Source organism: Puma concolor, chromosome A2, assembly GCF_028749965.1.
Source record: "Puma concolor isolate L17-30 chromosome A2, mPumCon1.1.hap2, whole genome shotgun sequence".
In the NCBI taxonomy this organism is placed as follows: Eukaryota; Metazoa; Chordata; class Mammalia; order Carnivora; family Felidae; genus Puma; species Puma concolor.
The window spans coordinates 102,102,880-102,174,968 of NC_141668.1; the positions used below are offsets into that span (position 1 = coordinate 102,102,880).

At 37.8% G+C, this 72,089-nt stretch overlaps 1 long non-coding RNA gene across 5 annotated transcripts; it reads left to right on the forward strand.

Annotated features, from left to right (window-relative positions):
- Positions 1–33,615: 33,615 nt before the first annotated feature.
- Positions 33,616–46,385, forward strand: LOC147583374 (uncharacterized). Of its 5 annotated transcripts, XR_015248149.1 has the most exons (7): positions 33,616–33,695; positions 33,934–34,074; positions 38,220–38,418; positions 40,133–40,290; positions 40,817–40,894; positions 43,446–43,832; positions 46,193–46,385. It is a non-coding gene; the product is annotated as an uncharacterized LOC147583374 (long non-coding RNA). The 5 variants fall into 5 exon arrangements; XR_015248147.1 differs by having other exon boundaries at positions 43,446–46,385; XR_015248148.1 differs by lacking the exon at positions 40,817–40,894 and having other exon boundaries at positions 43,446–46,385.
- The last annotated feature ends 25,704 nt before the right edge of the window (positions 46,386–72,089 follow it).

Genomic DNA, 72,089 nt, shown 5'->3' on the forward strand with positions numbered 1-72,089 from the left:
CAAGAGTCAGATGCTCAACCTACTGAGCCACCTATGTGTCCCAAGACCCAGATTTTACATTAAAGGAAACAGGTATACATAGCATATCTTGCTATGATTTCAATTTGCATTTCCCTGATGGTTAGTGATGCTGAATATCTTTTCATGTGTCTGTCGGCCATCTGTATGTCTTCTTTGGAAAAATGTTTACTGAGGTCCTCTGCCAAGTTTTTAATAAAACTGATTCTTTGTTTTTTGTTGTTGTTTTTTTTTTTTGTTTGTTTTTTTTGTTTTTTTTTTTTTTTTTTTTTTGCTCTGTTTTGCTTTTGGTGTTGAGTTGTATAAGTTCTTTATATATTTTGAATATTAATCCCTTAATTGATACATCATTTGCAAATATCTTCTCCCATTTTGTAGGTTGCCTTTTCATTTAAAATTTTTTTTTTTCAAAGTTTATTTATTTTTGGGACAGAGAGAGACAGAGCATGAACAGGGGAGGGGCAGAGAGAGAGGGAGACACAGAATCGGAAACAGGCTCCAGGCTCTGAGCCATCAGCCCAGAGCCCGACGCGGGGCTCGAACTCACGGACCGCGAGATCGTGACCTGGCTGAAGTCGGACGCTTAACCGACTGCGCCACCCAGGCGCCCCTGCCTTTTCATTTTAATGACGGTTTCCTTTTCTGCACATACAGATGGGCAACAGACACATGAAAAGATGTTCAGCCTCACTAATCATAATGGCAATGCGAATCAAAAGTATAAAGAGATATCACCTGATATCAGAATGGCTACAATCCAAAAGACAAGAAATAAATGATGGCTAGGATGTGGAGAAAAGCAACCCCTGTGCACTGTTGGTGGGCAGTAAATTGATGTAATTGGGTACAACACTATGGAGTTTCCTCAAAAACTAAAAAATGGAAATAACATATGATCCAGTAATTCCATGACTGAGTATTCACTCAAAGGAAACAAACCAACAAAAAAAAAACTAGTTTGAAAAGATACATGCATCTCTATGTTTACTGCAGCATCATTTACAATAGCCAAGATATGGAAGCAACCCCAATATGCATTGATAGATGAATGGGCAAAGATGTGGTATATATACAAAATGGAATATTACTCATCCATCCAGAATGAGATGTTGCCATTTTTGACAACATGGATGGACCTAGAGGGTACTAACTCTAAGTGAAATAAGGCAGAAAAAAGACAAGTATTATATGATTTTATTTATATGTGGAATCTAACAACAGACAAGCAAACAAAAAAGCAGAAACAAATCCACAAATACAGAGAACATACTGACGATTGCCAGAGGGGAGGGCTATGGGAAGATGAGCAAAATGGATGAAGGGGAGTAGGAGATACAGACTTCAGGTTCTGGAACGAATTAATCACAGAGATGAAAGGTACAACATAGGGAGTATAGTCTATAGTATTATGATAGCATTGTATGGTGACAGATGGTAGCTACATTTGTGGTGGACATATCATAAAATATAGGCTTGTTGAATCATCTTGTGTTGTACACTTGAAACTAATGTAACATTTTATGTGTCAACCATACTTCAATACAATAATCTTAAGTAACAAAATAGAATAAAATAAAATTTTAAAAAAGTAAAAAAAAAATTAAAGGAAAAAATAGTATGACTTAAAGGAAATAAAACATTTCATATACTACATTGACTTGTTTTCCAGGAATCTACTATTGTAAGTTCACCATTGCAAAAAATATTCTTTGAGCTTTATTTTTCACTTCCAAATCTCAAGTTTGAGGTAAGTTTTATTTGTTCCCTGCAAATACAATGCTTCTATTATTTTTATATATACTCCCAAGCCTTGCCTATAAATCATTATAATCTAATCCTCATAATCTGAAACACACAGGAATTTTTTTTTGTTTTAATTCATTTACATTTCCCTGTATTTCTCATTGTGTGTGGAAGATCAGAAGAATGGGGATATAAATGATCAATCCTCAAATTATTGTATCCTACTCAGTTTTTGTCTTAGCTTAATTCCCATAGAAAAGAGAACTCAAGGGAAAGAGTAAAAACTATTGCTTTGTCTAGAAGGTGCAGTCCACAGAGTATGGGGTTGAGGGAAAAGAATTGCAAGGTGATAAATTAGCAGTTTGGCCATCACTTTGCAATGAGAAACAATCTGCTGCTCATCTAGCACCTTCCCTCAACCAGGCAGACATCTCTAAATGGACTGTGCAGAGAAACGACACCGAACAAAAGTCTTGTTGGAGGGATGACGGAGAAGAGATAAATCTGCCTGGCAGCCTCCCTCCTATATTTTTTCACTGACCGGTATTCGTCCTGTTGGGGTTATTTTTTTCTGCTTTCCAGAGTGGCACATTTGACCTCCTTGACAGTTTCTCCAAGAGCCAGAGTCTCTCCCTCAACTCCCCCACATGGTCATGGAAATACTGAAATGGAAGTCAGCCCCTGAAAGCATGCAGCTGGTCCCCTGCTGAGGCATGGCTACAGAGAAGCCAGAAGCTGAATTTTGAGAATTGGAAAATCCAGGAGAATCTAAGGAGTCACAATTGATGTTTAAACTTAAGCAGGTATAACTGAAGTGTTTACTGAATGCAAATTTAGTATTTCATGGACTTTATATATTTCTAACATCACTGCATAATATTTCCATTCATTGTGAAGTTAGTGGAGTTGAAAGCGGTGGTAAACTGGACCATTTCTATTAGTTTTCTGACCTGGTAACTACTCTGCTGATTGAAAGGCATATTGTACTTTTGCAAATACAAGTTAATAAAATCCTCATCAATAAATTGGTTTTTATGCAAATGGCTCCCTTCTGCAGTAGATTGTCCAAGCCAGACAAATTTCTCAAGACCGAAATGATATTGTCAATCTCTTCCTTCGTAAATTAATTTATTAGATCAGATTAGAGGCTGTCAAAATGGCTACCTCACATGACTTTTCCACTCAATATTTCTTTAACTTTGTCTTAAATTAACTTTCTCTTGATATTAGCTGTCAAGTATAACCAACTAGGAAATTATCTTGTCAGAAATCTTCATGCCTAACATATTCTCTGGGAATTACAGGTTTCTGCATTTTTTGTTACTGTGGTTGTTATTTTGTTCCAATTAAAGAATATTTAGTTTATAAGCTAAACATAATAATGGCCTTTCAAAAGTAATTCTATGTGAGAAAGATATCCTTTCTCTTCAGAAAAGAAAACGAAGACAGCAGTGTTTACAAATAATACATCAAAATACATTTACCAAAGTCAAAGTACAAAATGTACCCACCAAAAAGTCAAAATGCAGCAACAACAACAAAATATTTCTTAGGAAATTTCCTTCCTACCATGTTGATATGACTGGAAAGTATGTGAGGGGCTCCTACTGAGTCCATGAGATATTTTAAAACATAGACCAAACATAAAATGTCATTAAATTCTAGGACAGAAATTACTACTCATCACATACAATAAAAAATGGATACTGAAAATGATCTGGGTAAGCATCCTATCATATAGGATGTTTATTGAGCATTTTAAACAATCTTTGAGTAAAAAGGAACCACAGAAATATCTTTCTTTTTCTTATGCAGCGATACTAAATAATATAGTACATAAGGCACAGGTATTCAGTTCTCATATGAAGAGCTTAAATTAATAAGCAAGAAAGAGCAAGAGAATAAATCAATTTAATGGACCAATTCAAAGAGATAGAACAACAAAGTATACCCAAGAGAAGCAAACATAAGCAATAAAGAAAAGGAACCAAAACAAATAAGAAAACAGATGAAAACCATATAACTAATAGCTTAATTCAAGAGCAATGTCTTTGAGGGAAATAACTAAAGAGTTATTCTGTCAGATAATTTAATCAAGAAAAAGAGGAAGGGGAATGGTAAACCAAAATACCAAATTAAATGTGGATTCAGCCAGAAGTCTAAGGGGAGGCAATAGGAATATTATAGACTACTTTGTTTAATTCTAAGCTAATAAATTTGAAAGAGATAAAATGAATCCATTCTTAGCTTATAAATTATCAAGTCTGGCCTCAGACTAAAAGTATAAATGATTCAATTGTCATATTATACATAAAATAATTTATTAAAAATCAACCATAAATAGCAATATGCTCAGATAGTTTAAAAAAAAAAGCCTTGAAAGAACAGATAATTCTAATATTTTAAAAATTCAGAATGTTGGAAAAGAAGTTTCCAAAATGTGTCTCTACTACTATAAACTTGATACCAAGTTCAAAGATATTACCAAAAAAAATCCACAGAAACTACGAAACAATATTTTTTTTTTTTTTTTTTTTTTTTTTTTTTTTTTCAACGTTCATTTATTTCTGGGACAGAGAGAGACAGAGCATGAACGGGGGAGGAGCAGAGAGAGAGGGAGACACAGAATCGGAAACAGGCTCCAGGCTCTGAGCCATCAGCCCAGAGCCTGATGCGGGGCTCGAACTCACGGACCGCGAGATCGTGACCTGGCTGAAGTCGGACGCTTAACCGACTGCGCCACCCAGGCGCCCCCTACGAAACAATATTTTATGTACAAATCCTCAATAAAATATTAGTAAGTAAAATGACATAGCATATTAAAATCATAGTACTTCATGACATGTATTCTCATTTTCTTGTTTTATTTTTAATCAACTTTTTTGGATGTTTTATGTTTCTCTTTAAGTTTATTTATTATGAGAGAAAGAGAGAGAATCCCAGGTAAGCTCTGTACTGTCAGCCCTCATGAGGGGCTTGATCTCACGAACCAAGAGATCATGACCTGAGCTGAGATCGTGACCTGAGATCATGACCGAGATCAAGAGTCAGAAGCTTAACTGACTGAGCCACCCAGTCACCCCTGGATGTTTTTTTTTTTTTTTCATCTATGGATGTAATTACACAATGTTCTTTAGATATATTGATATCATCAATATATTTATGTGGAAAATTTCACTGATGGAAAAAAAAACACACTTTGCATAGTGATGAAAACATCAATACAGGTGCCAGAAACCAGGTTTAAATCCCATTCCTGATTCTTCGTAGTTGGCTAATTCCAGATGGGCTGATGTTTTCTCCCTGAGTAGGAGGGGCATAAATGATACAGTCCTTTTTAGCCGACGGCACCTCTAACATGGCAACTACAGTTATGGCCATCGTGTCATGAAGGAATCTCATAATAGAAAGTCACTTCATTATGATTTCACATTGCACGTTTTTACATTACTTTGTTATTTGCAAACATTGAAGAACTTATAAAATTCAAAAGACAACTGCTTTCTTTTTTTTTTTTTTTTAAATTTTTTTTTCAACGTTTATTTATTTTTGGGACAGAGAGAGACAGAGCATGAACGGGGGAGGGGCAGAGAGAGAGGGAGACACAGAATCGGAAACAGGCTCCAGGCTCTGAGCCATCAGCCCAGAGCCCGACGCGGGGCTCGAACTCACGGACCGCGAGATCGTGACCTGGCTGAAGTCGGACGCTTAACCGACTGCGCCACCCAGGCGCCCCAAGACAACTGCTTTCTAGGGAATAGTGTAGCAAGTAGAAGGATGGGCCACCTTGATAATCTGTGTATATTCTACATGTTTGGATATGCTCAACCAGATACTCAAACACTTGTTTGTAGAACTGACCTACTTGATGAGGGCTTTAACAGTATGACCTCAGAGTTCCCTTTTAGTACTAACACCCCCAAATTGTAAGGGAAATGTGCAGAATAACAAAAATGGAAGTTTATGGGACACCTGCATCACTCAGTCGGTTAAGCCTCCGACTTTGGCTCAGGTCATGATGTCACGGTTTCTGAGTTCAAGCCCCTCATCAGGCTCTCTGCTGTCGGCGCAGATCCTGCTTCGATCCTCTGTCTCCCTCTCTCTTTGCTCCTCCTGTACTCCCTCTCAAAAATAAATAAACATTAAAAAAATTAATTTTTTTTAAAAAATGGAAGTTTACTCTAATATTGACTTAGCAGGTAAGCCTGAGAAAAGGTAAGAAAACCTATAGTGTTTACATTCCATTTGCATATTGATTTAAAAATAATAACCATACATTCATCAAGTGATTTGCCCCAATTTGTAGCATGAAGAAATTCAATTGAATAAATTCGTAATGATTTTTTAATCTTGTATGAAGCACTGTTGAAAGTTTTCTCTTAAAGAAACTAATATGCAGTTTGCTTTGCAGGTTAAAAATTCTACTGCAGAATTATATATGCAAAGTTATTGTCATATTTTATATAATGACTTATTTTTATTGAACTATTCCCCAACTGGCACACAATTTTTCCCTCTGTTAATTTTAACCTTAATGAGTAAATGACAGATACCAGCGGGTTTAGTGTAACTTTGCCGTTCATCCATTTGAAGTTTCCTCGTGACCAAACCAGCTCTAACATAGACTATATTGTAAAAAATAAAATAAAATAAAAATAAACACATAATTCCATTCTTTTTCCAGGTTTCAAAATGGATATTAGATTAGACAGCAGATTCACACACTGAGAAAAATAAAAGCTATTTAAAGGAGCACAATGTCCCAATGAGATCTTTGCCATCTGTGGTCAACCACTTGAATTCTAGGCAGAAAACAATCTGTAGCATTCATCTGAATGAGACTGACTTCACCCCTCAGTTCTCAATAGAGCCTGTGCCCTGTGGCGGTGATGACAGCCCTGTGCTTATCACCATGCTTTGTCTGGGTTCACCTTTTGACTTGCATCATGCATAATGCAGTGGCCAGCCAGAATTTGGAACCTCTGAAGCAAACCAGCTCACCCAAGCTCAAAATGTTAAACTAGCCACATACTGCATAATTCTCCTAGTTTCCTGATTAAAGGATCTTTGTGAATTTGTGTAAAAAGATGCAAAGAACAGACTATTGAGATATTGAGATGCAAATTAGAATAACTGTGGCATAGAATCAAATGGCGAATGTATTAAAATGTTTTTAAAGTTTGAAAACCCTCAATGTGTTCTGAATTAAGCATGTTTGGAATTGCAGAAACATAACCACAGATTGTGCTGTTTAAATTTAGAAAAAAACGAAGGCTTTTGGATGGGCCATTTCTGAGGTTGCCTTTGATCAATAGTTAAATTATATACAGTGTAAAATATGTTGTTTTATGCTTCACAGGTGCAGCGCCTATCAGCATGCCCAACTCACAAATGTTACATTGAGATTGTTGAATTGAACTTCCATCTATATACTTGGTTTAGAAGGGCCGTGTATAGAATATTAAAGGTCTTTGTCTTTTAGGTTTGCAAAAATGTTTTCCAGGTTAAAGATCTGGTGACTTATGAATTCGAATTATATTTGGCTTCAAATGACACAAAGCCCAAAATAACAGTGGCCTAAGTAAGATGCCAGTTTACTCATCACATTTATAACACCAGTCCTCTCTGAGCCAGAGGTCAGAGTAAGAAATAATAACTGTTCTAAAGCAGGAAAGGGTTTTATTCAGGGAATTTTGTTCTTACCATGTCATCAGAAGGGCAGAAGGCAGGGGTACCTGGGTGGCTCAGTCACTTAAGCGTCCCACTCTTGATTTTGGCTCAGGTCATGATCTCGTGGTTCGTGAGGTCAAGTCCTGCGTTGGGCTCTGCACTGATAGCATAGAGCCTGCTTGGGATTGTCTCCCTCCCCCTCTCTCTGCCCCGCCCCCCACTCATGCTCTCAAAACAAAAACAAAACAAAAGAAAACAACACAACAACAACAACAACAACAACAGCAAAAACAAGGACAGAAGGCACTGTTAACAAGATGGGAACAATTCAGACATGGCCCATAAAGAGATCTCCCACTTCTGATGTCCCCTCATAGCCACACTAACCACCCCCTGCCCAAGGAGTCTCAGAAAACAGTAGACCTGGAGAATGGTCTCCCCGGGGGTTGAGAAGTCAGAGTGAGAAACTGAACTGGCTTGCAGTTGCTTCTGAATCTAGAGAACAAGCACTGGAACCTGTTACAGGAATTTTGGTCCCTGCTATCCTGCTGTGTCAGGCAGGAGCCACTAGAGAAAGACCTGGGCCTTTGAGTTTCAGAACGGAATTCACACCCAGACTGTCTGTAAGAGGTTCTGCAAAATAAAGTATTTAGCTTTTCAAACTTTCTAAACAGAAAGCAGGGGTGAAATGGAGGCTGAGGAAGCCAGTCGAGGAAAAGTTTGCCAACTCTGGATCTGGGGAATCAAACTGACGTGGGGTTCCTCAAGTTCATCAGGTGTTCACACTCCCTCCAGCTTTCTGCTCCGTGATCCCAGTGATTATGCCCTTGTTCTTCTTGACAGTCTTAGGGAGTAGGGTTGGAGCCATTGCATTTACCTCAGGTGAGGGAAGGGGCACAGTGTATGCCAGCTGTGTGCTAAAACGCTTTTGAGGAAGCTCCTACCCCACACTCATGTACTTTTCACTGGCTCCACCATAGCAGACAGCCACACCTAGCGGTCTGGGAGGTAGAACATACAGAAAATGGACTCTATTACAGGCTGCCATATGTTCCTGCAACGGGCAGTGGGTTTCTGTATCAAACAAAGAAGGATCCATCGTGTTCCGCGTAGTAGTGAATTTGAGAAGGGACCTACCATTTTATGGTAGTTTCTTGACACTTTGCTTTTGCTATGTGATTTAATTATCACAATTATGTCAGGTTGGTATTTTAACACCTCTTTATGGAAGGTGAAATTTTAGCAGGGCAGATTAAAGTTCCATATTGGTCCAAAAAAACCTACCTCAATGATAAGGCATGTACACATGTTTAAATTAAAAAGGGATCGGACTTGGATATAGAACAGAAAATCACAAGGATATGGTGTTTGATAGAAGACAAAGAAGAAAGATTTACTGTTCTTTATCTTGCCTGCTGGACACGCAGTCACATTCCAGATGGATCCGGACTTACTAACATCGTGTATAGTTAATGAAGCCAGTAGGTTGTAGGGACAAGCTTCAGCTTGTAGTAGACTTCTTTAGAAAACTTCCACCAACATCCCCTTTCTTTAAAATGGAAAATTGAGTATTTTCACATTTATGTAAATTGTTTTAAAATTACAGCTTCAAGACAAATACTTTAGTTCTATCTTCTAAGTTGATTGCTGAATAAATCTTATTTAGAAATTGTGACGCTATCACTTATTCCAACACGTTTAAGCATAGTTTTATTGAATATAGTCGACAGTGCTTATGGAATAATGCAGTATGTGCTTTTTTTTTTGGCATCTGGTTTATTTTTTCCCAAGTTTATATTTTTGAGTTTTATACATGTTGCTGAGCATAGAAAGTGCTGTTTTTTCTCATTGCTATATAATAATAATATTCCATTGTTAAACCTATCACAATTTATTCATTTTAATATTGATTATACATTGAATACCTTCAAATTTAGAGCTATTATAAATGTGATGTTATGGTTATTTATATAGCTTTATAAAACAAATATACACTTTCTGTTGGATCATACAGTCTACTTATATTCACTGTTAGAAATATTGTTAATGAACTTCCACTCTATTGCCTTTTATGCTCCTATCAGTAGTGTTTGAGGATTCCAATTTCTTCTCATCCTCACAAATATTAGTAGTTTTTTTTTATTTTTCATTTGAACTATGTTTTCTATTCACCATTATTGTCAATATATAGTTCTTGCCAAAGCAAATGGTTTCCACTTCACACACACACAAAAAGATTGGTCAGTCAAAACTGTAAAAATGAGAGAAACAAACTAGCTAATTAACACCAATCAGAATGAAGTTCCTGACACACTGACAGACATGTGTAATTTTAGGTGCCAAAGTAACAACAGAGGTTCAATTAAGGTCATTAAGATTTCAGGCATCAAAGATTTCAAGCAGGGCTATTTTGGACCAAAAGAACCTTCAAGTGATCTGTGATAACAATACTATTTTTTAATGACCTATTTCATTTTTATCAAGTTAGAACTGATTGTTTTGATTATTGTAGTAAAGTTTTAAGAATTTTATAAATAAATATTGGGGCACCTGGGTGGCTCAGTTGGTTGAATGTCCAGCTCTTGATTTTGGCTCAGGTCATGATCCCAGGGTCATGGTATCGAGCCCTGCATCAGCCTCTGTTCTGGGTATGGAGCCTGCTTAAAATTTTCTTTCTCTCTCCCTCTGCCCCTCTCCCCCACTTGTGGTCTCTCTCTCTCTCAAAAAAAAAAAAAATGTTATAACTATTGAGATTAAGAGCAAGAATATCCACTTCTCCTTTTCTGCTCAATAGTCCTTATTCTGTGACTATCTGTCAATGTTGTGAATGTTGTGGGTCAAAGGAATTCATAGCTTTTACCTATCCCATTGGGTTGTTCTCTTGGTTGGACATAGCCAATCTTGTTGAAAAGGCATCATCCTGGTGGAATGGTATTTCTCCTGAGTAACTAGATTAGCTACAACAGTTAAAGTTGACAAATGTGAAATATAAAACCAGAAGTCTGCTATGGCTAAAAATGAGGAGCCAAACAATACCTCACCTTCTGAAATAGATCATCTTAGGATGATGAGTTTCTGATTCTTTTATTCACCAGCAAGTATTTATCTTATTTTAAACATATTCCAGCTTTTATTCTTCACTACGTTTTTTTTTCATGCTTCTATGTTTGAGCCAATTGTTATGGCAAGAACACGTAACATGAGGTCTGCTCTCATAACACATTTTTAAGTGTGCAATGCATTATCATTGATTATAGGTACGTTGTTGTAGAGTACTTTTTAGAGCTTACTCATTATGCCTGACTGATTTCATGCCCAATGGTTAGTAACTCCTTATTTTCCCTTCTCCCAGCTCCTGGCAACCACCATTCCAAACTTTGATTTTATGAATTTGACTCCTTTAGATACTTTATACAAGTGGAATTGGGCAGTATTTGTCACTCTGGGACTGGCTTAGTTCACTTAGCATAATGTCCACGAGGTTCACCTATGTTATTACGTATTGCACAATTTCCTTCTTTTTTTTTTTTTTTTAAGTCTGAATATATTTCATTGTATGTGTCTGCCATCTTTTCTTTACCAATTCTTCTGTCAATGGACATCTAGGTTATTTCCACAGTTTGGCTATCGTGAGCAGTGCTTCCATGAACATGAGAGTGACAATAATTTATATTGCTGCTATGAAAACAATATAGGGGTTCCATTAATCTTTCCCACTCTGTGAATCCCTTCAAGTTTCTGCCAAATGCAATAGTTTCTGGCTCCTTTGCCATAAAAAGTTATAAATAAGTAACCTCTGTTTCCTCTTATTTGCGTGGTCCTTTATGCCACAGATTATAGTTATACATAATAAAGAGCATAATGAAATAATACCTTAATTCCTGGAAAGAATGAATAGACTTTCCTCTGATGACATACTCCGTTTCCCCACCCTCCACTCCCCCATGCAACAACTTATTAAGAATACCCTTATCTTTACAGATGCCTCCGGAAAAACTCACTAGGCTTCTTGCCTTTTGGAAAACTGGAAAAAAACTGGGAACATATATTATACACTGGACGGGGCTCTACCCAACATTTAAGACTGCAAGCCATATTATTAGGTATAGAAACCTTTTCCCAACTCTCAAACATTGTCTCCGACTCTCAATATGCTGTAAGATTAATGGCAAATTTTCCTTTTCATATCCTTTGCCTTCCACCTGACCCTGCCTTCTCTATTCTTCTTCAGAGCCTCCAATCTCCCGCACTTCTCCACTCTTTTTCATTCATGTTCCATCTCACTTCACTTTCGGGACCTATTATCGAAGGTAATGCTCTAGCCATCAAATCGTTTCTCCGAGAATGTTATTCTCTCTTTGAAGCCAAAGCTTCCCATAATCTTTACCATCAAAACTGGTGAGCTTCAAGAAAACAATTTAACCTTACTATAAATGAGGCCAAACAAATTAGGCTGCTGCTCAGACTGTCCGTTGCTGCACCCTGTTTCCTCCCCAGCTAGAACAAACCCTGGGGGGTCTCAAACCTAATGTAATTCGGCAAACTGATGTAACAGTTTACCCTGTGCTTGGTCAACACAAGTACATATATATGTATCTGTAGATACCCAATCAGGTGGTGTCTTTGCCTCAGCTCATACAAAAGAAAACATCAAAGCAGTCATTCAAAGACATCTTTCAAAGTCTTTGGTAACCAAAAATGTTAAAGTTTGGCTTGCATGATAAAGTGGGATTGAATTCCTTGAATATTTAATGAGATAAGAGGCTAAAGCATTAATTACTAAATGCATGTTTATGCTTTTGACTTATTGCAAAAAGGGACTCTTTGGGTCTTACAAGTGTCCTTCATACTTTACTAAGATTTTACTATGGAGCATCAAACATACCACAGGCATTCCTTATAATCCTCATGGCCAAACAATTCTAGAACAAGCACATAATATGCTCAAAAACATGTTTAAAAAAACAGGGAATTGCCCCTTGCTATCTCTATCACAATTGCAACTTCTCAATTGCACTGTGATCACTCTTAACTTTTCTTGACCCTCAAGGACTAACTGCAGCTGAGTGGCATTCTTCAAAATTGGATATAGCCTCTCATCCTATGGTGCTATACAAAACCCCTGAAGGTGGACCCTCATGGACTGGACCCGCTAAACTCTTCACCTGGGGTAGAGGACATGTTTGTATTCTTTCAGATTCTGAACCTCTGTGGATTTTCTCTCAGTTGCTGAAGCCATTTTATGGCATGGTGGAGACCCCAAGGATATCTACCAATCAACCAGGACTTCCAGAGGAAGTCCAGAGGAATGAGCTACCATTGCCCCCGTTTTTCAGGATGGAAGATTCCTCACCCTGAAGCCACTCCACAAACGCAAGTCTTTACCCCTGATATAACACAGGGAAGCCTTAAATGCCTACCTAACCAGGCCTGCGTCCTCTTACAACACAATGGCATTGCATATACCCCCAATTTGCATCTGATGGCTGTGATCTCCATCACTGGTATTCATTAACCAGGCAAAGGTGATTCGTAGGCCTCTTAATGCTGGGGATGCTAGCCACAGTAAGCATTATATCCTGTTACCATTGCTGGAATTAGTCTTTGCCACATTATCAAAGTGCACACACATACTTAACCGAGTTATGGTCAACACTACCAAAGAGCTAATCAGCCAAACTTCTATAGACAAATATTGGCACACCTCAAAGCTCTTGAGGGTGCTGTGGAATTCACTGGAAAAAGACAGGAGGCTTTGATACTCCACTCTAAACTGCCCTGTGAACCTAACTACAACATATCTGCATGACTGGCATTCCTGATAATCATTCCATTCCCAATCTTGGGATGCTGTCCAGACACACCTTCACAGTGTTTTTCTTCCAACCTCGCTAAAAATATAGAAAATTTAGATGTAACATTGCACCAACTACGATAGGCAGAAGACCAACTTAGAAACGAATGGGTTGATTCCTGAGCAATATGGCATAACGTAAATCCTTTTTCACTTATAGCCACCACCCATCCCAGATTTTGGATAATTCTGGGAAGTGGAATACTTTCACTATATCTCTTTTTATGCTTTTGCAGAATCACCCTCCAAACCACCCAATAGCAAAACACAGATCAGGAGCTTGTCATGATAGTCCTCACATGTAAACTTAAGAAGATGAAGAAATAAAAGGGGGGAACGGTGGGGAAATAGGTTCAAGAATTCCTTATACTTACATATTTGGGTTAGAAAAAAGCTTAGGGTACAAAGCCTCCACCGCAGGGCAAAAGTGCTCAAGGTTAGTCATTAAGTACAAAAAGGCTTAGGGCGGAAAGCCAACACCATGGGGTGAGATATTATAATGAGATCACAAGTAACTTGTTATACCAATTGCAGGAAATTACTTTTCATCTGGCACCAATATACTATTCTGCTTTGATCACAAACTCCACATGCTCCGCGGACCCTTTGCTTCTTATACACACAAATTAATGACTGCTATCTGATTGTTTTATTCATGTTCACCACGTAAGATCTTTTTTTTTTTAATTTTTAAATGTTTATTTATTTGAGAGAGCGAGAGAGAGACAGAGAGACAGAGCACAAGCAGGGGAGGATCAGAGAGACAGGGAGATACAGAATCTGAAGCAAGCAAGCTCCAGGCTCTGAGCTATCTGCACAGAGCTCGATATGGAGCTCAAACTCATGAACTGTGAAATCGTGACCTGGGCCGAAGTCAGATGCTTAACCAACTGAGCCACCAAGTCACCACACCACGTGCGTAAGATCTTGAATGCTCAATAAATACGGAGATGAAACCCCTGTTTAGGGCTCTTGTGTCTTCTCAGACATTAGCCTCTCTTGTATTCAATTCTGTATCTCCTCTCTTGCTGGACAAGAGAGAACTCCAGACTCATAGTCTGTGACAGTACACATTAAATAAACACAATTTTTTTTTTAATTTTTTTCAATGTTTATTTATTTTTGGGACAGAGAGAGACAGAGCATGAACAGGCAAGGGGCAGAGAGAGAGGGAGACACAGAATCGGAAACAGGCTCCAGGCTCTGAGCCATCAGCCCAGAGCCCGACGCGGGGCTTGAACCCACGGACCGCGAGATCGTGACCTGGCTGAAGTCGGACGCTTAACCGACTGTGCCACCCAGGCGCCCCTAAATAAACACAATTTTAAGTTGTCAACTATACCACAATAATTCTGGAAAAATGTTCAAACTTACACACAAAGTGGAAAAGTGATAGAAGAAAAAGATCAAAGAGACAAATAGAAACAAAATGAAAACTTACATCGTAAGTGGAATTAGAGTCTCAAGAAGAGAGGAAAGACAGACTATTTAAAGAAATAACAAGTTAAATGTTGGGTTCAAGAAGTCTATAAACCCTAAGCTAAATCCAAGATTGAAGATGGGATTAACATTGTTGAAGGGTTTGATTAATATTAGATAAAGATGCTGTCTCATACAATGTGGGATCAACTACCAAAATAAAATATGTCTTTATCGGTGAGGGAAAGCTGCCTACAGTAGAAAATCATAAGTCCCTGTTGTCCAGTTGTAAATATATATAAACTCTAGAGAGAAAGGAAATAAATCCTTAACAGTTTCTATTGACCTAAAAATAAATAAATAAATAAATAAATAAATAAATAAATAAAACACCCTCAATAATTTAAAGATGAATTTCTCCAAACTGATTATTTATAGTTTTATCATAATACCAATAATAATCTAAACATATTATTTTGTAGAAATCAACAAACTGGTATTACTGATATTAAAATTATATGGACATGCAAAGACCAAGAAAAATGAGGTAAAAATGAAAGAGAATAATGTTGGTACAAATATTGAGAAATTATAAAAATGGAAGAGTTAGATGAGGCCATAAGACTGAGTTCAAGCCAATGGAATAGGGGCAGGGGTAATCGTTGCCATTTGTAAGCCTGGCCTCTAAACTCATTTAGAAGATCCTGCACATAATTTCTCCTCTCTGTTTGGCCACCTGGATTCAGAGCAGCAGGATAATTTAAGGCCAAGAGGATGATTGAGTCACTAGGTAGAGAGGGTCAAGATCTGCAGATGATCATGTGAAAAGACAACACTTGTAAGCATCAGTCTTCATTCCCCTGTGACATAAGAACTGCAATGTTTCAGGCACTGTGATTTTGGAATTATTTCTTACAGTCACTAGTGAACCCTGAACGATACTCTCAGATTTGTTCACAGGCAAGGCAGCTGCTGCATGGCCCTCTGTTTCGTGCAGGGAATCTCTGCCCATAGCTCCAGGCATTAGATGCTGTAATTTCCTTCTTTCTTCTTTTTTTAATGTTTATTTATGTTTAGAGAGTGACAGAGCTGGGGAGGTGCAGAGAGAGAGGGAGACAGAGAATCCCAGGCAGGCTCTGCACTGTCGGTGCAGGGGCCTAGGTGGAGCTCAAACTCAAGAACCATGAACAGATCATGACTTGAGCCGAGATCAAGAGTCTGACGCTTAACTGACTGAGCCACCTAGGCGCCCCTAGATGCTCTAATTTCTTGTTCTTCAATAGGACTGCATCTTCCTGGATTCAATTTTCTGATTCAAGTCCCAGCTGTGGCACCCTGGCTTCAAACATCAATTGCTGTTATGTTGCTCTGTTGTGTACTACGTGTACATACCTGTTTATCTCATTTTTGAATATGTTACGTTTTTTGAAGTAAATATTTTATATAAATGTATGCATCACTGATATACATTGGTCACTTCTGCATAATCTCACCATTATCCCAGTCTTTAATATTTGCAGTTTTCTAAGTCATCTCACAAGTTCTTTTGTAACATGGCACCAAGTATAAATTTATTCTAATTTAGAATATGTCCTTAGTTACTAATAATAGGATGGGATCAGGTGAGTTTATTTATTTATTTATTATTTTTTTATTAAAAAAGTTTTTTATGTTTATTCATTTTTGAAAGACAGAGAGAGACAGAGCACGAGCAGGGGTGGGGCGGAGAAAGCAGGGGGACACAGAATCCGAAGCAGGTTCCAGGCTCTGAGCCGTCAGCACAGAGCCCGACGCGGGGCTCAAACTCAGGAACCATGAGATCATGAGCTGAGCTGAAGTCGGACACTCAACCGACTGAGCCACCCAGGCGCCCCTGGGGTCGGGTAAGTTTAAGCAGATAAGGGATTTAGTAATGGATATGAAGTAAATTATAGAATTATAGAGAAAATAGATTAAAAAGCTTGAGCTTAAGCTTTCACAAATAATGCCCCAACGCAGGTCCTATGCAGCATGTTGACATCACCACCATCTGCTGTGGCTGGACATAAAATGCCAGAAAATTATCTCTGTTGCAATTGTTCCCATGCCACATATGCCACCAGTTCTCCATTAGGAAACTTACCTTGGATTACCACCACCAAAGGCCAGTTCTACATAGAGCCTTTCTCTCCATGTTGTTCATATTCAAATGAGAAGATTGGTGTAACATATCTACACACTTGCTGTGAAGGGCACTGGGAAATGTAATTGAACAACTGATTCTCCAAGGGAAAACAGACTAGGTGTTTAAATCATTGTCCTCTCCTTTAATTTATCTAACACATTTTTATGTGTTTGTTTGCTTTTTGTTTTTAGCTAGAAAAGCTTAATCGAGCTTCACAAAGTCTTTTTTTGTTTATTTCATGGGCATCTACCCTGTTGTCATCAACACTGTCATGGCCATTATTCATGCAGGTGTTCATGTCTCCTCCAGCAGAAAGAAACTGGATTTGTGTTCCGATTGCTGAAATGAATTCTCTTCATTATGGCTTCTGAAGAGCTTCAGACAATCAATTACTATTTTGTTATTATTATTACCATTATTTGATTTCTCTGAGTTCATAACTGAATGCTGAAATATTGTTAATGATGTGAATCTCACTGTCAGCGAAAGATAAAGTCACAAGTCTGTGCTCATAGACTTGTCCTCTCCCACCGTAAAGGACAGGGTAATTCAGCCTTCATGTTTACTTCTTGGAGGAGAATGGGCAACTCAAGTGGGATCAATCTTGACCTTGGCTCAGGTTCAACAGATCAACAGTGATTGACAACCTAGTTCTGGGAGCAGGGTCAGGTCCTCGCCCCCATGCTCTGATCCTATTGTTGATTCCCCTTGGGGAACCCATTGGGAAGCAGATCCTTACCAATTGCATCAGCAGGGGCATCCACACAACCACTCACCCTTTCCCAGGCTTCCAAATCCTGGAGCTTTTGTGACCTGATTTAGACAAAGTCCCCTGGAGATGGTGCATGAAAGTGTTGGTCCCCCTTCTAGAAATCTCTCCTAGTCCTATTGTCAGTTCCCTTGAAGGGTTGTATATATTTTATGTACATAGTATATAAAAAACACATATTTTTACAAAAAAAAAAACACTTCTAAAACTCTATCTTGAAAATATTACAGTACTATGTAAAAATTTAAGTGTAAATATATTGAGGTTTTCTTAATTAAAAATATTGGAAATAATCTGTACATAAAGAATGGCAATTATTTGAAGAAACTTAGATATAACCCTGTTGGCTCAGTTTAAAATCACATTCTAGGAAAATATCTTGAGTTTTTGTAGAAATGACATGCTATAGCCTTAACCATACAATCAGAATGAAAAATGGTATGCACACTATCTTTGAAGAGAGATGCACCATATGTTTTCCTGACTTGAAATGCTTTTTCTTTGTTTTCTTTGACACCCTGTCTCCTGACTTACCTTCCAAATTTAGGCCTCCTATTTCTTTCTTCTCCTTCTGAGTGCTCCCTCTCTTACCTGATCTTGAAGTGTTGGTTGTCTGTGGGGCTCAGCCCTTCTCCCCCTACACATGCTCCCAAAGGAAGACACATAATATCACACGCTCTCTTTCTGAGAAGGGGAAACTTCCACAATTCTCTCTTTAAACGGTTAGTCTTCAGTTAAAGGGAAACAATGAGCTGAATCGTTTGGACCTTGTGGCAGTTAGGGTAACCTCGGGGAAGCCGACCACCATGAGTGACACAGAATAGAAGGTTTGTCATAGCATTTCACCATTACACAGTGGTAGAGTCAGTGCAGACGGTCAAGAAGACACCTCTGCTTGTGGCAATGGGCTTGAAGTTGGGGTAGGCCTCAGGGCCAGCAGTCAGGGAGAAAAGGTAGGTGCAGAGACCAGCGAGTGAGCACCAGTTGGAAACTGGGGAGAGAAACAGAGTCTATCTGCCTTTTCATTTGCAGTATCAGTCATGTGTAAGGCCTGTAGTTCTAGCTGTTCAGGGTCATAGAAAAGCTAAAATAGGAGACCCAGGGCAGGTGCAGTTTCTGCAAAGAGAACCATTGGATAGGTCTGGTGCTCTCCCCTGATTTTTAGAGCTCACACGAAATGACAGTCCCCCTTTTTTTCTGCCCTGAAAGCCTCTTCCACATTTCTAATCAGGGCCAAAACCCTAACCTGGAATCATGCAGGCGACGAGTTCTGAGAAATGTAGTCCAGCCTAGCTCAGCTCACACAGTACAGAGCCACCACTGTCTTCTGACATCATATGATACTGGGATATAAATTGTATATAGAAAGGAAAGTATAGGAAAGGAAATTGTATATAGAAAGGAAAGCTTTCTATAAATTGCATATAGAAAGGCAAGTATAAAGAAATAGACTGTTTTCAAACCAGGAAGCTAAACAATGAATTCATTTATTGACTGAACAGGGAAAGATAAACTAAGATTAAAGATGACTGGGCTCCGTTTTTTGTCATCGGCGACAGTTTTCCGTGTTGTGCTCCTTGATACTGTGTACAAAGAGATAAGGAGGATTGGCTTGTCAAACTGTGGGACTCAGAGCCTGTCTTTCTCCTTTGAAAATGAAACCCAGGATCTTTGTTGGTAAGAATGTCAAAGTTGGAAAGTGTGGTTTCAATAATTGGAGCCAGTCTTAAAACACAGCTCGTGTGCGAGTAGTGATAATTCATAAATTGTACAGATTGGCATCACTTTGTTCTCACTGGACTCCCGGGAAACTCGTTATTCTATTTCTTCTTCCTGTCCCTTATTGTATGGTACTTAGGAATTCAGACTCTGGTGTTAGACTGTCTGTGCTAGAATCCTGGCTTTGCCACATAAGTATGTGGCATGTGACCATGACCTTGAGCAATTTTCTATGACCTAAATTCCTAACATGTAAAATCATCATAGGAATTGCATTTGTGCTGTTGGGTTGCTGTGAGTATGGAATGAGTTAAAGATGTAAAGCAGCAGAAGAAAGAGACCCTGGTATACAGAACGTCCTCACTGAGTGGTAACTTATTTTAACTCTCGAACTTGAACTGAACCCTCTCTGCCACTCACTGTTCGAGCTTGGCAGAGCATCCAGGGCCTGGCAGAGCTGTTAAACTTACTGTCTCTGCCTTCCAGTACATTTTTAGCAACACTGAATTAAATACAAGTGCTTCGGACAGCTCTGGACCAATTTGTAGTTGTGTGTATCTTTGACATTAGGCAACCTTGTCCAATCTTATGGTTTAATTACTATAAACATTCTGAAAATTCCCTAATGTGTTTTTCCATTTTGAACTCTGGACTGAAAATGTTCCCAAATATTTTCATCTGGAAGGTGTCGGCAGCACCTCGAACGTAGTATTTCCAAAATAAAAGTCACAACTGACACCACCACGACCATATAATACCTTTTTCATATATATATATATATATATATATATATATATATATATATATATGTGTGTGTGTGTGTGTGTGTGTGTAATTTATTTTGAGATAGAGAGAGAGAGAGAGAGAGAGAGAGAGAGAGCAGAGTAGGGGCAGAGAGACATTGAGAATCTCTACACTGTCATCACAGAGCCCAATGTAGTGCTTGAACTGACAAACTGTGAGATCATGACCCGAGCCAAAGTCAGAAACTTAACCAACTGACCCACCCAAGCACCCTAATATCTTTTTCCAGTTCAGTAAATAACATGACCTAGTTGCTTATTCGAGATACCTGGATGCATGCAATTGCTTGCTTTGCACCTGCTATCTTGTCCTTGCTTCTCTGTTTATTTTGATGAGCCCTATGCTCTTCTGCATTTTCAACAATGCATCTTTATTGGCTCCTTAAAGTCATCAGTAAAATATTCTGTATTTTCCCCATCCAAAATACAATTTGCTCTAAAGCTTCTTTCACTTAACTTCACATCTGTTTATCCTGTAGTAGTTTGAGTTGTGGGAATTCCTTTCTACATCCAGTTTCTTGTTCCTAATTTCCTTTCATGATTAATCAAAAATTAAGTATGTTTATTGTTTCCTTGAAACTACTAACATAGTTCATTCCAGGGTCAACAATGAACTACCAGTATTTAATATCAAGGGACAATTTTTCAGCCCCTTCTAAATTCGTCTTACCAGGAGGTGAGATTCCTGACTGTATCCTCCTTTTTGAAAAATACCCTGTCTTTGTTTTTCTGACTCTACACTCTACTAGTTGTCCCTATCTCTCTGTTTGCCTCCCTTCCTTCCTTCCTTCCTGCTTTCTTTCTTTCTTGCCTCCATTTCAGGCTTTTCTTTATTCTACTTACAGATGAATATTTCTCAAAGTGCTCTCCCAGGTCCTGTTCTCAGTCTGTAAAAATCCACAGTCTATCTCATTTATTCCTGTGTATTCTGTATTTATATATATGCTGACAAATCTTAAGTCTATATCTAAGACATACACAATTTCCTGAGTTTAAACCCACAGTCCCGTTGCACCTTCCATGTCTCTATTAGGATACCTCCTTCATGTTTCACATTCAACAGGTCCCAAATGAGGCTTGTCATCCCTTCTTGCCTTCTGTATTTGCTTGTTGCCCAATGTTTCCCATTACAGAGGAAGGTCCCATCACTTTCCTCCTTCTCTCCCCTCTTCCATAGCTCAAAGATAACTGAGTTTTGTCATTATACCAATTCAATATTTCTCAAAACTGTTTTTTTTTCTTCTTTTTGTATCTGTATCTGCAAGTCAAGTTAGTCCTATCATCATCACCCTCTTATTTACTGCAAAATCTTCATCTTTGGAGTTTTACCTCTGGTCTTTCTCATACCCACTGATAATCTATACAATATTCAAAGTGATCCTTCTTAACTGAAAATTTTAACATTGCAACTCCTTTCTTAAAACTTTCAGCTCCTGGGGCGCCTGGGTGGCTCAGTCGGTTAAGCGGCCGACTTCGGCTCAGGTCATGATCTCGCAGTCTGTGAGTTCGAGCCCCGCGTCAGGCTCTGTGCTGACAGCTCAGAGCCTGGAGCCTGTTTCAGATTCTGTGTCTCCCTCCCTCTGACCCTCCCCTGTTCATGCTCTGTCTCTCCCTGTCTCAAAAATAATAAAATGTTAAAAAAAATTAAAAAAAAAAACCTTTCAGCTCCTTTTTCCTTATCTTCAGGTTAAAAAAAATCATACTCACTGAATTGATTTGCAATTATTATTATTTATTATTATTATTATTATTATTATTATTATTTTAAACTGAGGGGGCGCCTGGGTGGCTCAGTCATTTGTGTCTGACTCTTAATTTTGGCTCAAGTCATGATCTCATGCTTCATGAGCTCATGCCCTGGGTCAGGATCTTTGCTGACAGCATGGAGCCTGCTTGGGATTCTCTTTCTCCCTCTCTTGCTGCCCCTGCCCCACTCACACTCTCTGTCTCTCTCAAAATAAATAAATAAACATTAATAAAAAATAAACCAAGGAGTTCCCTACTCATTTATTACAACTTCATATTGTAATATCCCCACCTAATATTATTCTATTCTATCCTGAAATGCTTTCACTTGTGTGAGCTCACCATTACTATCGCCGATCCAGGGAAGGCTCATTCCCACATGTTTTTGTCTGGTTTATGGCTGGTGGTCTTTCCACCTAACAGTTGCAGTGGATGGTTTTCCATGCATCTCTAGAAATGTCTGTCTCTGTACTAATTCTTACAATGAATCTTGAACTTTCCCTCACATAGCACAAAGCAAACTTTAATGTTAGTTCTGTTTAACCATTGGTTTTTACCCAGCAATTCTAAGAATGAGGAAGGGGCAAATCACCTGTGTTTCATGCTATCAATCTCCACTGTCAAGCCCAGAACGGGTATTTAGTAGTGACATAAGTATTGATAGGTTAATTAATAAATGACTACTTTATTTCCTACTGTCTGTCATCCACTTTTTTTTTTTTAACTTGGTGCCTTTACTGGCTAAACGATCCATTAAGAATATTATAAAGTAGAGATTCATTAAAACTTCTCTGGTCCTTCATTTTAATGGAACAGTTGTGGAATCCCTCAATAAAACATGATTTTAATTATTGTTAGGAGTTATATAATACTTATTAAGGTAGTGAGCCTTTGTTTAGTTTTAGTGTACTAAGAGGTTTTAAAAATCATGAGTCAATTTTGAGCTTCATCAAATAGCTTCTCTAAAGTAATAACACGTAATGGTAAAAGTCTTCTGAATATTTACTAGTTGCATGATTTTGGGCAAGTGTCTTAATGGACTTGTGACTAAATTTCCTTACCTGTAAAACGGACATCATTATAATAATTAAAGTGAATCATACATGACATATGTTGATATTTAATATTTTATTGAAGAGGTAGCCCCAATAAAACCAAGGTGTAGAGCATGGTCATGAAAATGAGCGGGTAAAATTCAGTAGCATTGAAAGGAATTGAAGCTGAGTTGATCTAAGAAAATAACACACATAGTTGGCAAAGGTGATGAGAATCCAGGATGTTTTCCTTGCTTGAGGGTGAGACTCTATTGTCACAATGTTTTTAATAGACAGTTTGACATTATCTGTGAAAAATAAAATGGGCCTAGCTTTAGTCCTGAGTTGGTAGAAATTAACTCCTTAGAAGGAACTATTTTGATACATTTCAAAGATATAACTTTAAGGCTACTGTTAGTAACATTATTTGAAATTTTGAAAAAAGGGATAAAAATACGGGTTTGTTGAAAGCATTCTATATTGATGTAATGAATACTGTGCCACTGTGTAGAGCGATATGCTGTCATAAGGAAATGTATCTAACACTATTTTATCAAATACAATAGCAATTTTGAGTCCATTATATTTTGCTATGATACTGATTTGCAAATAAATTACGTATTATAATGAAACTTGTCACTATGTCTTTCATCCCTGCTTTTACCAGGTGATGCTCAAAGTACAAAAATATCTGATCTTGTCACCCACCTACTTGTAATGCTGCATGACTTCTCCTTTTTAGGATAATGAAGTTAGTACTTGTCGCAATTTGTGTTTCACTGTGTGATCTGGCTCCTTTCCAGCGCTCCAGACTCATTGCACAACGTATCTCCTGTTTCCGTCTACACTGCAACAACTCCAACTTTCTGTTCTTTCTCTACACGATGTGCCTCCTGCCTCAGCAGAGATCTAGGATCTCAACAGAGATCACCTATTCAACCCTTCAGATCTCAGGCAATTTTCCTTCTTCAAAAACTAAGTAAGTACGTATCTGTTCCTCACATTACATCAAATTCCCACACTAGACGCTTTCATAAATCACCGATCTCCCTATTATATTGTTATCAATACTGTCCCTTAACACAGCATGCTATCGCTTGATACACATCTGTCTGCTCCACTGGATTCTACACATCCTGAGTGGAAAATCTCTCCTTTAGCCTTCATCATTTTATCATCATTCCCTAAGACAGGATGAGGCACACACATAGTAGGGAAAAAAATTAACATATGGCTGACGATTGAGAGTTGTATTTATTTGATGATATATTTACCAGTTACGGAAGAGTGTTTTTCTACGGAGGATCAGTTAGTGGAGATTCTTACTTTTTTTCTTTTTTTCCTTTTACAGTATTGCACATTGTGACTGTATTTACAAAGAACATGAACTTACTCTTACCGTTAGAAAATAAAAATATCACAAAGATATTTTTCTGCAGGAAAGTCTTCGAGTCTGTAAGCTCCATGGATGTCAGGACTATTTCTGACTCTCTTAGGAATAGAATGTCTGTCAGAGATGTGTAACTGGAATGAATGAACATGACACATTATGTCTTCCCTGTATATCCTGAAATATAGTATTTCAGCTAGACAATAAGGAGTTTTCTACCTGCGTTCCCTCAGCAAGTATAGCAGAAAGTGTAGCAGCTTCACCTCCAATACCTACAGTTACAGCAGTCCTTGTGGTAAAATTGAAATTAAAAGATCATAATATAAGCACAGTTCATCTCTTGACTTAACAGTTGTCTATAGAATCCATTGATTCACTGTCGTTCTTTTCATGTCTGTATATGATACTATTTTCTCTGATTCGCACAGAGAGTAAGTAAAATGCATTAAAAATTTTCTGAATATGCCTTACAAAGTCGTATCTCAGAAGGATATAGTAAAGTAAATATTAGGAATTATGGCTTAGAGCAATTTAAAATTATTGGCATGCTATTGATCTGTAGATCAGGCCCTGTAAGTATTCATCCAGAATCTCAGTGGCTCGATGTAGTTCTCCTTAAATTAGCCTATTTGAACAGATAAACATTGGAAATGGAAAGAGAGGAGCACTGTGTCTTGTAGATACACCCCTGGGAAGCTTACAGCCTCATAGTAATGATTGAACAAAAGAAAGAAGATGTCAGAATTCAGAGTTTACAATTACTAAAGCACTAAAGCTAATTTTAAGGCATTTATGTTTGCAAGAAGGTCATCACTGCAGTCATTTTAAAACATCTACCCTTGAATAAGTTTAAATTACTAAAATCTCATTTACCACTAAGGAAACGTAAAAAGGTGGTTAAGCCCTGGCTCAAATTATCTTTCAATTGCTTAAATATTCCTGACTCATACTGATTCCTGATTTGTACTGATATAATGTTAAAGTCTGTGCGTGTGTGTGTGTGTGTGCATAAAATGACTGATGTACAATTCACATAATGAATTATTGTACAAGGTCTATAGGATGTCAAAAGCATTACTAAATGTCACAAGACAAGTGGAAAAGGGTGGGGCTCGTTCAAGGGAAGATGCGTGGGTTTAGCGTTTAAAGAGAAAAATAGATCTTAGCGAATAAAGAAGTAAAGGGGGAAGTTTTGGAGTGATCTGGACACGCACAAACAGGAAGTGGACCGACCGAGTGCTGTTATGGTCTATAGATAGACCACCAAAGAGTTTCAGGAGACACAGTAGAAAGGCTCAGGCAAAAATTAAAGAGCTCTGAATATATGGTTTTCTGAATGAGAATAAAACGTAAAACTAGAGGCAGAGGGATAAAGAGGAAGATTACAAGTTAAGATAGGCTGTGAGCAAGATGGAACGATCATACTCTCTGACCTCAGTGTCTCTCTGGAAGAAGCAGAGGTGTCTCTCTGGACAACCACTTTAATCTTGGTAAAATTATCATTTAGTTATTTGTAAAGGCAAATAACTATAATTTTTAATAATTCCTGATGTAAACTAAAGAGTGTGCATATTATAATACTTAATGGCATATATCCCCTCTTTTCTCTCTGATGTATCAGCCTTCCTTATGGACAGGTGTGGTGGTTCAAGAACTAGCATGCCACCTCAATACATCCTTGTTTTATTGAAGAGATACAGGAACATATGGCAGCAGCTATCACTTGTTAAAAATCTGTCAAGCAGCTATGATTTTTACAACTACGTCTTGGACAGAGAACACTGAAGACCATTTTGAGCATCACCGATTGGTGGCCAATTTATGGATGCAAAGACTTCCATGGAGAGTTGGTGCCTTGGGAGTATTTATCACTTAATTGGTCCTTTCATTCACCTTCTTGTCTATTTTAACACACATATGCACTCTTTATCTGTGTAACATGTCTCACCAGCTAGTTGTTTATTTACCTTCAAATGGCTATAAACTTCATTGATTTCATCCATCCTACTTGATTTACTTGTTCTTTATAACTGAAGTGAATATTCTTAAATGGCATGGTGAACCCACATCACAAGTAATATTATAAACTAAGAAGGAAGAATAGAAGTAGAGAATGAGCTAAGATGGGTAGGATATTCTGAGATATACATATCCATATACTCATATGTTCCGAGTTTAGAGAGTTGATAGTTGATACAGTCCAGGGACTTGTGGATTTAGAGTGTCAGGAGGGTGTTTACTAAGAAGGCAAGGATAGCAAAGATAAGAGACTTGACTTAACCTATCGGAGATCTGGGTTTATATAGCATATAAATGATCCTTGGGGCACCTGGGTAGCTCAGTTGGTTAAGCAACTGACTTTGGCTCAGGTCATGATCTCGCAGTTTGTGAGTTTGAGCCCCGTGTCGGGCTCTGTGCTGACAGCTCAGAGCCTGGAGCCTACTTCAGATTCTATGTCTCCCCCTCTCTCTACCCCTCCCCTGCTCACACTCTGTGTCTCTCAGTAATAAATAAACATTTAAAAAATTATAAATAAATAAATAAATACATGATCCTGAAGTCCATTCCACATCCAGAAGCGATGGTAAGATTGTTGCATTTGGGGAAGAATGTTTTGAGCACAATCAAAAAGAGCATCCACGCGGAGAAATGGGAAAATGGTGGGGAGTATGGGATCCAATTTTGGGCTCTAGTGTTTCCAGTGTAAATACACCCTCAGAATTGAATCACAAAGGATTGATTTTTTTAAGTGTCTGAAACAGCAGTATTTCTAGAATTATTAAAGCACAGTTCTACTTCTTAGGTTTTGCTGATCATCATCTGTCTTCAGAGTGAGTAAATTCTTGAGGTCTTTGGGTAATGCATGTGGCTTAAGTTAATGCTACAGCATTGAGCTTCCTGTTGGTATATCATACATGAAGGCTAAAGCAACTAATTTGAAAAATAAAATAAATGCAATCTAATTTCAATCTATTTTTTGTTTTATTTTAGAGAAAAAGAGAGACAGAAAGCATGAGATGTGGAGAGAGGCGGGGGGGGGGGGGGCGGGGAGAGAAAGAGAATCTTAATCAGGCTCCACACTCAGCACGGAGCCTGACAACGGGCTCAGTCCCACAACTCTGAGATCATAATCAAAACCAAGAGTTGGAGTTCAATCGACTGAGCTACCCAGGTGCCCCTCAAATTTCTATAAAAATTCATGAAGTGAGTCATATTTTTTTTCCTCTGAGTAAATCCTAATCATCTGCAATAACCTGAGCTTCTCTGAAAGCAGTGCCTTGAAATCTGAAGATGCCAACACAGAGCATAAAGACATAGAAACCAGGAATGGAACAAATCTCAAAGAATGAAGAAAAGAATGCAGTCAGGAGGTAAAATGGAAGAGCTACCTCTGAAAGAAGGGATTTTACACCTCCCCTTTAATGAACTGCCTCTCATGATTCTTGAGGACAGGGAACCTGAAAAGCTGTTACACCAGGGGCCCTGTTCACCTCTGAAGATGCCCTCTAAACCATGGGAGTCTAATCTGTTGCAGTCTCCATGTGTTCTATAAACCCTGAATTGCCACCTATTTGCCGTTACTTAGATATTTAAATTTCTCACCACTTAATAGTTTCTGTGTATGTTTTGTATTAATAAAGTAATTCTTTAACAGAAAAAAAAGATCTGTATGCTGAAAACTATAGAAACCTTATGAAGAAAATTGAAGAAGACACGTAAAAAATGGGAAAACATTCCATGTTCATGGATTTGAAGAACAAATATTGTTAAGATGTCGATACTACCCAAAGAAATCTACATGTTCAATGTAATCCCTACCAAAATACCACCAGTATTCTTTGCAGAGGTAGAACAAATAATCCTAAAATTTGTATGGAACCACAAAAGAGCCTGAATATCCAAAGTAATGCTGAGAAAGAAAACCAAAACTGGAGGCATCACAATCTCAGACGTTAACTTGTATCACAAAGCTGTAATCATCAAGACAGTATGGTAATGGCACAAAAACAGGCACATAGATCAATGGAATAGAATAGAGAACCCAGAAATGGACCCACAAATATACGGCCAACTGCTCTTTGACAAAGCAGGTAAGAGTGACCAGTGGAAAAAAGACAGTCTCTTTAACAAATGGGGCTAGGAGAACGGAACAGCAACATGCAGAAGAATGAAACTGGACCACTTTCTTACACCATACACAAAAATTAATTCAAAATGGATGAAAGACCTAAATGTGAGACAACATAGGATCAGAATTCTGTAAGAGAAAATAGGCAGCAACCTCTTTGACCTTGGCTGTAACAACTTCTTATTTGACATGTCTCTGAAAGCAAGGTAAATAAAAGCCGAAATGAACTATTGGGGCCGCATGAAGATAAAAAGCTTTTGCACAGCAAAAAAAAAAAACAAAAAACAAAAAACAAAAAACAGTCAATAAAACTAGAAGGCAACTGATGGAATGGGAGAAAATATTTGCAAATGACATGTTGGATAAAGGGTTAGTATCAAGAATCTATAAAGAACCACCAAACTCAACACCTTAAAAACAAATAAGCCAGTGAAGAAATGAGCAGAAGACATGAATAGACAGTTTTCCAAAGAAGACATCCAGATGGCCAACAGACACATGAAACAATGCTCAGCCTCACTCATTATCAGGGAGATACAAATCAAAAGCACACTGAGATACCACCTCACGAAGGTCAGAGTGGCTAAAATTAACAACTCAGGAAAAAAACAGATGTTGGAGAGAATGCGGAGAAAGGGGAATCCTTTACACTGTGGGTGGGAATGCAAACTGGTGCAACTACTCTGGAAAATGGTGTGGAGGTTCCTCCAAAAATTAAGAATAGAATGGCCCTAGGACCCAGCAATTGCAATACTAAGAATTTATCGAAGGATACAGCAGTGCTGATTCAAAGGGGGCACATGCACCTCAATGTTTATGGCAGCACTATCAACAATAGCCAAATTATGGAAAGGGCCCAAATGTCCATCAAATGATTTATGGATTAAGAAGATGTACTATATGTGTGTGCGTGTGTATATATATATATATATATATATACACACGCACACACATATATACATATATACACATATATATATATACACACGTGTATACACACACACACATATATACACACATATATACAATGGAATACTACTCGGTGATGAAAAAGAATGAAGTCTTGCCATTTGCAACAATGTGGATGGAACTGGAAGGTATTAGGCTAAGTGAAATAAGTGAGAGAAAAGCAAATCTATGATTTCACTCATATGTGCAATTTGAGAAACTTAACGGATGACCCTAGGGGAAGGGTAGGAAAAATAAGATAAAATCAGAGAGACAAACCATAAGAGGCTCTTAAATACAGAGCACAAACTGAGGGTTGTTGGGGGGTGGGCATGAAGGAGGGCACTTGTTGGAATGAGCACTGGGTGTTACATGTAAGTGATGAACCACTGGAATCCACTCCTGAAGCCAAGACTGCACTGTATGTTAGCTAATTTGAGAATACACAGATTCCACAGAGGAGTTTGTTCAATGTCCTGTCAACCCAGTGGTAGTGTTCGGGGCTGGAACACTGCAATGGAAACCTTTAGAAGTGTCTGCCGCTTATCAACTATTTCAATATATGTTCTGCCATAATGGGCGTTTCTCCTCTACCTGAGCACAACATTAGCTTTCTCAGTAAAAGGTGCAAAGACATTGAAGGGGGAAAGAACTGCTCTTCTCCCCTTGAGCCCTTGTCCTAGCCCGGTGACACCTTTCCCGCAGCCTTCTCTACATGGAAACCAGTGCCCTGAAGGCTTCTTCTGCACTGCTATATCTGTTCACACTAAACAGCCAGTTTCCTTTCCAGCCCCACACTGTCTCCACCCCCCACATCATCAGGTGCTGGTCACCTGAAGGCAGGTCCTGAACTCTGGAGGGCTACTTCTGCATCACTCAGCGACTTGTAGTCTAGCTCCAGCCTGGGCAAATCTACAGATTTCCCTAAACCGCTGGGTTCAACACACCTTCCCTAACAAGCATTGGGCGGTGGCATCTTTTCCAGGTTTGTGCAATCTAGATAGTCCCTCAGCCCTAGAATGCCATGGAGTTTTTTTATATCCTGTAACTACTTTTCATCACTGGTGTTTAATAATTCTTTATGTTAACCTTGTGTTCTATCCACTGTGTGGTTTCTGTCTCTCAGTCGGACCAAGATTGATGCAAAGACTGAGTAGAATTTTTTAAGGAAAACAACAGTTGCTGATTACAGCTTCTGGCAGGGCAAGGCCACAAGGACTTTTGCTCTTGGTGATTTGCAGCAACCTATATCAGGCCCCTAATTCATTTTTACCCTTTTGCTATTGGGTTTTAGCCATCGCAGCTCAGCAGGACTTTGAAATTTTAGGGCACATGTGATTTTTGGCCTTGGCAGGTCACTGCACTTTATAGCGGCTTTGTCCAAATGTGAGAGGCTATTTTTACACAGGTGGGGGTATGGAGCTGTGGGTCCCTTAGCCAAATAGCAGTGACCCTAAAGCACAGCTGCTGTAGTTTGACCTTCAACCACACAAGTGCAACCCGCTTTCATATTGCAGATGAAATTGAGGCGGAATATTGCCTAGAGCTTTTTAGACGTCGATGAGTACAGCAACATTTTATATCTTTAAAAATGCAGTGCTTTGGGCTTTGCATTCAGTACAAATCGTTCTTAGGTTGTACCCTTAACTTGTTATAACCTAGACCCGGGTAAGTATTTAAACTAGCTATTCAGAGTCAAGGAACAAATGAAGAGGGGCTTACCCTGAACTCATGCTGTTTAGATATGACAATGGTCGATGACGGCACCATGGATAATATTCAGGGAACAGAATCTGTCCTTGGATTCCTGCTTTCAGCAATGGGCGTTGACATATTTTCTCCCTGTCTTTAGTGTAGGGCCAATGTTGTGGTAATTTTTAGCTCTAAAAAATAAGATGTGAATCTCCTTAAGAGATGTGGTATTAAATATATTTCGTAAAGTATTTTCCTTTCTTAGTGAGGTTTATTTTTATTTCCAAATTTGAACTGAGGTTTCTTTTCTTTTTGTTCTTAATGTTCATTTATTTTTGAGAGACAGGGTGAGCAGGGAAGGGGCAGAGAGGAGAGGGGGACAGAGGATCCAAAGCAGGCTCTGCACTGACAGCTGTGATCCAGATGCGGGGCTCAAACTCATACACCGAACCGTGAGACCGTGACCTGAACCGAAGTCAGATGCTTAACCGGATGAGCTACGCAGGTGGCTCCCCATAATGATGATTTTCTATTCTTCCTATTCCTCTATATTACTTGGAATATTTCTATAAGAATATTATCCCCCGCCTTCCATTTATTCATTTATTTAATCATTTACTTAAATTAACCTGAACTCAAGGATGCTTTTTTATTCAACACAACACTATCATGATTTCTTTTATTGTATAAATCGCCCACCTTTGAACGTTGGGAGATCTTTCACATTGGCTCCTTTTGACCAGACCCCATCTTCTATTTATTACCTTTGAAGACTTTCATTATTATCTGGCACAACAAGACAATCTGCCCCATCTTGTGATTTTCCTGACCTGGCAGGGAACCATCAGATGCCCCAGAATCAATCATGTATGAAAGGAGATCCGATTTCTTTTGTGGGAAATCAGTATTTTGAGAATAAATGTGGACACTGGTGGGGCTCATTGCTTCTGGGGTGTCACCATTCTAGGCCCTGTCGGTGGACAGAGGTAGCAGTACTTGGATTTACATGTTCGATGGAATATGTACTAAGTCATGTATATACACATGGCTGATTATCTTACGCATCTGTCTGCCTGTCTATATATCAGCATTTGTCAACACCTATCTATCTATATCTACCTACCTACCTTCAAAATGTATTTATCTATACATGTACCATACCTCCATCTCTATTAAAATAAATGTGCGTTAATATTAACACCTTCTCCTCTAATCTAGCACCACAGGGTTTATTCTAACTTTGCCTCTTGCTTATTGAAAACCTCTTTCCTTGACAGTGAGAGACCTGGCTCCCATTAACTGCAGTGTATTTACTTATTTGTTCAATCTTAGTATTGTAGTGTCCCATAGAAAGTAGTTTTCAGAATTGCTAACCTGTACCTTGGAGAGAAACACATTTACCAACTAGAGTAAGGCGTTTACACACAGCTCTTCCTATCTTTAGGCTTACCATGTTTAGCTAAAACACTGTTTTTCCAAGTTACAAAGGGTCAGCTCCTTCTCTCCCCACTATAGCCGGTGAAATTGTGCTGAACACTTGTAATGCGGTTAGGCTCCTTTGACACAGTCCGCATTCCATTTTCGGACTCCCCCCTTCTGGTTGATGTTTGAAGTTGCTTACGGTAGAGTTCATTCTTTGGGGTATGCAGTTCTAAGGATTTTGACAAATGCACGAGATCACGTATAGACCAACCTGGTACCATACAGAACAACCCCTTCAAAGTAAAAATTCCCAACGGATATATTTTGGAGAAACTATATACCGAATCTTGTGAGAAACAGCCAGGCCAACTGTGAAGGAAACCCTTCCTCCACCCAAGCAATAAAGATGTGTTTAGCTGAGAATGAGATTAAGGAATTGAGGAGGACTTAATAACATCTTTATGACCCGTACGGACGGGTCATTTGGTATTGAACTTAATTCTCTTTTCATTTTATATATTTGAACTTCAACCTAACTTAAAGGACATCTATTTTTTTAATTTTTATGTTTTCTTTAAAAATTGATAACAAGAAAGTTTATATTTAAATTGGGCGAGTCCCATGTTGTTAGCATTTTCACTGAGGTACCTTTATATTATCGTGCAATCTCAATCCTGAATTGCTAATGTCAGACAATATGTCTAAACATAATTTGGGATGGGAAATAGAAAGCAGTGAATATTCAGGCTTGAATGCAACAGTCTTGGAGGTTCATTTGGGCCCTACACTGCTCATGAGCATTGCAAAATAGACCTGAACAAAATGGTATTTGGATTTCAGGTTTTGAGATTCTTTATAGTTACGTTTTAATCTCTTTTCTCCCTTGTGCTGGTAAATTTTATGTGTCAACTTGACAAGCCTTGGAGTGCTCAGACTAAACATCATTTCTGGGTGTGTCTGAGAGCATTTCTGGATAAGATTATATTTGAATTGGTTGATTGCTCCCCTAGTGTGGGTGGCTGTCTTCCAATCCAAGGTCCTAAATAGCACAAAAAGCAGAGGAAGGTAGAATGTACCCCTTTTATTCCTGTCTCATACTGTTTGAGCTGAAGCATCTCACCCTATCTTTTCTGTCCTCAGTTTGGGATTTACACATCAGCTTTCCTGCTCCTCAGGTCTTTGGGATCAGACTAAATTATACCACCAGCTTTCCTGGGCCACGAGCTTGCCGAAAACACTCTGTGGGACTTCTTAGCCTACATAATCACATGAATGGAACCCATTTCTCTTAAGTCCCTCCCTCCTTCTCTCTCTCTCTCTCTCTCCCTTTCTCTCTCTCTCTCCCTTTTAGATATGTTTATACAGACAACTCTAATACATCTCTCATTCTTTCATCCTTTTCCCCCACTGCAGGAGGCAGGAAGCTTTTGTTGAGGAAGAATTGGGAAGACATAGCCTTGCCCCTCTTGTTCTCCCGCATTAGTCGACATTTGGATTCACCAAACTTGAGCCCTGGATTGAAGGCCTTCCATTTTCAGCGCCCTCTATAATAAGGTGGGTAAGTGGGCCTAATTCTAGGTTTCCGTTTTGAGAATTATCTGTGGCTACAGACCTAAACCACGATTACAGCAACTCTAACAGTAATGGAGCTCACTTTTTAGTCGCCATCTTCTTGACTCATTTGTTTTTGTTTTTGCTTTGTTTGTTTTCATTTGGTTTTAAACTCTGGCAGGAAAACAAGGGTATCCAACGTACAGTGTGGGTAAAGTTGTAGGTAAGGATGAAGGAAAGTAGTGTTCGTTAAAATCCTATTCTGAATCAAGCTCTGTGCTGCACAGTTTATATGAGCGCCATCTATTGGGTCCTTCCTTAACTCCTTCTCACCTCTTGCTGCTGGGCCTGGGAGAGAAAAGGTGTGGCTGTATCTTCTGGTGAGGAGAACAGTCAAACATTGTACAGCAAGATGAGATCAAAGAGTGATGGGAAACTGAATGCAACTTTTTCTGGAGATTGCTACCATACAAAAAAAATCGGCCCAGCCTGCACCAGGTAAATACCTAGAAAATCTTAATTGAGCTCTGATGATTTCTCCTCACTCAGCTAACGTGGAGGGATGTTAGTGGAGACAACTGTGACATCAATGCCCTGACAGATCCACACGGTTTTTGTGAAATCTGAGCATACTCCTTTGTACGCCGGCCGGGCGCTGGATGAAGGGAGGAGCAGACTGTAGCCGTGGCCACTTGACAAAGCCAGAGCAGCGAGAAAAATGTACATTCTAGCTGGTCTGTAGTGCTTAATTTGAAACGTGAGAAGTTCTAGTGAAAAGAGCTCCTATCTTAAGGTACTAAGCCTGACGCACTGTCCTGCTTTCACTGATAGATTTTCAAGGGTTGTGTGAAGTTACAGTGAAAAAAAAAATACCACCTTGCATATATTTCTTGTGACATGTCTCCTAAAACATCATTCTTCTCAAGATTGATACCTGAAGATCCGTGGGTATATAGTAATTGTCTTTCGTTCGCTACAGCCATCTGACGACCTGCAGAATGTAATCGGAGTTGTCTAGAATGGATTGGGGGCTGTCTAGACTGAATAGGACTGATCAGAAAAGGTCATAGGGAGATTCTAGTTTGAACAAGTCAGTGAATCTCACTGGGGATCGTTGCCATATTAGAGCCTACTAGTCTCGACAAGGATATTTTTTTAACAAAGAGTTATATATATATGTAATACATATATATATATAATCATACATATAGCTGTAATCTTCACATATATAATGTATATACATAAAATCTTTCATATTAGAAAATAATATATAATTTTTTATAATCCCAGCACCAGAATGTTCAGAAGTCTTATAATACATTTTTTCACTCAATTATGTATGACTGTTTTCTTCCTTAATTTTATATTAGACACCTTTATATGCTCTTACATTATTTGTGGACGACAACCGACACCATGCTTTTTAGTAGGAGAAGTTCTGCTTTCTGCTAATAGCAAAATTTATATATTAGGATATCCATGTGTGGCTTTTAAATCGTTCTGCATTTCATTGCATTTGCTTTTTCTTTTCTTTTTCTTCCTTCCTTTATTTATTTATTTATTTATTTATTTATTTATGGATAGTTGGATGCAGAACAGGCCTTAATTATACCCTGAAGGTCAGACTCACATACATATCTCGTGACTGAACATTTAGCCATTTGCTAACTTTAGGATTAATCAGATCATAGGCGCAGAGGTATTAATTTAGAGGACAGCTAGGGGACACATGGTTCAGAGGTGGCACTAAGTTCTAGAGGTGCATACCATGCTTAAGAAAGCTTCTGCTGGGGTTCCTGGGTGGCTCAGTGGGTGAAGCATCTGACTTTGCCTCAGATCACTATCTCATGGTTCGTGGGTTTGAGCCCCACGTCGTGCTCTGTGCTGACAGCTCAGAGCCTGGAGCCTGCTTCAGATTCTGTGTCTCCCTCTCTCTCTACCCCTCTCCTGCCTACACTTTGTCTCTCTCTCAAAAATAAATAAGCATCGGGGCACCTGGGTGACTCAGTGAATTAAGCGTCTGACTTCGGTTCAGGTCATGATCTCACATTTCGTGAGTTTGAGTCCCATGTTGGACTCTGTGCTGACAGTGCAGGGCCTTGAGCCTGCTTGGGATTCTGTGTCCCTCTCTCTCTGCCCTTCCCCTTCTCACACTCTGTCTCTCTTTCTCTTTCCCTCTCTCTCTCTCTCTCTCAAAAATGAATAAACATTAAAAAAAAAAGAAACTTCTGCTGACTTTCTCAGTCATCTTATTTATGCCATGCTGAACGCAAATATTGCAGATCTAAGAACTTTACCTCTTATTATTACTTTTTGCCATGTTCTTGCATGGTCCAAGTGTATATAATGACTCCTTTTTTAAAATTTTTTTTTACATTTATTTATTTTTGAGAGACAGAGAGAGACAGAGCACGAGTAGGGGAGGGGCTGAGAGTGGGGGAGATGCAGAATCTGAAGCAGGCTCCAGGCTCTGAGCTGTCAGCACAGAGCCTGACGCGGGGCTCGAACTCACAGACCGTGAGATCATGACCTGAGCCAAAGTCGGATGCTTCGCCGACTGAGCCACCCAGGTGCCCCTATAATGACTTCTTAAATAGCAGACTAATCTACACACAGCATGTACTTATAGGCAGGTGTAGCCCACAGATGGCCACATGAGGAAAACGGTGCTGGTATCCTTTTCCTGTGGTGTCTTCTGCATTTAAGCTACAGGCCTGTCAGACATCGCCTAGACGAGAACTTCCACTTGTCCTTCATTCTCTTTTCCTATGATTTGAATCCACTATGTTGTGGCTTTATTCCACCTGCTCTTTATGTCATACATCCAACTATTTCTCTCTAGTTACTAGCGTGTAGGAGACAACAGTACCTGTGAACTTCACACGCACAAAATAAAATTTTAATTTGCTTTTGCCTTCTCCTTCCTTTCTTCCACGATGTTCACTTAAAAAGTATAATTTAGCTTTTAAATCTATATTGCAATGTTATGGTCACATATTAGTTTATGAATATTCGGTTATTTGTGACTTTTACACTGTTATGAAAGTGTGTTACATATTTGCTTGGATTGAACCCCATTCTGTTACCTGATGTGTTTCCTGACTGATTACATCTCTAGTTGTGAGTTCCAGTTGGCTCATCAGGCAGCTAGTTCAGATACAGAAATATGTGGGTATGTGAGCCGACTTCTTTTCTAAGAGCATTAGATATATAGTTTTTTTCTCTTACTTTTCTCATTCCTAGAGTACATAGAATTATTTAGTAATAAGATGCTCTACACAAAACTGTATATGTTTCATTATATTTAATCATCTAGGGTTTTAAAATAAAAATCTGAAAGTCTTCTTCAGATTAAGATTAATCTTCTTCTTAAGATTAAGAAACCTTAAATCTTCTGATTTTAAACCGTATTTGTTGATTTATGCCTGAGTACGTCTGGAACCTCTCTTTGGGGTAAGTTTGAAATTTCGTAGGTTTGGGTTTTACTCACTACTGGTGGAGCTTTTAGGTGAGTTAATTTGAAAATCTAGAGCCTTCAGAGAAGAATACCTGTTTCTCGTATTTATCTTGCTACTTCTACTCTTTCTAATAATCCATTCTTTACTCCGATAATTTCTTTCTTACATGAGGAAGAGATTCATTACTTATCTTCAAAACTTTATGTTCTTCTTACACAGTTTGAATTTTATTTATTACAGAGAGGATACTTTTTATTTCACAGATTTCCTTTATATAGAAGTTTATCTGCTTTTTTTTTTTTTTTTTTGCCTTATTTCTATGTTTTAAGTTGGACATGGTATTTTTGATCCCGTGGATGATATTTTAGTCTCAGAATATTCCCTTTTTACCAGTTCATGGGGGCCTTTTTGTATGTTTATTTTTTCTGCTTGTTTATGTCTAGGAAGAAAATAGAATTTTGCCCTGATTTTATTCTTAGTATGCTTGCCTTTATTGCTGACAAGCTCTGCTTTTGTCCTTGTTTTTGTTTTTGTGTTAAGGCATAACAATCTGTGCCACCAAACTCTCCGTTCTTTGAGAGAAGAGAATCAGTCTCTCTTAGTCACTTTGCATCCCTGGGCCCTATAACAATACATGGCATTCTTTTTTTTTTTTAATTTTTTTTAACGTTTTATTTATTTTTGAGACAGGGAGAGACAGAGCATGAATGGGGGAGGGTCGGAGAGAGGGAGACACAGAATCTGAAACAGGCTCCAGGCTCGGAGCTGTCAGCACAGAGCCCGACGCGGGGCTCGAACTCACGGACCGCGAGATCATGACCTGAGCCGACCTCGGACGCTCAACCGACTCAGCCACCCAGGCGCCCCAAGCGTATCATTCCTAATAAAGGTTAGTTTATGAAAAGCACAAAATCAGCACCTCCATGAGGTCATTGGCCAATGGGATTTAGAGCACACTGGTGGGTACGGACTGTGTTCATACCAAGTGGTCCACATAAGGCGATAGCTCAGGTTCAGAACGCTTATGTGGGATGTCTCACGTATCCAGCAAAGGGCCTTGAGCAGTAAGAAACATCAAGACTGATTTCTGAACAATGACAAAATCTTCAACTCTACTGCTCACCATTTTCTCCTCTAGGATTTGGTGCCGTTCTACAGAAACATGTATAGTTTTAAGTTTCAACGTTTAAAAGGCACAAGTGAATTTCAGAAAATGCCAAATCCTAATATTTGAAATAGACTTTCAGAGGCACATTAGATACTAATGGAGCCATCTAGAAACATAAAATTTTACTACTCAAAACGGTTGATTAAAAACAACAACAACAACAACAACAACATTAGGGATGAATGAGACTATACAATTTTCGTTCAAAATAACATAGCTATCTATAAATGATATGGCAAAAACTAAGGGTGTATTTCCAGGTTTTATGAGATTTATAAATCAGATTTATGAAAATGTTATTACTTCCAGCATATCTTTAATCTTAATATATTTTTCTCCCTGAATAGTCTGATAAAACTGCAAAAGTAATATGTCCCTGAAAGAGCAAATATTTGAGGGAATTATTAATATTAAATAAAACACATTTCCCAAGTGTGTCATCAAGACCTGTAATCTAGAGAATAACATTAGATTTAATATTCTCCATCCCAGGCTCTGCAGGCATTATTGATCATATCTACAGCTCTATGTGGGATTTTATATTAGTGAACTTGAATGGATGATGGACTGTGTGTTTCATGTTGCATCTGATATTGTAGTGATTTTATTAGAACTTGACGAAATATATTCTATAGTCAATTCAGTTGATTAATGCCCTTTCCTCGTGAAGTTACATGGATTTGGATTCAATTGCTTTGGAACAATTCTCCATTTTATTGTGTACCATGGCCTGCCAATCCAAACTATCCATCAGATATACGCAATGGGTTTTGTAGAAATTTAGAAACAATGTTTTAGGTGAGTTACCAGGAGTAATACTATCTGGGCTACTTGTCTTGTGGTCTTCTAAAATATAGTAAGTGAATTCACTGCATTCCAGTGAATCCATGATTCATGATGTTGAAATTCCATTAAATAAAACGATATAAACTTCTGTCAATCGATGAGCTTTTCAATTAAAAGTTGAAAAGATTGGCAGGTAACCATTTTTATAGTGACCTGGCGAATATATTCTCTCCTTGGAAATACAACGCAGAGAGACAATCAGTGCTGAGCTTGCTAAAAAGACTATTTTTACATGGTTTAAAGATGTATAACATAATATTAACAAAATCAGATATCATGGTATACTCAACATGGATATTGAAGGAGAGGGAATATTGGTGTCTGATTTTCAAGAGCAACATCTTCCCAAGAAGGTGTTTTTCTGAGTTGCGTCTATTTCAATTGTTCTTTGTTTTCCAAGCTGACAATATTCTCTCCTCTAACTGGCATATTACTCCTCTACCTTGTCAGTTAGATTATACACTGGTTTTGCTCTGGCCTGTAAACCACTCTGTCTTCGTAAGCTAAATGTAAATATTTATGATTCAATTATTTGCATGTTCTGTCATTCAATTATCAGAAGGAAATCTTATTTTTTTTTATTTCCAAGTTTTCAGGGATATATGTATTTATGAAACCATGTGAACAGCAGTCAGAGAATATAATATCACCTCCAGGATACATCCGTCAATATAACTGCAGATGTTAATATTTCTCAACGTTCAGATTTGTTCAGTAAAATTATCATCGCATATTATTACATCCTATGTGAGTTTTCTCATGCTAACACTATGGATAGATTTTATTCATCTACTCAATTTTCATATACTTGTTGTACCTTGGAATTTGTATGACACAAAAGTAATTGAAAAGTAATAATGAATCAATGCATATTAAATATCTTCCTTTAAAATTTTTGTTTTTGGTTATGTATTTGAATTTCAACTTTTATAATTTTATTCTCTGAAAATATCAGTAAAGATTAGGAGTGAAAACAAAAACACAAGGGGAAGTCCAAATCCTCACCATCTGATAATTTCCTTTTCCCTAAATTCAAACACTGTTTTCCACAACAAATTCCGTTTGAACATTTTCCAGCGTCCTCCTAATTTATGGACTGATGTTATGGACAGTTGACAATATTCAGTCATTATTGTGCAAATCTGATAAAGATTTACTTTTTATAAACAGCTGTTTTTCTAAATTAAAACTTCAATTGTCTATTGGATTTACACCAAAGTTCTTACATTTTGGTAGTCCACATTGTTAAAACTTACTTCTTTATCATATTTAGGGATCATTCCAAGTTCTCTTTCCCCAGTGAAACCTTGTGTTTCAAAGAGTGCCACGTTCCTCTTCTCTAATCTTCAGTGTAAGTGTTTCCAACATGGTGTCACAGGTCCTTAACATCCTAAAATCTTCTCTTATCCAACTGTGTGTCCTGTAAGTTTCCCCAATATCATAATTCAACACACATGATTCAACTATTAAGTTTCCCTGTGAATGTCCATGTTGTGTCACTTGTACATTGCATGACCTTTGGAGGTGTTCTGGGGAGTGGAGGGGAAGTTCTATTTGCTCTTACCTTCTCCACCCCAATTTTTTTTTCTACTACTTGGAGCTACCTGAAACTAACAATATGCTAAGTCTATAAAAATAGGAAAACCATATCAAGAGTGGCAACATAGCAATAATCTGTTTCTATCAGCCTCTCATCTAATACCTATCATTTTCTATCTTCATGTGTGTGTATGTGTGTTTGTGTGCATGTGTGTGTGTGTGTGTGTGTGTGTGTGTGTGTGTATAGAAAGAGAGAGATGGGAGTTTTAGTGCCTCTCAAATATTAATTAAATTGAGTGGATCTTAACAATTTATCAGCAAGTAGTATTTTCTGTTCGCAAATAAGGTGTCAAAAAACACATAATGGATTTAAACTTGCTGAATGTATGGGAGCCTGGGTAGTGTGGCTCAGTTTGTTGAACGACCAACATCGGTTCAGGTAATGATTTGGCAGTTAGTGGGTTTGAGCCCTGCATCGGGCTCTGTGCTGACAGCTCGGAGCCTGGAGCCTGCTTCAGTTTCTGTGTCTCCTTCTCTCTCTGCCCCTCCCCCACTCACACTCTGTCTCTTTCTCTCTCAAAAATAAATAAACATTAAAAAAATAAATTAAAAAAAACCTTGCTGAATGTAAAGACTGAACCTCAAATCACTGTAGCCATTGGCAATTGCCTCTTGTATTAGTTCAGACGCGAGCACTGCATGCGTTGTGCATAGCCTACTTTTATTAAAATAAAAAATTGAACACATACCAAAAATCGAACTCTAGTTTTATTCTCTGTACTTTTATTTAGAAAGTTATAAAAGCCACACAATTTTCGGGGAAAGCAGCACTACGGGGTCCTTAGTGTCCTTATCTCCTTTCAGCAAGCCAACAGTACTGAGAAGGCCCCTAGAGCCCAGGGCGAGCTCTGGACCTGAGGGTCGGGAGAGGGTGCTGCATTCCCAGCCCAGGCCCAAGCTTCCTCCACCAGTGTCCACTGACTTCCATGGATTGAGAATTCCCAGGAAGAGCCATCTCCTGGGATCCTGGGACCAGAACCATGTAGCCAATGAGCAGGGTGTGTGGGATCTGAGGAACTTGGGGACTTGACTCCTGCTTCCAGCTCTTTCCCAAGTGGCAGCTGGCACCGAGGCTCATGCTCATCTATGGACAAATCCAGCCCCAAGGCCCCAATCCCCAAGAGAAGCCAGTTCAGAGGTCATGCAAGGGAGCAGGGCTGAATTATAAAAAGCAACTGGCTTATAATGAGGACCCAAATATTTATAAACAGTATAGCCCACTTTGGAGCCCAGATCCAGACCCAGATAAATAGCACTGTGCAAATGGCAGGCAGCCTGGTGCACAGAGGTAAGGGAAGGATGGACCTAGAAGCTCTAACACTAGGTGTTAGGATGGCTGTTGCAAGAGGTGACCCCTCTAGAACCCCGGACGCTATGAGGAACTCAATAACTAGGGAAATGAATAAAATGATCATGTGTTAGGCAATTCGCTTGGAACCCTTCTTCCTTTTTGAGCTCAGGGAACCAACAGGCCAGACCAGTTGCAAACTAGAAGGCCAAGATGTCAGAGAGGACAGAGGGCACTGTTTGCGGGGGCAGGGTTTGTGGGACTTGTTGTATCCTCCATGCTGACATCCCCAGTGGGACCTGCACTGGGTGTCCTGGAGTCCTTCTGCTGTCCCCAGCTTATACCAGCTCCTAGTCTTTATGTATTATATATATATTATGTATAATATTATATATATTATATATATGTATAATATTACATATATTATACATATATGTATAATATTATATATGTATATATACATGTAATATATATAAATTAAATATAAATTATATAGTTTATATATAAGTTAAATATACATTTATATATATATAAATATATATATATTTATATATAAATAAACTTATTTAATATTTATTATTAATTTTTAAAAAATATAAAGTAAATATTTGTATATAAATAAATATATATTGAAATTATATATAAATATATTATACATGAAAATTATATATAAATCATATATAAATATATTTATTTACATATAAATTTATATTAATATATTTATTTACATATAAGTATATATTATATACATAAATATTTACATATATTTATATGTAAATAAATATAAATATATTTATTTATTTACATATAAATATATATTAAATTTATAAGTAAATAAATATAAATCTATTTTTATATATTATATATTATTCTATTATATATATTATGTATATATTTTTTTCAGGATACTCATACATTTTCAGGATACTTTACATATACTATATATAAATTTATATATACTGTATATAAATATATTTTATTTATATGTAAATAAATATAAATCTATTTTTTTCAGGGTAATTATACATTTTCAGGATACTTTGGAATTCCAGACAGTGGACCCAAGCATGGAAACAAACATATAAGATCCAGCAATACATGGAAATTTGAACAAGCAAATAGATTATACTGACAAGTGGCTGAGTCCTCTCACAACTGTATATCCTTGAGAAGTAGTTCTAGTACAGTAGGAAAATTAGTGAAAGCAATAGAGGATTCTGGAATTGAAAGCATTGATGTTATGTGCTTGTACTAAGCAGAGATCTAGTCTTCCGATATATGAACATGGATCATTGAAGTACCATGCGATGCTTTGCCCTAAAAAACCAGAGAAGAATGGGCCCCAAGAACTGGTCAGAGTAAGCAGCAAGAATATGGAGGAACGTGGAGCTCTTTAACCTGAGTAAGCTCACGCTTAGCTATTAGCCCTTGGTTAACGGAGCAGGTGGGAACATAGCATTGTAGTGTTCCCCCAACTTGCTACATGGCTTTCAGAAAATTAACTAACTAATCATGTCATAATATGAGTTCTTCATTTTTAGTATTTTTTTTAATTTTTGCAGCAGTGTTAATTTTGTAGAAAAATTGAGCATGAAGTTCCTGTATGACCCTTCTCACCCCCACAAAGTTCCCCTATTCTTAATATCTCACATTAGTGTGGTTAATTTATTATAACTGATGAACTGATGTTTATACATTATTCTTTTTTCTTTTAATTAATTTATTTTTATTATCCTTAAATTCCAGTATAATTAATATACAGTGTTATATTAATTTCAGGTGTATAATATAGTGATTCAACAATTCTGTACATTAGTCAGTGGTAATGGAAAGTGTACTCTTAATACCCTTCACGTATTTCTATACATTATTTTTAAAAATTTTTTAATGTTTGTTTTACTTTTGAGAGAGAGAGAGAGACCATGGGAGAGGGGCAGAGAGAGAGGAAGTCACAGAATCCGAAGCAGGCTCCACGCTCTGAGTTGTCAGCGCAGAGCCTGATGTGAGGCTTGAACTCACGGACTGTGAGATCATGACCTGAGCCGAAGGCAGATGCTTAACCGACTGAGCCACCCAGGCGCCCCTCTATGCATCATTTTTTAACTAAAATCCATTTCATTAAGTTTCATTCTTTGTGTTACACTGTGGGTGTTTAGAAATGCATAATGTCATGTATCTACCATTACAGTATCATATAGAACAGTTTCCCTGCCCTAAAAATCCCCAAGGTTTCATCTCTTCATCCTTCCTGTCAATAGCTTTTTACTGTCTTCACAGTTAGTCTTTTCTAGAATGTCATATAATTAGAATCATACCATATGCAACCCTTTCACACTAGCTGCTTTCCCATAGCAATGCACATTTAAGGTCCTTCCATGTTTTGTCATGGCATGAGAGCTCATTTCTTTTTATCACTGAATAATATTCCATTGTATGAATACAACCCAGTTTGTTTATTCATTTACCCATCAAAGGGAATTTTAGCTGCTTCCACTTTTTGGCAACGGTGAATATAGCAGCTATAAATATTAATAGGCATGTTTATACATAATATACAAACATATAAAATATATAAACGTATATTTTTAATTCATTTGGCTAAATACCTAGGAATGATGTGTGGGGTCATATGATAAGACTAAATTTAGAATTGTAAGAAACTGCCAAAGTGCTTTCTAAAATATCTGTACCGTTTCATATTTCTGTCAGCAGTGAATCAGAGTTCTCCTGCTCCACATTCCTTGCTGGAATTTGGTGTTGTCAGTATTTTGGCTTCTAGCCATTCCGATAGGCATGTAGTGATATTTTAGTTTAGTTTGTAATATCCTAATGACAGATGATGCTGAACATTTTTCCATACGCTTATTTTCCATCCACATATATTTGGTAAGGAATATGTTAAATCTTTTTTAAAATTTTTTTAACGTTTTATTTTATTTTTTGAGAGCCAGAGAGAAACAAAGCGGGAGCAGGGGAGGGGCAGCGAGAGAGGGAGACACAGAATCTGAAGCAGGCTCCAGGCTCCGAGCTGTCAGCGTAGGGTTTGAACCCATGAACACCAGATCATAGACCTGAGCTGAAGTCGGACACTCAACGGACTGAGACACCTAGGCACCCCTGGAACATGTTAATATCTTTTGCCCACTTTTTCATGTTTGCTTTGTTTCCCTAATGTTGACCTGTAAATGTTTTTTGATTATTTTGGATACAAATCTTTTAGATGTGTGTCTTGGAAATATTTTCTCCCTGTCCGTGGGTTCTTTTAATTCTCTTAGCAATTTCTTTCACAGAGCGGTTCCCGAACTTGTACGAAAAGCATGTAGTTTCTCTGCATTAAGTATGATGTTAGATGTAGTTTTTGTATAGATATTCTTTATCAAATTGAAGAAGGTCCCGTCCATTCCTACTTTACTGAGAGTTTTCATCATTAATGGCTGTTAACGTCTGTCAAATATTTTTTCTCCGTCTATTGATATGGTCATATGGGTTTTCTCTAGTCTGTTGATATGATGAATTACATTAATTGATATTCAAATTTTGAACCAGATTTGAATATCTGGAAAAATCCAACTTGGTTGTGCTGTATAATTCTTTTTATGTGTTGTTAGTTTCAATTTGCTAATATTTTTGAGCAATTTTAAAGCTATGTTCATAAGAAATATTGATCTATACTTTTGTTGTAATATCTCTGCATTGTTTTGGTATCAGGGTACTGTTTCCCTTTTGGAATAAGTTAAGAGTTATTTCTGTTTCCATTTTCAGGAAAATATTGTGGAGAATTGGCTTTCCTGAGTTTCTCATTTGTTTCATTGAAGATATTTATGCATAACCAATACAGTAATTAATGAGCATTGTAGCAGATGATGGACTTAGAGTTTATTACATTCTGTTTATTACATTGCAGCCAATAAACCACATCCTTTGTAATAAAAACTATTATAGCGCTGGCTTCTGATATGGCTTACACTGATAAGTAATTTCATCGCTCATCATGTTCTTCATTTTGGTGTAAAAATTTAGAGTGTTTACTCTGGAGGCAAATAGACAAGTGTCCTTTTGACCTTGGTAGTTACTAGTTACCAGTTCTATGACCAGATCAATTGTACTTAACTTCTCTAAACTTTAGTTTCATAACAAAATGGAAATGACAGTAGTAACAGTCTCTAATGGCTGCTGTGGGAGTCAGAGTTACATGAGATGGCCTGCGTAATGGGCTCAGCACACCAGAGTCCCAGGAAGTGCCCATGACACAAACGTGACCCTCATTTTCTGGACTCTAGGATGAGCAATCCTGGAGAGACCTTTTCTGAGGTTACCTCAGTTTTGCGATTTTTGTCATTTCTCCGGTAACTCATGGCAGGTCTCGCAACTTAGAACTTTGATCCGTGTTTGGTTTCACTGAGTACGGGGGGACCCTGGAATAGGTAGGGGAGGAAGGAGTACGAAAACTTCATTACAGACTGTGCAGAAAGCAGCTATATGATATTGACACGTTTGCTTCTGTTTTATCTAGTCCAGGAAAGAAATGCTTAAGGGTATTGGTCATGTGTTTTTAATGCTCTCTAATTTCACACTTCTCTACAAGCACACCTTCTCTCAACCGAGTGCACCCTGTAGACTCCACAGGAATGTAAAAGGATTATTATGATGATAATGATGATGACTGAGATTAGCACACTCTTGTTTCAAGGGTAAGAGAAAATGAGTTTGTGTTTATTAAGAATACAAAGTAGGACCGTTTTCCTTTGAGAAAAATGGTAAAATTACTGCTATATATTTGCATATTGTTAAAACAGACAGCTGAAATACTGAACGGCCCTAAATGCTAATGTCCTTGTTTTCCTACCCATCAGTCTTTGCGCATGCGTTTTAATCACCCTTTCACGTTTTAATTCTTCCTAGTTATATTGATGCGTTGTTATATTTTATAGAGCATTTTTGCTGTAAACAACACTATATAATATTAATTTGAAAATATTTTTGGAATTGTATCTAACATGCATGAAATGTAAAGTCTGGCATATCTAATTTTTTTTTTTTTATAATTTTAGATTTGTCAGAATCAAAACATCTAGACAAATTAAATCTTCTTTGTTTTTTAGGTGTGGTTAGAGAAAGAAATCAGGAGCGTAGTGGTTACAGCATAAAATCAGGAGGTGATTTTACCCCACAATGCACTGCATCATTGAATTATTATTTTATATAATGTTCCTCCTTTTATTACATTATGAATTATTCTTCATTGTTTCCTAACATGTTGCATTGACCTTGTTTCGTTGCCACCCATTTTTTTGTGTGTTCAGTGTGCGTAATTCCAGTCCATCTTCCAAACACTTGTTTTCATGTATGTTTATCCATATAGAACATTCTTCTACATGACTCTGTGCATCTGTGGACAAAGTTTACTTACAGAACTTAGAGAACTTGAAGTTTACTTGTATGTGTGTGTGTGTGTGTGTGTGTGTATGTGTGTGTTTATGTAAAGGCAATAAACATCTGGAATTTTTTTCATATGGAAGGATACACTAAATCCAGGATACATTAGGCCATATTGAAAGATGGAAGGGTATTTAACTGAGTGGGTTAACAAAGAAGATTACAACTTGTCTAAAAATGCTTTTAACTTTAATAAAGATATTTGAGGTGAAATTATATAATAGGAACAAAAATAAATTCTCCAAAGTGCGTATCTAAACTTTTGGTGCTAGGTATCTCTAAGTATTTTCAAAGTTGAAAAAAAAAATGTATTCCTGCTCTTTAGAAATTCCCAATTTTTTAAGACACACAGCAAAAAAATTACAATATCACAAAACATAAGGATAGGTCTAAGAGTAGGAATACACTTAACCTGTATTGTTTATGTATGTGAAATATGGAGGAGGGATGTATCCTAAAACATACATGAGTGAAAATATGCTTCCAGTTGTGTTATACCTCTCTGAATTCCAGATGAATGAGCACTCACTTGCTAGGCTTCTAGAAAAAAGTCAAAGTAAAGATAAACAAGTTGTAAAAAGTATAGAGTTTTGGAAATTTTAGTAAACTGATGGAAAATATTTTGTATGTTTAGAAGAAGATTTTGTGACACGATAGAGGTAAGTTCAGCAGGGCAAAATCCTGCCAGGTCAAGTAAGCTAATAGTGAAGCTTGAAGACATATTTTTACTCTGTGGGCCAATTAAAGCAGTGTGATGTTCAGAGAAGTGAACTTTAGAAAGATAATTCTCTCCCATCAGGACACTCTTGGAAATTCCTGCCACTTCGATCAAAATGCTTGGCAATAACATTTTAACAAGGTTTACTTCAACTGGAAAAGTACGTACTTGTTCAATTCCCATTAATCTTGATATAATATATCCACATGTGCTGGTTCTTTCTAGTCCCCAAAGGAGCAGTGACAGGAAGAGAAGTAAGAATTCTTCTGCTAAGTGAGATATGTTGGTCTCTGCCCTGAGAAATTATGCCTTCTTGGTACTTTCATCTATGAGAATAGAGAAACTTGACATGACACCAGGCTTCAGAGGAAGATGGGGTAGGTGGTATTATTAACCTCGTCATCCACCATGGCTAGACAGGAGAAATAATCACGTCATCCATTTGGAACATAAATGTGACTGAAGGCCTCTCTTAGTACCCTTCCTAATATGACCCTTCATTGTTGAGAACTTTGAGTTCATATTGAGAAAGGAAATTCTCAGCTTGCAGTGTTTGTAGGCCCTGCTCTGGGCTTCTAGGGAAGCTATACTTTATCCTTCACCAAGGTCAAAATGACTCGGCAAAACCTCAAAGCACAGGCTTCTATTTCTGCCCTATGCACACCATGTACGTCTGCCTCATTAAAGAAAATCACACAACAGATAAGAAAAAGGAAGAAACTTCCCTGGTTCCCATTAGATTAAAGTCATACAGCCCTGCATATACTAGAAATGTAAGGTCTGCAACTGTCTGAAATTTCCTTTGTCTAATAATTTGCAACTTCTTATGTAAAAAGGATATTTAACCCTATGGCAAATGTTGCTTTGCTGGAGTGCTCTTTGCTGGGAAGATTATGTATCCTGGGCAGCTGTCCTAAATTGGGCTCAAATAAGACTCTTACTTTTTTAAAGAAATTCTAAAAGTTTCATTTTGTGTTGACGATATGGAAAGAAAGGTCCGTCTTCAAAGATGGGTGCAATATCTTCCAATTGTTTTTATTTTGAGTAGCACATATGGGACTTTCTTAGAATAAAATAAATATTGACAATATTTGTCTTTTATATTTCTGACTTCTTTGCTTAAAGTTATAGAAATTAAATAATTAACACTCTATAAGGAAGAAAGAATCTCCCCAATATTTGCCAAAGCATCCCCCAAAATAGCAGTATCAGTATGATAAACTAAAGGACACATTCCCTTCTTCTTCGAGGTCCACAGACATTTTTTTATGGAAAGTAAACTATCACCCGAATTCAGTTTGGGATACTTGAGGAGAGTAAAAAAATCTCAAAGCGGAGTGTAACGCTAGCAGCATTTCACATCCTGTTGTGCCAGAATCCTGGACAGGAGAATTAAAGGAAGGATTAGTTGAGGTTCTTCAGCAGGAGAAAGCAGGGCATTCAAAACTTGAGTAACTTTCCCTTTACCCCTGTTTCTGTTATCTATGCCTGCATAGCAAACTACCCAAAACAAAAGCAATATTGTTATTATGTTTAGTGGATTAAGATTCCAATCAAAGTTTGGCTGGGCAAGCCCACTTTATACGGCATTGACTGGAGTCATTTGATGCATATACTTACGCTGGACCGTAGACCCAAGATAGCCTTGACACCTGGAGTGTTGGGCTCAAGGTGACTCTTCTTTCCTTACATAGCCTCTCTACCAGAATACTTGCATTTCTCCTATGGTAGGTTAAGTGTCCAAGTAATCAAGACAAAAACAACCAGTCCACCTAATATCTAGGTTTCAAACTGACACATATACACTATACACTCCTACCCCAAGCGGTTCAGCCTTGTCTCAAGAAGAGTTGAATCAGATCCCACGTCACAATGGGAAGAATATCAAAGAATGTGTGGCCCTCTTGAATTTGTCCTAACCCTGTAAATCAGAAACAAAGAGGAATTTTCCTCAGTCTGCAGGCCAGGTTTGTCCTTGAGATGCCCGACAGGAAGCTGACAATACTTAGAAGGGAATAGAAGCAAATGAGTATAGAAGACTAGCTTCCTATGCACTTGAATCAAAATCAGGCTTATTTTATCCCAAACCACAATGATCAAGTTGGAGAGCAAAGGCCCAGGTGTTACTGCTATTTTTTTTTTGTTTCTTTTCCTTCATGATTTGGAAGGATGCAAGTTTAGGGGGAATGAAGAATTTGAAGACAGATTAAACTACAGACGTGCTCACATTTAAGATTATTTGCACCATGAAGGGTACGCAACAATTCAGCAAATACAAGACATTACCCTGTATCGGCATTTTTTAATATAACAACCAGGAAAGAAGCTTTCAGAATTGTCAACCAACCCTAAGTCATACAGGGGATCATGTTATCCATATGTCAGCAATAAGACATTGTGGTCAAGAATATGGATTAGGGGAAAGAAATGAAGAAACAAGGAATAAAACAATAAAGCAAAATGATTATTTAAAAAATAATTAAGTCTGTTAAGCATCCAACTCTTGCTTTTGACCCAGGTCATCATCTCACGGTTTGTGAGTTCGAGCCCTGCATTGGACTCTGTGCTGGCAGTGCAGAGCTTTACTGGGATTCTCTCTCCTTCTCTCTCAGCCCCTACCCTGCTCGCTCTCTGTCTCTCTCTCAAAAATAAATAAATAAACACTAAAAAAAAATCAGTAGATTTTCTGAATAGAAGCCTGGGCAAGGACTTTTCAGTTAACAACAGACACCAAAGCAGAGATCAAGGAAATTCAGAAAAACCTCCAGTAGAGGAAATACCAGAAATCTATTCCTTACATACATATGTACATACAAAATTGCAAGAGAAATTCTTGAAAGAGGCCAGAGAAAATAAGCCTTTATACAAGAACAAGGATGAGAAGTACAGAGAACTTTTCACCAAAAACCAAGAGGGAAGTATTTCAGTGTTGAAAGAAAATAAATAAATAAATAAATAAAAACACAAACAAACAAACAAAACCCACTACAAACCTAGAAGTGTATAGCCATTGAAACCGTTCTTCAAATATGAACAAAAAATAGACTTCCTCATATAAACAAACTGATGCAGTTCATCAACACTAAAACCGTCTCCCAAGACATGTTAAAATTTTTTTAGAGAGAAAGGAAATCTTACAGGTCAGAAACTTGAATCTACATAAAAGAAGGCAGGATGTTGGAGAAAGGATACACAAAGATGAAATAATCTTTTATTTTTCTTAGGCTTAGTTGATTTAAAAGTAAGTAATACTTTTCAAAATACTAATAGTAACACTGCGTTAGGTGATTATAGGGCATGGATAAATGAATGACTGTATAAGAGATGGGAACATGAAATTGGGAAAGATCTTTTATAAGGTACCTGCAACACCCATGAAGTAGTTTAATGTTATTTAGAAGTGGACTTACTTGTAAATGCATATGGCAAATTCTAGGGTCCCCACTAATTTTTTTAAAGAAATGAAATTCGTATGCTAAGAGAAGAGAGAACATGAAATCACATGAAATGCTCAGTGAAAATTTGAGAAGGAAGAAAATGGGGAAATAAAATGAGATAAAATGGGGGGGGGAAGACATAAAGAACAAGGACAAGACAATGAAAACATCAGTGATTTGCTGGGACTCAGGAGGAAGCTATGAAGCATGAATAGAGGATTTTTTAGAGCAATGAAATGTTCTATGTAATATGGTAATAGTGATTATTTTATATTAAGTGTTTTTCAAAACATAAAGATTCATGGGACAAAAATAACCTCACTTTTGCAAAAATATTTTTAAAAATTAAAAAAAAAAATAACTCAGTAGGTCAAAGGTTTCAGGAATGGATTCAAACTGTTACAAGAAAATCTAACCATAAGGTAAATATATTCAACAACATGACTGAAAGGCTGGAGGAATAATATGTCAACCCAAGCAAATGAATGCAGTGTAAGAGTAAACGTGGAGGGGCGCCTGGGTGGCGCAGTCGGTTAAGCGTCCGGCTTCAGCCAGGTCACGATCTCGCGGACCGTGAGTTCGAGCCCCGCGTCAGGCTCTGGGCTGATGGCTCGGAGCCTGGAGCCTGTTTCCGATTCTGTGTCTCCCTCTCTCTCTGCCCCTCCCCCGTTCATGCTCTGTCTCTCTCTGTCCCAAAAATAAATAAAACACGTTGAAAAAAAAATTAAAAAAAAAAAAAAAAGAGTAAACGTGGAAAAAATGTCAAATAAGTGCTATACTCCAGTGGGCAAAGGTATTTCCCACAGGTGTGTAGGTTAACAATTATGATACTGCTATGCACGTATATTGGGACTGATCTAATTAATAACTGATGACAGAGGACGGGAGACAAGTTTCTTACAGTCAGAGTGGAAATTTGCAGATATAGATTTGAGTTGGAGACATCAGAACTCATACTTACCCTAACATAGATACAGATGACGCCATGTAGAAATATTTACATATCTGTGAACTTACACACGTTAGGATGCACACATATAGGTTTTTTCTCTGTCCAGCCTAGGATACCTAAAAGGAATGAAACACTAACAAGCAAGGCATGTCTAGATCTTGCTTTCGGGTACCATTTTCTGACAGAAAGGAAGCGAAACTCCTTGGAGAAATGACTTCTTCTAAGACAGGAAATATACAAGAGAAGTCTGGGGTGTCTTTCAGTCAGGTTGTAAGGGACTGCTCAAATGCATGCATACACACACACACACACACACACACACATACACGCATATATTTTGATGGAGGTATATCAAAATAGGTATAGAAGCCAACGAAAAGATCTCCCAATGGTCAGATCGGGACAAATTTGAGCAACGAAATAATTGAAGTAGTCCCAGATTGTAAAATAGAGAATAAAATAAATACTCGTGAGTCCATGCTGATATAAGCAAATAATGGAATAAATTGATGATGGAATAAATAAATGGAACAAATCTCTCATGCAAAATAATTACAGAGACATTATGTAGAGATTTGATCCTAAAAGAGGGTGAGCATAACTTCTCCATCCTTATAGGCACAGGGGTTACTTCCACTCACAGAGTACGTCACAGAAAGGGGGCAAGTGGGAGCAACAATGGTGGAGAAACCTGTCAGCCTCCCTCTGTCAGGTGATCAAGATCAAGGTCAGCAGTCAGAAATCTGGGTAATCATATGTAAATGTGGAATGCTGTAGTGAAAATGGTCGTTTATCTCTGTGTTCTTCCTTCCAGAAACCCAAAACCTATTCTAGTCATGAGACAAACATTAGACAAATCCATCAGGGAGGCATCCTATAAAAAACACCGGTCCTTAAAACTGTCAAGGTCGCCAAACACAAAGAAAGCCTCAGAAAATGTCATAGCCCACGGGAGCCTAAGGAGACTTGGCAACCAAACGTAATGTGGCATTCTGATTGATATGCCATAACAGAGAAAAAAATATTGGTTAAAACAAAAGAATCCGAGTAAACTATGGACTTTATTTAACATGTCACTATAGGCTTATTAGTTGTGACAAAGGTACCCTACTTATGTAACAGTGGAAACTGTGTGTGTGCAGGGGGGTACATTAGAACTCTCTCCACTATCTGCTACATATTTTTCTGTAAATCTAATACCGTTTTTATTTATTTGTTTATTTAGTTAGTTTACTCATTTTGAGAAAGAGAGAAAGAGAGAGAGAGACAGAGAGTGCAAGTCAGGGACGGGTAGAGAGAGAGAGAACCCCAGGCAGGTTCTGCACTGTCAGTTCATACAGGGCTTGAACTCATGAACCATGAGATCAGGATCTGAGCCAAAGTCAGATGCTCAACCATCTGAGCCACCCCTCTACTACTGTTTTTAAAAAGTTAAGTCTAGGGGCGCCTGGGTGGCGCAGTTGGTTAAGCATCCAACTTCAGCCAGGTCACGATCTCGCGGTCCGTGAGTTCGAGCCCCGCGTCGGGCTCTGGGCTGATGGCTCAGAGCCTGGAGCCTGTTTCCGATTCTGTGTCTCCCTCTCTCTCTGCCCCTCGCCCGTTCATGCTCTGTCTCTCTCTGTCCCAAAAATAAATAAACGTTGAAAAAAAAAAAAAAAATTTAAAAAAAAAAAAAAAAAAAAAAGTTAAGTCTATTACTGTTGAATAGGTACTGGTTTAATACCCCACTTAGAGTGGGAGAGTTATAAAAAAATACGAGGTATTCAAAATTGTGCCAGCAGGTGACCACTAGTAATATTTGCAAGGACATTTTAGTTGAAATGCTGGTGTGGAAGTCAAGAGAAATGGGCAGTGATGTGGAGGCAGGGCCTTCAGACCGCAAAACCATGTTCAAGGATGGCAGGGGATTTACTTACAGTTTCCTGCTTCTAAGTTTACTTACTCAAGTAGACTGTAAACTACCCAAAAGCAAATGTTAGTTGTAATTCTTTGTAGAAGAACCCAGCAGAGTGATTTGTCCATATCAGGCATACTATATATATATATATATATATATATATATATATATAACGTTATATATATATATATATATAATGTTATATATATATATATAATGTTATATATATATATTTTAAATGTTATATATATATATATAATGCTCATTTTATACTTTAGATGTTGATAGATCTGTCAGTGAGATCTTTTTTTTCACTATTGCTGAAAACGTCACTTTGCATATTACTTTTTGAGGTGGGAATCATTCAGAAGGAATGCGTAGATTCATGTCTTTATCTGGATAAATTTAATTACATTTTGTTTAAAAAACAACTGGCTTCCAAATAAAATTTTAACTGTAAAGACAACATGAAACAAACAAAAATCTCTTAAGGAAAGTCCTTTGTGGGGCATGTAAAGGACTCAAATATTGCAGATCAGTGCTTTACTGACAGCTTATAATATATACGTCTATAATATATTCTGCAGTAAACTATACACACGTATGTGCATGAGTACATATGTGGGTGTGCACAAACGTGCATTCATATAAAGAGATCACACGAAATGATCCTCAATGCCACCGTTACCAGCACCATCGGCCGCAAACAGGCTCATGAAAATGGTTATGACTGGAGATGGGACAGGAGAGTGCACAGATTCAAGGGTCCCTGAATCATAAGTCAATAGTTGAGGCCTGGTATGACATTTACTTGCTGTGTGAACTCCTGTGCAGATTTAATTTATGCAGGCTTCACAGCCATGGGGACAATAAATGTACCCACTTAGATGCCATATGTGAGTATTAAGTAGACTGAGTATCAAGGGCTGGACACATTGTCTTATATCACAAGACTTTAGAGGGGCCTGGGTGGCTCAGTTGGTTAAACATCCGACATCGGCTCAGGTAGTGATCTCACAGTTTGTGTGTTTGAGCCCCTGCATCAGGCTCTGTGCTGACAGTTGCTTTGGATTCTGTGTTTCCCTCTCTCCTGCCCCTCCCTCACTTGTGCTCTGTCTCTCTGTCTCTCTCAAAAATAAATAAACGTTAAAAAATTAAAAAAAAAAAAAGACTTTATAACATAAGATTTTTTTATCATACTGTGTGCCTTTTGTGTTTCCCCAGAATATAGGAAATAAATAGAATAGATAAAATTCTAGAAGGAATAGATGGGAAGCCTAATGCTCCTAAAAAGTCAGCATAAAAAGTAACTACCAGGGGCGCCTGGGTGGCGCAGTCGGTTAAGCGGCCGACTTCAGCCAGGTCACGATCTCGCGGTCCGTGAGTTCGAGCCCCGCGTCGGGCTCCGGGCTGATGGCTCGGAGCCTGGAGCCTGTTTCCGATTCTGTATCTCCTCTCTCTCTGCCCCTCCCCCGTTCATGCTCTGTCTCTCTCTGTCCCAAAAATAATTAAACGTTGAAAAAAAAAAAATTAAAAAAAAAAAAAAAAAGTAACTACCAGAGATAATTGAGATATATTGCGTACTTCCTCTCTTTCCCCAAGTATTATGAATGGAAAAAACAAACCCCACATACATGAAACCATAGTGTTTAATTTCAATTCTTGGCACTCTGGCTACATGTTAGGGGAGAAGCAGACACAAAATAGAATAAGAAAAGTCTCTGACAGGATATCCTGCCCTAATCAGGAGAAGTATTTATGATTGCTGGGCAGTGAGCCTATGATCTTGGTTAGTTCTTTGTCAAAATAATAATAATAATAATAATAATAACAATAACTAAAAGAGTTCAAATTTGAAAGCGTGTTCCATAACTTCAGTTACTTGATTTTTTTTATCTTCTGTTTGTAGCGTTTTAAAGCTAAATTTAATAATGGCGCAAGTCAGCTGACACTAATTATGCTTTTGAACTCATGAACGATTTTCGAAGTTACTTCAGCGACAGTCAGAAACGCAGCTTAAGAATTAGTTTATATTATATTCATGATAACGATTACCCCCATAGAGAGACATTTTACTTGGCATGCATATCTATGTCCTATAAGGTTATAATGAAAAAGTGGGGCAGATATTTTTAGTAGGATTTTTACACTCCTAAGTAAAATCAGTACTAGTTACTTACTTGTTTGACAAAGACATATTATCTTATTCTGATTACCCAGCTGTCCCAGAGCACTTTAATATTCTGGTAAGCTCAATAAATATGAAAAGACATTGACATACCTTACCCAGGATTTCTAAATGTATATGAATCTCACATTGAAAAAATTATTTCTGAATTATAATCAAATTCTAATGGAAATATCTGACCATAGTGTGGCCAATATTGAAATTTCTTCATTTATAACATTTTAAAGTAATCTGTCTAAAGTTGACAATCTTTAATATTTTATGTAATTTTATCTGATTTTATAATCATTAAAAACATATTTAGAGAAATAACTCATGTCAAGAGAGATATTGGAGAGGGATGACAAGGGGTACGTTTTCATTACAGAGAAAATTGAAACCTAGTTTTTGTGGGGGACCAAAAGAAGGAAAATTTAGAATCCCAGAAATGGGGTCCCTGGGTGGCTCAGTCAGTTAAAGCATCCAACTCTTGATTTCAGCTCAGGTCATGATCTCACGGTGGTGGAATTGAGCCCTTTATCAGGCTCTGTGCTAACAGAGCAGAGCCTGCCTGGGATTCTATCTCTCCCTCTCTCTCTACTCTCCCCCCGCTTACACACATTCTCTCTCTCAAGGTAAATAAATAAACTTTGAAGAAAAAAAAAAAAAAAAAAGAATCTCAGAAAGACTGAGAGCTGAAAGGTACCAGGTACTTGGGAAGTAGGACTGTGAAATAGTTGATGGGAAACATTTCAAACGATCCACTGGGAGTATCGAAATTCTATACCCCACCCAGGCTCTCCACACCCCAACAACTGCCACTCTCTTTCTATCATAGAACTGGAGATTTGCATTCTGGAGACATGTTACCTTTAACTTTCAATGCCTTAATCATTTTGAAGTAAAAATTAATATAAAGCAAGAGATAGGAATCCAATTCAATTTTTCCAGATTTTCTCAAATAATATTTACTAATATACCTGTCCCCTAATGATTATAAAACTTCAAAATAAATTATTTTCATGTACGTCTGGACTTGTATCTGAGCTCTCTCTTATACTGGTTTTCTCTGATATATCTACTCTTTTTCCATGTATATCCTTATTCAACGATAATATGCTTTTTTTTAATACTATAGCTTTCAAAATATTTTAAATGTGATAAATTATGCCCCCCCCCCCTTTTCGCCAATTTCATCCAGGTTAGCTAGCTATCTGTGGACCTACTGCATATATATAAAGATTATTGAGATATTTAAAACCTTTAACCATGGGATGCCTGGGTGGCTCAGTCAGTTAAACTCCTGACTCTTGGTTTCAACTCAAGTCATGATTCCATGGTTGGTGGGTTCGAGCCCCGCATTGGGCTCCATGCTGGCAACACAAAGCCTGCTTGGGATTCTCTCTCTCTCTCTCTCTCTGCTCCTCCCCCATTTACACTCTCTCTTTCTCTCAAAATAAATAAACTTTTACAAAATAAACAAATGAAAATAAAGCCTCTGACCATATACTTAACTGACATTGTATTTGTAGATTAATTTTATGAGAATTTATATTTCAAAATAATTAGTGACATAGTTATTCATCTATTCTTTCCAACTGCCATTTCCATGTGGTTGCAAAGTCTTTTCTGTGGATTTCAAGTATCTTCTTGGTTAATAACTTCCTAGGTCCTTGATAATTCTATTGCTTCACTAAATAGTATCTTATGTTTTCTGAATTAAAATTACCAGCACGCAACATTTTATAATTGCAGTAATGGAAACATTTCTGATCTAATTAGTTCAAAGAGATTGTTCGTCGTTTCAGTTGTTTTTTACAATGCAAAAGATGATCATATTGTCTTGAACTGCTGGTGATTCAATCTCTTTTCCTTCGGGATGTAGAGACCTTTTTTTGTTTTCCTTTTAACACTGGCCAGGAATTTCAGCACCCTGCTACATAGTACAGGAGACAGGGGACATCCTACTATTCCGGATTTTGAAGGGAATGTCTTTAATGGATCCCTACTAAGCATATAATTGTGGCTTAATTTTGTCTAATGTTTATCTATCTATATTCTATCATTATAAAATCTATGCAAAGCTAAGGGAGTTAATTTTTCCATTCTTAGTTTGTTGTGTGGTTTGTAATAAGGTATGAAACATTTTTAGATAATTAGATTTTTAGGGGGTAGTATGTTTTTGCATTGATAGAAATACTTATAATTTCTTTTAAGTTGATTACAATTAATAAATTAATGTAGTGAATCACATTTCCAATTGAAATCATCTTGGAATTCCTGGGATAAACCTTAGTTGGTGATAATCCATGACTTCATTTGCTGTTGTATTTTGTTAACTGATATTTTACTTAATAATTTTCCTATCTATATTCGCAGTTGGAATTACAATTGTATTCTATTGTCATTACCCCTTATTAGATCACACTAGATTCAAAAAATAAAATGGGCAACTGTAATTTTTTTCTACTTTCTCTCTTGCATAATACAGGAATTAATTTTTTTAACTAGTAATATTTGCCCATTACATTATGAGGGTCTTTGGATTTTAGGGATGGTGAGGTTTTCAATACCATTCCAATGTCTTTAATTGGTTTACTAAAAATCTATATATATATAGTCTTGTGCCAGTTGTTGACATATGTTTCTAAAGCCTCCCCATTTAAAAAAAAATAGTAATGCTTATTTATTTTTGAGAGAGAGAGAGAGAGAGAGAGAGAGTGTGCAGGGTTGGGTCAGAGAGAGAGAGAGAGTCCCAAGCAGGCTCCATGATGTCAGTGCAAAGCTCGACATGGGGCTCAAACCCATGAACTTTGAGATCATGACCTGAGCTGAAATCAAGAGTCAGATGCTCAACTGACCAGAGCTACCCAGGCGCCCTGTGAAGCCTACCCATTTTATCTAGGATTTCAAATTTATTCGCATTCAATTGTTGACAATATTCTTTCATTTTGTTGATGCTTTTCTGTGTCTGTAATGATTCCCCTTTTTCATTCAGCTTTTCATTTGTGTACATCTCCTTTCTCCCTCCCTTCCTTCCTCTTTCTTTCTTTCTTTCTTTCTTTCTTTCTTTCTTTCTTTCTTTCTTTCTTTCTTCCATGATCACTCTTGATAGTACCAAAAATAACCTACCAGTAAGGCAACAGCATGGATGACTCTCAAAATCTATGTTGAGTAATAGATGTCAGACACAAAAAAAAGGTGTATATTTTTTTAATGATTCCATTTATACAGAATTCTAGAACATGTCAACAAATCTACACTTACAACAAGCAGATCAATGTTTTAGGTTTTAGAGACCTCATATCAAGTGGTTTGTTGCGTTTATTTCGTGGTAGTTCTTTGTCCAGATGCCCAAGATATTCAGATGCCTGTGAAGGCATGTTCCCCTGTGAGGCCTTTCCAGCATCCTGGGCCAACTTCTAGGGCGAGAGCTCCACGTGGCACAAATCACCATAGATCGCTCTCATTTGCTGCAATCCCATGCTGAAGATCCTGTTTACTGTTTGACTCTCAAGTTCCCATGAAAATAAGTATTGTATTTTACCCACGAGGGTTATGGGAGGGCTGAGTAGAGGCATAAATGATGAGGGGATTGTCCTCCTGAACCAGCCAACCTTCCTTCTCTCAGTAAGTTTCTGTGCCCTTTTGCTGCACCAGCCTTCAGTATAGGAGATGTTGTCCAGAGGCAATGAAGAACAGATTCTAGCCCAGAATATAAAAAGCTTCCTACGAACTATCAACCATTACTGCCAGCAGTCAGTAATTATTTGATTTACTTATTTATTTCAGTGCTGCATGGATCCTAGAATGTTTACCATGTGGGGAGGGATGTGTCTGATTTACTCAGCATTGAAATTCCAATCCTAACACTAGTAGGCACCAAATCATTATGTGTTTAATGAATTATTGAACGTAATGTAAACTTGCTCCCTTCTTTATTCCTCTCTGTGTATGCTTCTTCTGACACTACTACAATTCCAGAAGTTAAGACACCATGATACATGGCTTATTCTCACAAAAATGAGCAAACTTATTTTTTTGGTAAACAAAAGTAGGTAGGAATCGCGGTGCAGCACAATTACAAAAATAACATAACGTAAATTAACATTTTCAGAAAATATGGAACATGAAAGAAAATTACAAGCTACATAATATGTGGGGAGATGACATCTAGTCATTTTTCACTGCATACAAGCAGGGATAAATATATCACATTCAGTTATAGCGTAGAACGTGCTGGAATCATCTATGTAATTGTGTCAGACATCTATGAAAAGTATGCTTAGATCAACTCAGCAGGGAACTCCTTGGATACTCAAAACCTAGTTTTGTTACAGGTTAATGAACAGACTTATGTACATCGTACAGGTTACAGGAATTAGAAGTTTTGAACAGAAAGTAATTATCCGTAGCATTTAGCCCATGGCATATGCCGTATCCAGGAAATATGGCAAATGATAAAGGTCTTGTTTGCGGTATACGCTGTGGAACTCTAAGATGGCAAGCTTCAAACAGAGACTCGTCTCTACTTTACATACCCTAGAAACTCTTTCTATTATGCCCAAACATTCAGAGCAAGTCAGTTCATGTAGCAGCCTGTTAGTAAGACCTTCGTGAATGAAAGAGACAAGAACTGATCTGCACTTGGGGCCAATGCAAAGGGACTCATTGTCTCCAACAGCCACAGATTCATTCCAGGTTGCCAGAGATAATCTGCACTTCAAAATGCTCTGAAATATCAGTGAGGAAACTGGCTTTCTTTAGTATATGTGATTTAAGATTAAGTATTTATTTTGTTGTGGTGGTTAATTTTTTTAAGTTTATTTATTTATTTTGAGAGAGACAGAGCACACAAGCAGGGAAGGGACAGAGAGAGAGAATCCCAAACAGGCTCTATGCTGTTAGCATGGAGCCAGATGCTGGACTTGAACCCACGAACATGAGATCATGACCTGGGCCCAAATCAAGAGTTGGACGCTTCACCAATTGAGCCATTCCGGTGCTCCAAGATTAAGTATTTGTGGAAATTATCAAAAGAAAGAATAAAAATGAAAGGTAAGAAAAAATTGAGTTGAAGTATTTATTATCTATGCAATATTATAACTTTTTTAAAGTTTATGTAATTATTTTGAGAGAGACAGAGACAGGGTGAGTTGGGGAGGGGCTTAGAGAGAGGCGACAGAGAATCCCAAGCAGGCTGCCAGCACAGAGCCCAACAGGGTCCAGGGCTGGGGATGGTTTGAATTCATGAAACCGTGAGCTCATGACCTGAACTGAAACCAAGAGTCTGACACTTAACCTCCTGAGCCACTTAGGCACTCCTGCAATATTATAACTTTTAAAATTAACAACAGGCCATGAACACGTGAATATATAAGAATACTTATAGAGGGCTGCATGAAGCCTGCTTGGAGTTCTTTCTGTCCCTCTTTATCTACCCCTTCTCCAGTCACTCACACGCACAAACACTCTCTCGCTCTCTCTCTCTCCGAATAAATAAACCTTAAGAAATTTTTAAACAAACATTTATATGACAACACAATTTTATCTTTTTTAAGTGCACTTTTGTACCTTTACATAGTCACATAAATAGCCAGTCACTTTTTCCCTGAGAAACAAACTTTAATGTTTTTCCTTGAATATATGTCCTTTATTTTAAAATAAGTTCTTGTCAGTGGAATTATGGGGTAAGTCACTTTAAAATATACAAGGCATGCTGCACACTTTCAAACGTCTCTCTAGATTATGTGTGCTAGTTTATATTTCCTAATATCTTGCATTGTATACAGCAGCCTAGTTAGTGCTAATGTTAACGGAAAGTTGCGATAAATATACTGAGCACTTGCAGATTAATTTAACACAGACATAACTCTTGAGAATTCAAATTCCCTTTTCACCTTTTATGATATAACTCAGTACCCATTTGGAAATTATTATTTCCCAATCGTTAAAATACTGACCGTCTCTCGCAAAAAAACAACAAAGCGAATCTATTGATTTAAGATGCCCATAAAGGTGCACATTTCTGACTCAATGTACTATCAGGAAGTTTGTATTTTGTTTTTACCAGGCTGCCAATTATTCCATTGTATATTTTTTAAGGTGTATCTATTTTTGAGAGAGAGAGAGAGAGAGAGAGAGAGAGAGAGAGAGACAGCGTGGGAGCGGGGTAGGAACAGAGAGAGAAGCAGGCTCCAGGCTCTGAGCTGTCCGCACATGGCGGGACCGGGGATCGAACCCCCACAAACCGTGAGATCATGACCTGAGTCGCAGTCAGATGCTAAATCGACGGAGCCACCTAGGTGCCCCTATTCCATTATATTTTTTTAGGTTGTTTTTGATTTTCTTTGCGTTTGGCCTTGAGCGTCCGTGCTGCCTTCAGAAGAGTGGCAGGAACGTCTCCCCTCTGGCCACTTTCGTGGGTGTAAGTCCATCACTCCCGGAACTGGTCCCAGCAAGCCTCCCAGTTCCTTCCCAGATGTCCTCCTACTATTCAGAAGTCAACATTCCCTGCAAATTGGCCCCCGGCACTTCTAGTGCCAGTGTGCTCCTGACCCCTGAGGGTCGGCCAATGCACAGACTAAGGCAGGGAACTGAACATTCTCAGCTGTGCGCAGAAGCTGCTCAGGGTCTTGGAAAAAGCCAGAGCGTAGGTAGAACAAGCGGATTGTGCTGGGCACCTGGGGGGCAGAAGAGGAAACTCGTCCTCTCAATGTTATCAAACTTGTTCTGCATAAACAACAACCTGAAAGTCGAAGACCAAGAATATGGATGCGTCTTTTCAGGATTTATACTCTCTTTCCCACAGCTTAGAAGGCTACTTATAAAAATGTTAGGAGAACATACTGAGAGAATATGTGATAGTTCTCTTTATTTTATTTTTTTTAACTTAGACCTAGAAATACACATGCTCTGATGTAAAAATGCGTCTGTAAATTTAAAAAGGGGGTGGACTAAAATTGGCTTAACCGTGAAAAGAGAGATAAAGTGAAGGTGTCTATATTAACATTCAACAGAGAAAGATGCAAGGCAAAAGAAAATCAAATTGGATGAGATAAAGTCCACAATGAAAATTTGATTAGCTTCGAGTAGAATATTAAAACATGTTATACAACATCTCTTTTCATCGCCTGGAAATATTGACTGAAATTCTAAAATGAATGTCAGATGTTAACATTACTATATGTTACCAATGGGTAGTAAAAGCAAAATACTAGCTAATTAATTCTATTGGTTTATTAGCTATTTATCAAAAAATATGCACTCTAAACAGAGATACTAAATTTTATTTGAATGCTCAAAATGGTTACAAAATTGATCACTTCTCAAGAATAACAATAAACTTCAAACCATCCAAACAGAAATTGTGCAGTTCAATATATCTAACGATGATGAATAAATATGGATGTTATTACTACAAAGATAAGAAAATTTATCTGAAAATTTTAAAAATCATAAGAAGGTAAAAAGATACACTGTCCTGGGGTGCCTGGGTGGCTCAGTCGGTTGAGTGTCTGACTTTGGCTCAGGTCATGATCTCACAGTTCGTGGGTTCAAGCCCCGCGTTGGGCTGTGGGCTGACAGCTCAGAGCCTGGAGCCTGCTTCAGATTCTGTGTCTCCCTCTCTCTCTGCCCCTCCCCTGCTCACACCCTGTCTCTCTCTCTCTCTCTCAAAAATAAAGAAATGTAATACAGAAAATTAAAAAAAAAAAAAAGATACACTGTCCTAAATAACACCTTGATTAATTTAAAAAAATTAATGTTTATTTATTTTTGAGAGAGAGAGACAGAGTGCGAGCAGGGGAGGGGCAGAGAGAGGGAGACAGAATCCAAAGCAGGCTTCAGGCTCTGAGCTCCGAGCTGTGAGCACACATCATGATGAGGGGCTCAAACCCACCATCTGTGTGATCATGACCTCAGCCGAAGTCGGATGCTCAACCGGCTGAGCCACCCAGGCACCCCAATAACACCTTGATTAATTTAGAGAGGGGAGATTTGGGACTAAGCAACAAGTATTAAGCATGTGAAGACAAGATTCCTAATACATAAATAAGTGGACTATGTTTGAATAAATTATGTTAAATTTAAGCCTGGTTCTGATATTAAGAGCTGAGGCACAGACGTTAAGGAAAGCTGTTGGAATCTTCTATGGAATGCATAGATTTTTTTTTTCTCCTTTTGAAATCTTTTTTTTTTCTTCATTTAAAAAAAATTGAATAAGTTGACACGTAATGTCGCATTAGTTTCAGGTGTACTCTATAATGATTCTAGAAGATTATGTGTTATGCTTTGCTCACCATCTGTCACTATACAAGGCTTTTACAGTAACATGGACTATATCCCCTACACTGTGCCTCTTATTCCCATGACTTGTTCCTTCCATAGCTGGAAGCTTGATTTTTATGCTCGTCAGGATGTCACAAATGGCACTACGGTGTGGCCTTTCTCAGGCCATCACTCTACAACTCGGCTGTTACATGATGAAGGTTAAGCAGGGCCACTTGGTTATACAAAAACATTTTGATCGTAATCGTTTTCACAGAATCCGAAGATTTGGGCTGGTGTTATTAGTTCCACGAAACAAGAGAGAAAAATTCCAATCAAAGGTCACATTTTTCCATACCTTCCATCTTCCTGCATTTCCAGTCTTCTCTCCTTCCCTCCCTCCCTCCCTTTCTTTTTTCTTTCTTTTTCATTTCTGTTTCTCCCTGATAAAATTCAACGTGTGTTTTCCAAATACTTGACATCTGGTTTCATTTGCATCCCTACGCCTAGCCAGAGTAACTTACAGTCCTTTGAATTACATAACTAATTACATAACTTATTCCAACCCACAATAGCAAAAGAATATAATTCTGTTCCTAGTACTTTTTGAAGCTTAAATAAAAATAAATAAATAAATAAAAGTTGTATCCCAAATAAGTTCAGCTTTGTGACTTTCTAAAGAAATCTCCTTTTCTCTCATGGTTCATCCTCATTTTAAATTCTGTAAGTCGGGGCGCCTGGGTGGCGCAGTCGGTTAAGCGTCCGACTTCAGCCAGGTCACCATCTCGCGGTCCGTGAGTTCGAGCCCCGCGTCAGGCTCTGGGCTGATGGCTCAGAGCCTGGAGCCTGTTTCCGATTCTGTGTCTCCCTCTCTCTCTGTCCCTCCCCCGTTCATGCTCTGTCTCTCTCTGTCCCAAAAATAAAAATAAACGTTGAAAAAAAAAAATTCTGTAAGTCAGTAAAATACCTGTTTAACAAAATTTCCCCCCAAATATTTATAATGTCTTTTATAAAAATGGTTTTAAAAGTTCTTCCTGAAATTTTCTTAAATATGAATGGAACGTATGTTAAATAAATGATATATTTTACGATCTTTAGCAAACTCTGGTCTTGACATCGTAATCCATTGTTTCCTCCTTTTGAACTTAAAAAAAATCTAAAAATATAATCATGATAATTAATAATAATCTCCTTATTCTAAAATATAATATGTTTTATAAATATGATATGGAAGGAAATATGGAAGGAAATCATTTTAATAATGATTTGGCTGGTCATATATATCACACAGTAGAAGTCATAAAATGTCAACTATATTTTGATATATATGTGTATTTATGCACGGAAAAGACTAGGCATTTGTAAACCAATTTGATAATAAAGATGAAGATTTCATTCATAAGTTGTTGTCTTCTCTGTGCTTATCTGCCTTTTCAATCCCCAAATGGTCTTTCCTGATAATGCAATTGTCTACAATGTGTTATTTTAATTTTTTTAAATAAAAAAAAAATTTTACATTTATTTATTTTTGAGAGACAGAGCATGAGCAGGGGAGGGGCAGAGAGAGAGGGAGACACAGACCCTGAAGCAGGCTCCAGGCTCCGAGCTGTCAGCACAGAGCCCGAAGCAGGTCTCGAACTCACAGACCACGAGACCATGACCTGAGCCAAAGTCAGACGCTCAACCGACTGAGCCACCCAGGCGCCCCATGTGTTATTTTAAAATACAAACCTGGTGATCCACTTAGCACTTTGATATTCCCAGGAAATTAATATGGTAAAGAAAATGCTTTCTGATATGTAAAAGTTTGTAGACATCTTGAACCAAATAGATTATTTTTTTGTTCAAAGTTAGCATTGGGACAGACACATTGCAGATCTAGGAACGAGCTTTCTCCCTCCTCATTCTCCTGTAGGCTTAGCCATTGTCAGAATAGGTAGGAGTCTAGAGGGAGAGTGGACATGAGGAGATTTATTTTCTTGTGCACAAGTGAGGGAGTGCATTTTCAACCCAGGAAAATGTTCACGGACTACATTCCATGATATAGAGGGCAGTCAATGAATGTGACTAAATAAAATGACCAGAAATAATAACATATAAAATACAACAGAATTTAGAGGTACCTGGGTGGTTAAGTGTCTGACTCTTGATCTCACCTGAGGTCTTGATCTCATGGTTTGTGAGACTCAGCCCCACATCCAGGGGATTCTGTCTCTTCCTCTCTCTGCCTCGCCCCTGTGCATGTGTATGCACCTCTCTCTCAAAATAAATAAATAAACTTAAAAAAAAAAAAACAGAATTAAAGCTTGGTTCCATTATAAATTGTTAATGTAAACTTTGTATCTTTATAAGCATAAAATAACTTTATATATATAACTTTGTATACCTTCATAGACATATTCTATTTTCAATCTTAGCATATACTTGTTATTCATTTTGTGAACAAAGGGCTAATTAATACTTCAGAAATATTTATCTAAATCTCAAAGCTTTTGGAAGATATTTTCAATTCAACCTTGAAAATCTGAATTAGAGAATAACAAAATCAAATTGAGTGCCAGTAAATATTTGGAACAAGATTATTTCATTAAATGAGAAAATTAAATATAAAATTAAAAATTAAATTAGGGGCGCCTGGATGGCTCCTCTGGTTGGGCGTCTGACTTCAGCTCCGGTCATGATCTCACAGTTCATGAGTTCGAGCCCCAAGTCAGGCTCTGTGCTGACAGCTCAGAGCCTGGAGTCTGCTTCTGATTCTTTGTCTGTGTATGTCTCTCTCTCTGCCTTTCCTCCACTCGTGCTCTCTCTCTCTCTCTCTCTCTCTCTCTCTCTCAAACGAAAATTTAGGAAAACATTTATTGTGGTATAGCGGGGTTTTCTTTGCAGCATAAAAAATCGGTTAGCTGGTATATTTGAAGGAGAATTTCTAGAAACTGATAAGACACAAAAGAGCCAACACCGTCCCGAGGGAAAGCTGAGAATAGGCAAAGGGTCCAGTTTGCCCAACAGTTCATGATGAAATTCACGTAGCATCTCACTGGCTCCTTTTTCTCCCTCACATTAGGGGCCCACCTGTGTTCCAGGCATCCCAAACTGTAGGAACGATCCACAAGGAATTACAGCCGGCCCTGTGGGCTTTGTTCTTGGTTTATCTTAATGCATGTCCCTTTTGAACTTCAGCAACAGTCCCCGCCGTATTTGGAAGACACAATCCATAAATTTAATCCATTTCTTGATATCGATTCCCTTTTTCATTCTCTGAGTCTGAGTCGTTGTCTTGACTTCTTGCCACACGTTCCACTCCTCGTCTCCTATTGTTACCGGCAGGACATTTTGTCTCCAATTCTGTTTAGTGTCTGTTTAGTGTCGACTGGGCGATGCTATTCCTGGTAACTAGCACTGACTGACCTTCTGGTTAGAATGCCGAATGCTACTGATTCTTGGATGTGGAGCCACAGATATTGGAATGCCATTTTGGGTCTCTGAGAATAATCACCTGCCTACTTCTCAGATACGTCTTTTTTTTTTTTTTTTTTTTTTGGTGGCATTCTGAGCAGAAAGCAGTGTGCATGCATTTTATGCTTCTGCACTTTCCTCTTAGAGCTAAAGAGCCACCCTTCCCCACCTGCTCTGGGGTTCGACTCAACCTGGATATTATCAGCCCTTTTCCGTTTCATGACATACAAACGCAGGAAGCGACGTCTCTAAAAAAAGCACTGAAAACAAACTGACCTGTCTTGTATTTGGCTAATGCATCTGTTGGATAATGGAGTGTGATGAAATCAAGTAGCAAGGAAAACCACAATACAAATAATGTGTTGCATAAAGAAGGGAGAATCATTTAAAATATTATTATTAAAGGTAAATTGTATTGGTCCTAAGTAAAAGTAATTTCTTGTTTTCTTTATTCTGTTGGGAGTCTTCTCTGCATTTTCTTTTACCAGGTAAGAATCAGCAACTGTTTTTTTTTTTTTTTTTTTTTAGCCTTGACATTCATTATACAGCATAAATAATTAAATTATATTTTGTCACCGATTTGATCTATCATAAATATATTATGAAACTTTAAAATACTACTATACAGAACAAAACCTGGATATATGTAAAAGCAGAGAAAGGAGTGACAGGAGATTGAATCCAGAGAGTACCAAGACTCATAAATTTCTCTGAAATAATGAAGTATAAAGCAATGATATTCTGAATGAATCGGCAATTTAGTAATTTAGCAATATTTAAATAACTGGACTCTCAGACTGAAAATAGTGAAGCTTAACTCTTCAGATCATATGGTTCTGGATGATGTTTCTTTGGTTTAGTTGTCAGAAAAGGACTCAATTTTCAATTGACCTTAAAATTTATTTTAAAAATGTGTCAATTAGTAACTTCTGAAAGTATAAGAAATATGTCCTTTGAAGTTTTTGGTAGCAAGTGAAAAGAAAATTAGCATTTCTACTCTTTCACTATGTTTTCACATACCCAGCCCTTAGTTGGTTGATTCAGGAAATTTGATGACAGATATACAAACCGACTGGTTGGGTGAAAATGAACCATACAGTCCACCAACATCATTGGTCTAGCTAGTACCTTCACATTTACCGGTTTGTATTAAAATAGAATCCCACCAAATAAACACTCTTAATCAAGAAGAGCCTAAATAACCCTGGACAAACAGGTGAATGCAGGAATTCATGGACAGAAGTTTGGGCCAGGGTAAACAGTGAATGACAATGGTGATGGTGGTGGTGATGTAATCCAACATTTGTGAATGCTTATTAGGAACAAAGCATTGTTCTCTACAGGAACCAAATAATTCAATCCTGACAATAACCTTATGAGACGTGAGTATATTTTCCATTTTCCAGAGGCAAAATGGAAGTGGTTAAAAGTGGGTAGTAACTTGTCCAAGGTTAGACAACTGGATGGCACACCCAAAACCAACTTCAAGAATGAAGGATTATATGATTTCAGGAGCTGAAATATATGATATACGATATATGATAATATGATATATATATACACATAATATACAAAATATATGTATATATACAAAATATACAAAAATATATGATTTCACAAACTCAAGAAAGAGTGTGGGAGAGACAAAGAGGGTGTGAAATTACAGAACAGCCAACATGAGTGCAAAAGGAAACAGTAGAGTCTGTTTCTAGGGTAAGGACTTATCGGAGGTGACTAGATGGGGTTGCAGAGGGCTGGCCAGGGCTTCCACAAACAAGCCTAAGCTGGAATCAGGAAAGGTGCATTTTGTTCAGTGCAGGTATAGGTCCAAGAAGGGCACAGACAGTAGGGGTGGAATGGAGCTTAGGCTGTATATCAGTCCTCATACTCTGCATACCCTTCCTCAACTAGGTGCCTTTGGGCAGCAAAGTCGACAGGCAGGGGCAGGGCCCTGAATGGAGTCCCTTGGATCAGAAAGACCTTGGGCACCAGAAGAGGAAACAGAAAAGTGCCAGGGAGAGGATGTTTACTCCAGCAAGGTGTACTTCTTCTGCCTCTGGGGGGATGGGGGAGTGTGTGTGTGTGGGGGGCTACTGGTCGTCTGGCATCAGCCTTGGAGTAGGCAGTATTATTTCCAGAACCTGTCCTGACTGGGTTGTGACATCATCCACTGGGGGAGAGAGGGAAGGACTGCTGGAGAGGGTTAGGATAAGAAAACAGAAGGGGATTATGACCAGAAAGTGTGGCCTCAGCTGAGCTCTTTAGTCTTTTTCCTTATTTCTATCTTCTTTCCAACTAAATATCAATCTCCTTGTTCATAGTTTGTTTTTCCAGCCTTTATTAACATCTCTTCAGTTCTTTTCAACTTTACCCTAAAAATCTATCTGGGATGAATTATTCTTAGGACATTTTCAGCTTCCAAATTCAGAAGAGTGACCACCCTTCAGATATGAAGATTCAAATATATATTTAAACAACCTTTGCCATTATTGACAGTAAAAGTCCTATTTTGAATGACTTTAGAAGTCCTGAAAGAGAATTCTGATTTCTCTGTTGCTAAGATTCTTTTGAATACTCTTCATGAAATATTTCAATGTGGACTCTTGTCACTTACAAAAGCACTTTATTTCTCATTACAACATTAAAATACTCTTAAAACAACACAATTACCAAAAAAATGTTCACAAATTCCATTGACATATGCACACTGAAAAAGACTAATAAATTAATAACATACTTATTAAATGAATAAGCCGAATACAATATTTAATAATGACTTGACTATTAACTTTGAAAAATTAACCAGTTGGGTGCAGTTTTGTTTTCAGGTAGGGAAGCCTCTAATGAAACAGCTCTGAATTGCTCCTGGAATGAGCCCAATTCAATATCTTGTTGATCTCAAAGATAATCTGTTGCTCTAATTAAATTCATGAGTTATAAATTAAAAGTTGGTACAAGCAACACCAAAGGAGTTGATAATGCAAAGAGAGAAAGGAAATTAGAAATATGAGGAAAATTATGAATCTTGACAGAGAAAATAGAATGACAATGAGAAAGGTGCTAACTTTGGTATTTATTACTGCAGATGCTAATTTAGTGCGAGGGAAAAAAAATTCAATGAATTGAATACACAAACACACACATTCAGGTGACTTGAAGTGTTTGAGGAATGATCTTAAATATTATTAAAACAACAAACTGTAAATTTACATAAAGATTGCTTAAATGAAGTTATCCTGAAGAAACTAGAATTGATGTCTGTAGCAAAGAATATACTGAAAAAAAAAATAGGTAAAACCTTTGAAAAACAATATGCTTATCTATTTTG